At 36.8% G+C, this 72,089-nt stretch overlaps 1 protein-coding gene and 1 long non-coding RNA gene across 3 annotated transcripts; one reads left to right on the top strand and one right to left on the bottom strand.

The window, feature by feature from the left end:
• Window positions 1–1,832: 1,832 nt before the first annotated feature.
• LOC309818256 lies at window positions 1,833–37,283 on the top strand. Of its 2 annotated transcripts, XR_014296328.1 has the most exons (4): window positions 1,833–2,040; window positions 20,487–20,541; window positions 26,476–26,742; window positions 36,306–37,283. It is a non-coding gene; the product is annotated as an uncharacterized lncRNA (long non-coding RNA). The 2 variants fall into 2 exon arrangements; XR_014296329.1 differs by lacking the exon at window positions 20,487–20,541.
• HIF1A (hypoxia inducible factor 1 subunit alpha) lies at window positions 5,022–46,416 on the bottom strand. Its single transcript, XM_082647825.1, has 15 exons — window positions 46,102–46,416; window positions 26,505–26,695; window positions 25,864–26,009; window positions 25,692–25,776; window positions 21,869–21,981; window positions 20,743–20,945; window positions 16,261–16,367; window positions 14,970–15,117; window positions 12,970–13,190; window positions 12,069–12,355; window positions 10,483–10,605; window positions 9,946–10,370; window positions 7,525–7,633; window positions 6,831–6,957; window positions 5,022–6,345 (listed from the first exon to the last, which is right to left on the bottom strand). Exons 1-15 carry the CDS (start codon window positions 46,134–46,136, stop codon window positions 6,194–6,196), a joined length of 2,472 nt encoding a protein of 823 aa, XP_082503951.1. The 5' UTR covers window positions 46,137–46,416; the 3' UTR covers window positions 5,022–6,193.
• Between the last annotated feature and the right edge of the window lie 25,673 nt (window positions 46,417–72,089).

The following is a 72,089-nucleotide window of genomic DNA, read 5'->3' on the forward strand; positions in this document are numbered from 1 at the left end:
GAATCAGATAGGAACCTCACTCTGAAGGAACTAAGAGTTTGGTAGGGGAGATAAGACATGCATAAATGAGCACAGAACATTGAAAAAAAGAAAGAGAAGTAAGAAAGCAGAAGGACTAAAGGTGAAGTTCACAGGGATGGCAAATACCTGCAGTTGCATTTGCCTACAAAGAGGAAAAGCATCTACCCAGGCTGTGCTGGCTGCTCTCTAATTTGCGATGTTCGTAGCTTACTTCAGTTAGGTTTTTGCTTTAAATACTCTACCAGTAGGCTGGAGAATTAGGCAACAGTTTATAATGGCTTACCCCAAAGCTTGTCCAGTACTCCTATTAGAGTATGTCATAAGCAGTTGTGTGTGGAACCATTAAAAAAAAAAAAAAAGCCATTTTAAAGAGCCAGTAATATTATCCAGAAATATATGGAAAGGATCTCTACATAAAAATGTTTCATGTTTTAATATTTCAAAGATCTCTAAAAAATATGACTTAACAGCGTCCTAGACTACTTGTCAGGCTATATATGATGTTTCTCAATTTTAAAAAATGCTTTTGTGATTAACATTAAAGAACCCTACTCCTCCAATCCCCTGGCCTGCTCTCCTCCGTGAAGAATCACCAGTTTACAATGATTTATTAAGCATCCATAAGACCAAAAGAGTTGTAGTATTCTCCCTAAATAACACCTAATTAAGTACAAACATGGTGACTGAGGCTACAGTTCAGTTTTTATTAGGAAAAAAATATTTAGAACACCTCGGCCACTTGTTTTAAATGTTAAAATTAAAAGAGAATTTTTAATGTCCTACTTTTTAGGAAATTCTATTTGAGAAAACATGAACAATGGATTTTCCTGAAAAAAAACAATTTAAAATAAAATATAAGATGTAGTCAGCTGTGTATATACAAAAGCAAGGTTATTTATTCTAAACAATACCTGGCTCCGTACTTTACAACAAACTGCGCAATCATAACCTAATTACAGGAGACTAAATTTAATGCCCCAAGCTTTTCTGTTTTCCAAACTCACCTCCCTTCTTTCCAAAAAGATTATCTTCTCCCAAAGGATTCTCAGGGTGCAGACACACAATAAATTCAAAAAACACGACAAGCAGAAAAAAACAAAACAAAACAACAATAAAAACCCACCCGGGGCAGCTAGTTTCCATTTAATTACTTAATCAAGCATATCTCAAAGTGCTTTATTTAAAATAAACGAAGCCTTTGAGTGCCTTAGGGGTAATATGTTGAAATGTACACACAACGTCTCTGTTTTTGATAAGATTAGTAGATAGGACTAATCTTTTTAAACTGTTGCGTAGTTACGCAATCTGTTAGGCGACCCCTCGACATTTCTCTGTTCTACAGAGCACAGCTTAACACTCCAAAGCATCTGCTTGGGAGTTCGGAAGACAGCTCTACCTACAGCAACACTTCACTTCTCCTTCCCTCAAATCTCCCCCCGCCCCGCAAACTCCAACATCCAAAACGGCCAAGTTTCAGTAAGGGCTGGCAGGCGAATCGAGCAGATCACGGAAGACAAAGGGCAGCGCGGGGCCCATGAGCCCCCGCCGGCCCTTCCGTCCGCGCGCGCGCGCATTCTAAAGCCGGGCGGGGCGGTGCCTCCACATGCGCTCCCACACGTAGGCGGGAGCCCGGAGCAGCAGCCACACGCGCCACTCCTGCCGCCTCGTGCCGGCCCCCAGTCCCCGGCCGCGGGCGGGGCTGGGGCTGCGGTGCTGAGCCCCAGCACGTACTGGGGCGTGGCCTGAAGCGCGGCGGGCGGGGTTTGGAGAAGTTTCTCCGGGCGGCTCACATTTCACATCGTCATCATGTAGGCACCAGGGCGCCAGGGCCAGAAGTGGTGCCGGTCCCTTCCGCATCCTTGCTGTTCTCCCCGCTGAGGGTCTGATCACTGCCGCTCTCAGGCACCTGTCTTTCCTCTCCGTGCCGGAATGGAGCCAAGACAAAGGAATAAAAGAAATTAAATAGTACAAGGAGATCGGGTGTCTGAGCAGCGTCTTGGATAATGCCGTCCACTACAGGTAAGAATAAAAATTATGTCCAAACCTCTTAAAGATGTGAACACAACAAAGCTCCGAAGGTGTTCATAGGAGGGTAGAGGTAAGGTGTAGTTTTTGTTTTACAGGGAGACTTTCATTTCACATCCTACAGATTGAACTAATTCTCTGTAAAATGATCTGGGACAACAGGCTCAGCGCTATTTAAAGGGAGGAAATATGAGCAAAGTGGTTAGTGGCAGACTTAAAAAACACCCCAGTAAAATTTTTTTTACATTTTTGTTGGTTCCACATAGCAACATGTTTGCAAAGGTTTTATTTAACCAAACACCGTTAAAAAAAAAAAAAGATTTTGTATTATTTGCAACTTGTTTTTGACGTTGCTACATTGGAAATTTGAACTTTTGGAATGTTGACGTTTCTGCAAAGCCAGTAACTTTAAGTTCATCATTTTTCCATTTTAGAGGTTGTAGGGGGAAATCAAACTTTAGAATGGTAGTTGTGAGGTTAATACAAACTTACAAGAAAATAAACGTGTCTAGCATGCTATTAAGTCGAACAGCGCTGACAGAACCATACCATATATTCATCTGGCCTTTTATAGTTTATCAACATGCATTTCATATACCACCTCATTTACCTGAGTTAATGTCTCCGTAACCACACACCAAAATCTCTAGCTCAAACTCAAAACCCACTAAATAGCACCAGAACACCTCTTTTATTCATTTCCATTTGCCTTGCCATTCCTCTCATAGAACATCCCCTCAGTGTCCTCTATGATTTCATTACCATCAAGGGACAACCACTCTCAGTTCCCTACACCCTCATTGCTTTCTATTTGCCATTTAAACAGTTAATGGGAAAAGGGGTAAGGTTCTACTGGACTGGCTAGCACTTCACCAGCTCAGACACTCAGAATCATAGGCCATCTCTCCAAGACTGTTTTCTCATCTACAAAATGAGATACAGGTACTATTTCATAGTGTTTTTTTGAAGATTGTGAGATAACATGCAAAATGCTTAGCACAAAGTCTAGCATATAGCACTTAAAGACATTAGATTCATTTTAACTCCTAATCTAAAAGAAGTTGTACCTACCAATGGTAGGCTCCCTGGGGAAATCTTTTTCAGTTCCAGAGTTAATAGTGAGGCTTAGAACAAATGAACAAAATACACTAAGCTCCTTTGCCATACTTTTTTCAGATGTGAAAATAATACTGTGGTCATTCACTCACAGCACCGCCAGAGGAAGAAGTATAGGCATTCATCAGGAAGGGAGACAATACAGGACTGTAGCTGCTGGGGTAGAGCTATACTTGGCTCAAGGCATTATAAAGACATTTGTTACGGTCTCAAAGAGGCTGGCACAATGCTGGGAGGAAAGGCTGGTTCTGCTATTTAAAACAGCTTCAAGCACTCCAGGGGACTTATTTTCTGAATGACCAAGGGGTGGATACTTGTTTTCTCCCAGCTTTACCATCCTTTAAAGTGGCTTTCTCATCTAAATCATTGCTCCACAAGTCATTTTCCTACTCGTGGTCATTACAGATCTGACCATTAACTAATAATTGAAAACGATCAACTTCTAGATTTCAGCTTAAGTTAATTTGCTAACAAAATGAGCAGAATTTTAAATTTCAACCCGGGAATATTAAGCAACTACTTTATTCTAAAATACCACCTCTAGTACTATCTGTAATTAAATGCAGAAGCACTTTGGATCATAGTATTTGCAGTGAAATATGCCCCTAAAAACTTAGGTTGAGTCTTAATATTGTAAACTTTTGTTCCCATATTTTCATGTAACTGTAATCAGATTTTCTTCATTCTAAGATAAAAACAGCCTCCTAAGATCTGTGGCTTAATTTTGTCCAGGATATTTTGTTCCTCTAACCTCAGGATACAGGGCCTAAGGCTCTGGCACTGCCTATGTAATTTGTCCATAAAAATAATTTGCTGTTACTTCTAGGAGCAGGGATTCACTATCTCTTATTATATCTTTTTGTGCTGTCTGATTTTTTAAATTTTAAGTAGGAACGTATTACTTTTACAATCATAAAAGAAATAACGCTATTTCATTTTAAAAATATAGGGAAAAAAGCTATTTAAAAAATTTTAAATATACAGTATCATTAAGACAAAAACAAAGCAACGTTTTTCTAGTTTCATATTAGGGTCAGAAGACCTAAGTTTAAATCTTCGGTCTGCCACTATTACCTTTAAGGCTTGGACAAATCCTTTATCATTTGAGGTCTAAATTTCTTTATCTGTGAGTGACAATAGATCGGAGATCTTTAGAGCAGGGGTCCCCAACCCCTGGGCCACAAACTGGTACCAGTCTGTGGCCTGTTTGGAACCGGGCCCACAACAGGAGGTGAGCGGCAGGTGAGCGAGCGAAGCTTCATCTGTATTTATAGCCGCGCCCCATCGCTAGCATTACCACCCGAGCTCCTCCTCCTGTCAGCATTATGGTGAGTTGCATAATTATTTCATTATATATTACAATGTAATAATAATAGAAATAAAGGGCACAATAAATGTAATGCGCTTGAATCATCCGAAACCATCCCCCACCCCCCAACCGTGGAATAACTGTCTTCCACGAAACCGTTCCCTGGTGCCAAAAAGGCTGGGGACCGCTGCTTCAGAGGAACTTTCTAGCCCATACAACATTATGTAACTATAATGTTCAGGATTTGCTTCATTCATCCCATTCATATTAGAACATTAAAATTTTGTTTTACTTTAATAAATTAAAGGTTCATAAATGACAAGTTTCTTTTCTAAAAGCATACTTTTCACAGTGGAACATTACGGTTTGTTATTATTTAACATTACATTTAGGGACACAGTATAACTTAAGGTGATGGCAATACGATAAATGTAGAAATAAACAAGAGTAATGTAATATTCATAAAATACTTAAACTGTTGGTAAACAATATTATGAGTTGGAGGTGTTAAAGCAAATATTATTTTAACATAAAAGCTGATCAAAGGGGGCCTGGTCCACAGAAGATGTTTATTTGATGTAACAAAACAATACAGTTAGTGTTAGATCCAACCACAAAGAGCAAAAGGAATGAAAAATTTGTACAATGCACATAGAAAAACAAGATGTTTACTGTGACAACTATATATTTCTAAAATAATGCTTTTCTAAAATTACTCAATTATTGAAATCTATATGAAAACAGAATGATGTTAATAGCGACAAAGTGCATAAAACCAAACATCAAATTTCGAGCAAATTAACATACTAGGCAATATTGCTAACAAAGCATGATTTTTTTCTTGTTCACAATCTGCTCAAAATACCTTTATACCAACATGGTGGGCAGAACATTTAGGTTTAATATCAATTACACAATATTAGCATAAACTTCCACAACTACAGATAGGGTATTGTTTTCTTTTGAGCTGGCAAAGTGACTACAGAAACATCAGATCATTTCTCTGAATTGAGAATTTTATCCAAATAAATGCCACATACCTTCCAGATATATGCATATCTTTCTATATCATGTAAATGGCTTTACCCATTTAAATAATAAACCATACAAGCATTTAAGAATCATTATTATATGATTAACAATGTCATGTTCCAGGTTTAATAATTTCATAGGCCAAAAAAAATTTCTTCTTAAAAACTAGTTTTATAAATGCAGAATATATTGCATGAGTAACTGCTGGTATTTTTTTAAGAAAATATATTGTGCAATTGTGGCTACCATGTACTGCTGGCAAATCATTACTGTTTATGTAAAATGTGAAAAAACTGAGTAAAAATTTTTCAAACTCATCATGATGAAAGGTTACTTGCCTTCTTAAAAAAAATTACATTGGCATCTTATTAAAAATAATTCGATAAGGGACAAACTCCCTAGCCCAAAATAAATAAATAAAAAGGTGCATTTTAAAAATGATGCTACTGCAATGCAATGGTTTAAATACCAAAGAACTGTGAAAATGTGCTGTGTGTGATCTGGCATTAAGGAACATACTAAAAAAGAGCATTAATGTAAATTAAGTAGAAAGGGGATCAAAATTGAACTAACCAAGTTTGTGCAGTATTTGTAGCCAGGCTTCTAAAATTAGATATAGAAAATATAAATAGACTGCTTTAGGTAATGAGCCACCAGTGTCCAAAAAAAGGAATGAGATTATGAAAAAGCTCAGTTAACTTGATCCAAAGCTCTGAGTAATTCTTCACCCTGCAGTAGGTTTCTGCTGCCTTGTATAGGAGCATTAACTTCACAATCATAACTGGTCAGCTGTGGTAATCCACTCTCATCCATTGATTGCCCCAGCAGTCTACATGCTAAATCTGAAAAACAAAGATACTTAAGTATTTATTCATCTAATCCATGAATATTATTAAACAGCCACTATGCACTAGGTATTGGGGAAAATAAGGCAAATAAGCGCTAGAAGGGTTTTAGTCTATTAGGCAAAACCACAATCGTGTAAACAAGAAAGTGCAAAAAATTGTTACTGGTGCTATGTCACAAATGTTTAAAGGTACCTTGAAGGCACAAAGGCGTGATAAACCAATTTAGAAAAAGGCATTAAAATGTGCAAGCTTCAGCTTCTATTCAATATTGATAGCACACAGACTCAGATCAAAGATAATTACTAAAAATTCATAGTTCCATCTTGAAATAGCTATTACTGATCAAATAAAATGCAACCTTACTTTTTAATCCTGCTAAGGAGTGAAAATCACTCTCAATTGGAGTAAAGCTCCTAAATAAAAGTTTCATATATTTTAATTCTCTTTGTGATGTTCAAGGGCAGAAAGAATAAACTAACCAGAGGGTATTAAAATAATTGTCTTTTGCTCCATTCCATTCTGTTCACTAGATTTGCATCCTTTTACGCGTTTCCAAGAAAGTGATGTAGTAGTTGCACGATCATCTGGTTGCTGTAATAATGTTCCCTAAAAACAGTAAAGTTATTTCAATTTTACTATGTTGAATTTTTTTTAAGTCAAAACTTTGAAATCAGTGTAAGTTTGCTAACAATATGTGGGCAAGATTCTTAAATACTGCCCTAAGTTATTTTAAATTCTTTTTCTTCATACTACTTCATACTACCGGTGAATTCATTTGCCGGTCATTATGACAGCTACATGTGTAAATGCTTTCCTGTTAATTTGGTCTGAAAATATCAGTATGGATTACACCAGCACTGACTGTTCTGTGGGTAAGAAGGGAAAGTAACCTAAAGGGAAGAGAAAGAGACTTGGTGGTGACACTGGGTGTGGAATGAGGGGAGAACTGTACTTACTCAAAATACATCTCTAGTGTTTGGAATTTTTACACCAAGACTGGATTCATTAAATGTTTGTATTTTTAAGAAAGAGTGTGTACAAGTGAAAAAAAACAATGTATAACTTCTGAAAATGTAACATTAGTATTTGGAAGATACAAGGAGTTACCTATATATCTAACTTAGAAATAGCACATTAGCTAGAATAGAAAAGCAAACATACTGTCACACTTACAATTCCTACTGCTTGAAAAAGTGAGCCATCATGTTCTATTTTTCGCTTTCTCTGAGCATTCTGCAAAGCTAGTATCTTTGGACTTAGTTCTTCCTCAGGAACAGTAGTTCTGAAAAATATTTTTTAATAAAAATATGGTTGTTTTATTTATTTAAAAAATATCCAGTTACTTTTCTAAAATGAAATATATAATGCCTATTTTCCAGCATTAAGGAATATAATGTTATACATAAGAGAACCGTCCTGATTACTAAAGTTTATTACCTTGAAAGCCCAAGTTCATTTTTTAAAACAAAATTTCCTAAAATATGCATTTCCCTATTTAGAAAATAGAACTGAACAGAACTAAATTGATGTCAAAGAGTTAAATATTGGCCTTTCATCCCACCTAATACACAGATATTCTTGGGACTACTGTAATAAAAGATTAATTTCACATTTGTGTTATGCTTTCAGTTTATAAAACATTGCATGTTCATTAGTTCACTGTAGCTTCACTCCAATCCCCAAGATAATACAGGTAATATAATACACATTCTATAAATGAGAAACCTGAGGCTTGTTAGGTAACTTGCTCTGTTGCTAATTAGCTGCAGATATGGAAGTACACTGCAGGTCTCCTGATACCCAGTCTCCTTCCCAGTGATCCTCCCACTAAGCCATTTTGCCCTCAGTATTGATCTGGTTATCAAACTTGATCTGCATCTAAAATTAATACTAAATAGTGAAGAACTGTTTTATGTGTCAAGTACATCGATTTTGTTATATCTGTTTCGCCTTTTCAAGAACCGCCCGCCCACCCCCAACATAATCACAATAGCTCAAAGTTGAGAATGGCATATGGGTAAGGGATGTACTACTCTAACGGCTCTCCTACATGCAGTCTTGTTTTGTATTTTTAAAAAATTCTATGAAACCGTCAATATATAGACAGGCAGATTTTTAAATTTTTATATAAATGTTACCTCTATTAAGCGTAACTCAGTCTATCATGTAAATATCATCTTAGTAGTAGTACTTTTAATGGTTTATTTTTAATCTTTGCTCTAAAAGCTGCAAATTGTCTGGTTTACCGTAGCACTTTGATTTTGCAAATTACCTACAGAGGTAGTAAAGAAAAAGCCTCCATATAGTTCTGAATGGTTAAGTTCATAAAGTGTTTAGTACATACTATATTGGAACTAATGTAAAAAAAATTGCTAAAATGACTAGATGTTTGTTGGACTTTGGTTTTGACAAGTACGTAGTTATTCAGAAAACCAAACAGCCCATGGTTCTCTGTAGCTGTAACTGAAAATTACAGATCACTGCCAATTCTACTGCTATGTTCATTCTTCTCTCCATCTAATAACCATTTATTGAAGCAAGTGCTACATGTTAGGTACTGAGTTAAGTATTAGTAACACAGAAATGCCCGAGGCACTGTCATCTCCCAGAGGAGCTCTAAAGTCGGTTGGTGATAATAGTAAAACAATAATGTTAAATACTTCTTTGATAATTTAAAGCCCTAAGATCTTTTCCTAGCTCTGGGAAAAGGCCTCTCCTAGCATTCTAGGTCAAAGCAGTGATGCAGGGCAGGAGAATAAAGCCATAAGCTCTGGCTATGGCAGTGCTTTTTCCTATTGCTATTGATATCTGACTCAGTCTAGGCACTGTAGAGGAATCATTCCTCTCCTCCACACACTGCTCCACTAACTTGTTTCCTCTGACTACAGCCTAAATTTTAAATGTGTCAAATCCTATTACAAATTATACACAGAAATTATAACTTAAAATTTGGATAGTGTCCATATGTTTGCTCAAACTAGCTCCATAGAAGCAATGCCATGACACATGCTTAGATTCTTGTTATAGCTTTTAAAAAATATTTAACCTATGATATAGCTAGTGTTCTATAAATAAAAAGGAAAAATAAAAGCAATTTATAACTATACATCAATTTTTTTTAAATGCTTATAAATATCTATATTGAATACTGAGGACTGAAGACCATCAAGTTCAATTTGGATTGGAGAACTGGAAATACCCTTAAGTTGGAAAGGTTTTTTTTCAGGTAAGCTTAAAAAGAGCTCCAAGCTATGGAGGCAAGTAAGGATAGTTAATGAGTCTGATTTAAGCAATTACAAGAAACTGGGCCAATTTTTGTACATTTACAGAACTTACTGGCTGGATTTTATTTTTAGAGGTATTAGAAGACCCTTCTACTCCTACATTTAGATAAGTGATATGACTATAAAGTAATACACAAGCTAATTTAGAAATGGTTTTTTGAGTGCTTGTTTTAAGTTCAGAATTTGTACATCAATTTTATGTTCCTTAAAGCATATAAATCAGAAAGTCTGCTACATTTAGAAATAATTTACCATCATACATGTTTCCTCAAAAATAACAAACTATAACTTTAATGTTACATATAAATACCTTTGACTCAAAGCGACAGATAACACATTAGGGCTTCTTGGATGAGATTTTTCTGTCTGTTCTATGACTCCTTTTCCTGCTCTGTTTGGTGAGGCTGTCCGACTTCCAGTGTCACTATATGGTGATGTTGTGGCACAAGTAGTTTCTTTAGGTACGTGGGGAGGAGATGGAAATGCAATCAATATTTTAATGTCTTCCATACCATCTTTTGTCACTGTTTTTAATTCATCAGTGGTGGCTGTGGTAGTGTTGGTGGTTATAGGAGGTTCCTGCATTTGAGTCGGCTGGAATACTGTAATTGTGCTCGCACTTTGAGGAGTAGTAGAACTGCTTTCCAATGGTGACAACTGGTCGAAGGAACGTAACTGGAAGTCATCATCCATTGGGATATAAGGAGCTAACATCTCCAAGTCTAAATCAGTGTCCTTTAAAACAACAAATACATGAGTTTTTACAATGGCCACACCATATAAAAGAAAAACAAGTTAAACCCAAAGCCAGTTTTGAATAATATATATAATAAACAAGTTCATATACCTGAGTGGAAAATGGATTCTTTGCTTCCGTGTCTTCAGCAAAAAGTTTCTCTACCAATTCCAACTTGAATTCATTGACCATATCACTATCCACATCAAAACAATATTCACTGGGACTGTTAGGCTGTAAAAAGAATTAATATATTTACTTTTCCCTGAAGAAGCTTACATAAATGTTTTGCTGGTTGTTAGAATGTGAAAACCTAATCTCAGAGAATACACAACAAAGTCTGTCTCTTCTATCAAATTTTATCTAACTAGTGAGAAATGAGATTTTTTGAGCTTACACTTATAATTCTGTCAATACATCCATTTCTAACTGTATGTAATATAACAGCATTTATAAGATTAAAAGATGCATTTATCTGCTTATTCTAAAGAATAAAACTCACCTAATAATTCAACTCCCAAATGGTACCTAACTGGCCAATAACCAGATGATATACTCACTGGAATCTGTGTAATGAGAGGCCATACTGCTGTGGTGATCTACCTAAAAATCTCACAGCTACTCTGGGGGGCAGGCGAGGATAGGGCTGGAGACTTAAGCTCTTTACTTGTATTCACCTTAATGAATGCAGTACTAGTTTAGTTTTCAGCAAGAATTCTAACCAAAAAACTATAGCTATGTATTCTAAGCATAAACTTTTGCTTCCCTCATCTTAACATTTTTGTTAGATTTACTTTTTATGGATAAAAAACAAAATGACTCGAACATTTTTGTGCTAGGCAAACTGAGCAACCAGAGAGTAGGATATATTTTCTAGAAGGCTATGAGATGTCAAATCTCCTACTTTTAGCTTGCCAGTTTGAGTCAGTAAATATTTAATGTAAAATAATATACCACTTTTTTTAGGCTTATTTGAGCCTCATTTATCAAGTCATAATATTCAAATCTGAGCTGCCGTACTCATGAGCATGTTTTTAGACATAGGAAGCTCTGAAATCAAATCATTCTAGATTGAGAAATAGAGCCCTATATGATACCTTCAGTCTTGGCCTAGCCTAGCCCTTAAAGACTATTTTTATTGTTTATAGAAAAACTAGTATCAAGACAGAACTTGAATTAAAAAGTTACTAAGTAATTTTTCTGAGTAAGACTTGGTGAGACTTTCATGTTACTCTTATCCAGAATGTCAAAATAGTGATGGAAATTGTGCTAAATTGGGCAAAGAGCTTAGAGTCCTTTCCCTTTTAAGCCTTGCTAATAATAAGCCCTTTGCCACTGGATAATTCTCCAACTCAAAGGGTAATATGAATGGGCTTAGATCATTCATAGGCACACAGTATTGTTCTCTGTGGATATCTAAGTTCAAGACTTTTTTTGTCCTACTGATATAAATACACACAGGAGCAACATATGTTTTACCTTTTGCCTTATGTTAAGGCAGCTCATTCCCATGTTCCTGACTGTCTTTGAGCCTAAAACATGGACTGAGGTCTAAGTCAGGCATAGCTTTTGTAGTAATTTTAAAAGTGCTAAAATTCATAGAAACAAAACTATGACATGTGGTTCAAATTTATATATATGTCCCTAAACATTAAAATCTGTAAGTTATCCTTTTCTTGTTCTATCATGACACCTACCTCAGGTGAACTTTGTCTGGTGCTTCCATCAGAAGGACTAGCTGGCTGATCTTGAATCTGGGGCATGGTGAAAGAAAGTTCCAGTGACTCTGGATTTGGTTCTAACTTTAATGCAACTTCCTGATTGAGTGCAGGGTCAGCACTACTTCTAAGTGGCTTTGGAGTTTCAGAGGCAGGTAATGGAGACATTGCCAAATTTATATTCTGTAATTTCTCATTGGATGAGGGGAGCATTACATCATTATACAATGGAACTTCCTCAAGTTGTTGTTCATCAGTTTCTGTGTCTGTAGGGGAAAAAATTAGTCAATTTAAAGACTATCTAGATTTCAACATATACAGAAATGTATGCCCCCTTTTACAAAAGGTTTATCTAGTTCACTCAAGTAACAAAAATGTTACCAAATTTTACTTAATCCGAAAGTCTGCAGATATTATGGTATAACCATAAGTCTAAGTTCTTTCCAATCCACTACTGACAACTTCTATAATCTATATAGCATAAAAACTCCTTCAATTCCAACCTTTTCATACCTTTTATTCATTAAAATTTAACATAGTTTGAAATTACAGTTTTCTTTTTCAATGTTTGATTTCTGGTATGACTGCTTATTTATCCTTTAATGCAACTTATGCCTACTGCAGTATACCTGCTAACTTGTGAAAAAATATGACAGTAGGCTATAGAAATAGCAGAGCTTATTAAAAGTGAACAATTAAAAGTGGGAAAAAAATACCTTAAAAACACTTTGAAGCACAATTTCCAACAATGTGCAAAAGCAGGAATGCTGAGAAATTACAGGGGCAAAGACCACAATGTCCAAATGATTACCAACAAAAAATGTTAAAGTTTAGGCAATTAACATAGTTTAGGCAATTAACAAAATAACTGAAGACCCACCATTGCTGCCAAAATCTAAAGATATGATTGTGTCTCCAGCAGCTGGGGCCAGCAAAGTTAAAGCATCAGGTTCCTTCTTAAGTTTATCAAAGAGACTACTTGTATCTTCTGATTCAACTTTGGTGAATAGCTGAGTCATTTTCATGTCTGAAGATTCAACTGGTTTGAGGACACATTCTGTTTGTTGAAGGGAGAAAATCAAGTCGTGCTGAATAATACCACTGTCAAAAAAGAGAGATTAGTAATTCTTAAATGAGCACTTGACACAATGTGGGGGGGAGAAGGACTCTGAAATGGCCTTGTCTCTCAAAAAAATTCAAAATTCTGTTTTATGGAAAGGAACATTTTAAGATGCCTTAAAACATCTCTCATGCCTACCTGGTCACATTCAGGGTTTAAAATACCAATATGAAATAAAGACCTATTAAAATTCACAATACAAGATAATTCAGGTATTTGACTAATTTCAATTAAGAAACTTCAGCTATTCCTTTGAGAAGATTGGTGGTGACAAAGAAGTGTAACAGTCAAGTACATGTAGGACGATAAGCAGAACTTTTGTGCCCACATGTAAAGATATTGGCACAGAAGAACTCTTTGACATTCATATATGAAGCATGACCTAAGGATGGCCCTAGAATATAAAGATATATAAATGACAAAGGTCCTTCTAAGAGGGGCACTGTTTTTTCCTTGGTGGTAAGAAAATGATCTGGTGATACCACCTACAGGATAGAGTTGAAGAGAGATGATGAACAACAGCTCCATCTTCATGTTTGGCTTAATTTTATTGCTCCTTTAATCAACAAACATTAAGTGTTTACTATGTGAAATGAACTGAGGATACAAAGTTTAAAATATCTAACCCTTGCCCTCAGGAAGTTTAAAACCCATTGTGAAAGTATGTGTGCAAACAACTGAAATACAAAGTGATAGTTGCTAAAATGGAGAAGGTTTGTGTCACAGAGGCCAGTAAGCTGAAACTTGGACTCAAGTAGGATCTGTTAGACAGACTGGGATAGGGGAAAAGAAGGACATTCCAAGTGGGTGATTCTTATATAATGGGAAGGTCACAAAAGAACTCTTTTGCCTAATTTTAAAACATTAAAGGATGGTGTCAGAAGTGGCAAAAATAAAAACCAAATGATGAAAGTCTTCCTAAGAGAGGGGTGGCCACAGATTTTAGAAAGAAGGCTAAATCTACAAAAGCATGGGAGTACAGAAAATAATGACAAATGATGCTACGCAAGTAGGCAAGGGTTTATTTTGGGGGTGATAAAGGGATCTTTAAAACAACTCTAAGGAAAATGAGATGATCAGATATCCATGCAAGAAAACTCAGCCTGGTGGTAATGTAGAAGATGGACTAGAAGTGGGCAATTGCTTACTGAAATAGATCAAATGAAAGATTAGTTTATGATATCCATAATATTCACAAGCCAATCATCTAAGAGAAGAGTTCATGAATACACATGAGCCATGTGTCACACATACAGCCTTTTACAGTAATTTCACGTAGAATTTCAGTTAATCCTCATTTTAACCTTTTGAGGCAAGGATTCCTAAATGGATGAAATTCAGAGAAGTAAGGAGACTTCCCCAAGTCATGGAGCTAATGAGGGACAGAGGTATGATACAAACCTAACTATTCCAGGGCCAGAATTCTTCTTATAAAAATAACATAGCTGCCTTGAGATAGTTTATGCTGATAGCTGTATGACTAGAACAAATTAATCCATAGGAGATCTGGTATTTTTTTCAAAGTCTTTTAAAAAATGGGAATAAAAAAGGATGGGGATGAATAGCTACTGATGGTAATTAGTGGAATCACTAAAATAGCTGGCCTAGAAACTCAGGTCAGAATACTGAAAACCATAATTAGGTAGAAATGTGAAAATAAAATAAAATTCAGTGAACATTTATAATCTTTCTATAAAAGAAAAGAGAGTATTCAAAGACTTACTACTTGTTCCCCCCAAATATTTATTTTCCAAGCTTACCTCACAACATAATTTACACATACAATGCACTGTGGTTGAGAGTTCTTAGTGTTATATATGACAGTTGCTTGAGTTTCAACCCAGACATAGCCACCTCTTTTGGCAAGCATCCTGTACTGTCCTGTGGTGACTTGTCCTTTAGTAAACACTAGGAGTGAAAAGGAAAAGAGTCATGTAGAGAAAATAACTTTGAATTTTTAATCGAATGAATAGATGCTGAATGTTGATCATTGTTTTAGAAAAAAGGAGAAATGTTTAATAGAATCAGTTTTAACTGTTTAAATTGAGAGACAGAGAAAACACCCCAGGATAGCTGAAAATGTACCTATTTCATTCTTCTAATCCCCCCAATAAACTCCTTTCCTGCCAACCTTCACTTTAAATAAGATGAAAGCCAGGGATGAGGGACAGCAGCGACTAAAATTCCTTTAACTACTTACAGGTTGAAAGTATCAGAAATATTAGAGAATGAATAACCCTGATTCCACAGAGAACATTCAACAAAGTGGCACTGCTATCATTTCCTTAAATTCCTGCTGTAGTTTCCAGAGAACCAAAGATGCTTCAAATAGATGTGCTAGAATATTTGAATCTCAGTTGATATCATGCTGAAGTCTTCTGGCAATTTAGGCAATCTTAATTATTGATTTGGGAGAAAGTACTAGATAAATAGTAACAATGATATCATCATGAGTATTGGGACCCTGACTCTGGACTTAGGCCCGTTTTGCAGTTCAAGGCTAATCATGCTAACTCAGTGACATTCAGGCATTCCCAATCACACTGGGAAGTCATGTTTAGGTACAGATTAAACAGGCAATTGAGAAATTCCAAAGTTTTACTTATCATGGGATCCTCAAATAACATTCATATGAGTAAAACTGAGCATTATGTCTTACGTCAAGTGTACCTGTTTCCACTAACTAGTGCATGATGTTGATCATATTTGCATTCATTGATTCACTGAACAGTTATTTTCTCAGTGCGTTCTTTGTGCTAACCGTTCTGAATACTTAGGTAAGAATTCTGAAAATGATGCTATATTCTATGATACATATTTTTTAGATTTTGTAAAATGCCAGGGTAGTTTTATATATCATTAAATGATTCTGCTTTAACTGGTATTGGTTACAATAAATACAAAACAAAGATTTAATGACCCAGATCACTTATGAAGTGGTTTATTAAAATGTGTGGTCTAGGAAGACTGGTTAATTTTAACCAAAAAGTTAGATATATAACCAAACAGTAGAAATTGCAAGAGTTAAATAATTAGAATATCTATACTTACTATCATGATGAGTTTTGGTCAGATGATCAGAGTCCAAAGCATGATAATATTCATAAATTGAGCGGCCCAAAAGTTCTTCTGGCTCGTATCCCATCAATTCTGTAATTCTGTTAAATAAAAAATGTAAGTAAGAATAAAAATGACAGAAACTAACTAATGAAGGACATTTTGCTTCTCCAGAGTAACTGATATGCCTTAATCTTATGGACAATTGAATTTTCAAAAATAAAGAGCATTCTTCTTTGTTTAGATAAACTTATATCTCACCTATAGTAACTCTACAGTTACTAAATGCAGCACCATGCATTTCTTTAAGCCCTAAGGGTTCATCCTGCTATTTAACCCTTTTATCTGTTACCTATTTTTATGTTTTATTGTACACACTTTTGCTAATAAGACAGTTAATGTAATAGATAGATATGAAGGTCTGCTAAATTAAATGATAAAAGCTTTAAAAGTAGTTAATGACATTTAATTTAAATTATAGACTAAACCCATAACATTATTCTACCATACAACCAGATTCCTTTTGTGTGTGTGTATACTAAATCAGATTCTTTATATAACAGTTCCTCTAGGCAAGGCTTTACACTTTGGGGGATCAATATCTACTACAAAATTTTAATATAGGAACTAAATAAATTCATATTTTGTTGGTTTGGGTAGATACTCTTGTACTTAGTTTTTGAAATTACATAAAATTATAGGAATTCATTTCAGATGAAACTGTGATATCAAAGTGAAAACGAACTGGAAAATAATCCATTTACCCATTCTGGTTCCCTGGCAGTTCCTTTAGAACAGAGACTAGATCTTATGACTTCCTCTAACCACAGTCTGAAATGGAGCCCATTTCATGAGAAAAAGAAAGCTGTCTTCTTAGCACCATGCTAAACATAAATATTCTCTCCTTCTCAGGGAGCAAAACATGAGTTAAGTTCTTTGATTTCTCAGACTTTAGGATTCAAAGGACTTTCTAACTGAGGCACAAGCAAAAGTTATATAATGCACTGTATCCAAAAAACCAGCTAACTCCAGAAAACACACAGGGGAGATATCCTTCTCCTAAAAAATGTATAAAACTAATACTGTTTGTGTTGTCATACCTTAAGGCAAGATCTGCCATAGTGTATTCCAAAATAAATAAACAGATAAATAGCTGAAAAAAACAGAAACTAAACAAAACTAAGCCAAAATCCAGAATTCTTTACTAAGGGATATCTCTAAACACATCTACACTAGGTGGCAGCATTACAAAGGAAACTACTGTTACAAAAACCCAAAAATCCTATTTCTTTAAATTATGCTTTAAAAATGATTTTAATTGGTCTCATATAGGTTATATGTTTGAATAAAACTCTCATGGAATTAAATTTTTTTCATTATTTAAACCTTTATATTCCCATATGTGCCTGGCGTTGTTCTAGATGTGAAAATGCAAAGGCAAAGTATGGTGAATTTTCTGGTGCACTTACCACAGTACTTATGAAATTATGTGGCAAGTGCAGTGATGGGAATCGTGCAGGAATCAGAGGAACCAGCCCTATCCATGATAAGGAATGGTGGCGGTGAGGGACAGCTTCTTATAGGAGACTTATGAGTTGAGTATAAAAGAGAGTCAAAGAGAGAGCAAAACCATTTCGGAAAGAAGGTACACTACAAGCAAAGCCAGAGATGAGAAAATGGTCAACACTGTACAGGCAACAAATACTCTGACGTGGTTAGCAGGGGGAAGTGGGGAGGTGAGGCTGGAGAAGTAGGCAGGAGGATGAGATTAATGAGAGCTTTTGTGTATCACGTTAAGGAGCTCTGATTTAATCAGATGTCAATCAGTGCTTCTCAATCTGAGCTGAGGTATGTCTATCACTAAAATATAAACATCAAAATACAGCATTATTTTCCTAGGTCAATTGTATTCATATTTGAGGGAGAAAGGTCAAGATAATTTAACATTAGAGAATTACATAGCTTTTTATACCAAAAAGGGGAGGAGTGATCCAGAAAGTTTAATCAAAAAGTGTTTTTAATGGACTAGGAAACCTGTAATCTAAAGCAACTGTGCAATACAGGATTCATTCATTCTAAGTATCATGGGGTGGGAATTAAACTTCATTTCTACTTTAGTGCCAGTCGTCGTGCCACAAACATAGTAGATGCTCAAATGTTTGAATGATTATAAGTGGAAATTAGTATAATAAATAATAGCCATTTGTGGGACATTTTGGATATAAGAAGTTTGATATGTTAGATTTTCTCAAAATTGAGAAAAATTTTTTCTATATCTTGGTTCTTAGGGGTTATAGCTGTGAGAAGTTCCTAAAAAGAGCTCTAACCAGAAAACAACAATCTCCTGGTCAGACTCAAAACCTTACTTGGTTGGTCTCTAAGCAGGCTGCCTTTACCCCTCTGCCACGACCATTTTGCTTATTTTCTAAGATAACCAGAAGGGGAATGTCACTCCCTTTCTTGTTTTCTCATTGTAGCTCCATCACTTTTCTTTCTCCCCAGCCCACCCCTATACTTCATACTGAGTTCAAAAAATAAAAAATAATTCCTAAAAAAATGATGGGCCATCTCTGTTCTATCATACATTGACATAAATACAGGCAGTAAACACCATAAAATACTTCTTAGCTCTTCTGTCTTCATTCTTCTTAAAGCTAACCCCAGTGGTGAAGCAGTCACTATGCGTACTAGGCACTCAACAAACTCCTTACAACGGCCTTTTGAAGCGTGACCCTTATTTAACAGATAAGGAACATGAGATTTAGAACAGTTAAGTTGTAACACCCAGGCCACACTATAAGTACCAGGACTGCAAGCCAGGACTGAATCAAGAATTATGTGATTCCAAAGCCAGTGCTCTGTCACATTTTCTTGTCCAGTAGGGCTGGGGCTTCTTATCCACTTCATGTTAGAGCTAAGGGCTTCAAATCGGTTTTCTCACATAATGTTCAAGTTGAAGATAATACAGATACATGTATTATACTCTAAACAAACTGATGCTCAAAGAAAAGTAGTAATGTGTCTAAGATCATCTGGATATAGGCAGCAAAGTCAGAAGTTAGTAGTCTGGGTACAGAACCTATGCCTTCAGCCACTGTGTTACACAGTCTTACAGTAAAAAATGGGACAACCAAGCAACTAATTACAAAAGCTGAAAAAAGGTTATGACAGAATATGTATAAGGAATGGTAGTTTTTTAAAGAAACAAGGAAAGCTCTACAAGTAGATGCAGTAGGTGGCTCTTGGAAGCTAAGTACGTGTTTGGAGTTGAGAAAACCATCATTGCACTAAGACAATAGTGCATGTGGAGTTCTCTGGCTGTAGGGTGTTGGGGGGCCGCATCAGAAGGGGTCTTCCCCTTCTCCTGATTAATTTGGAGAAGTCAGCAGGGGCCAGATCATAAATATCTTTGCTTGCCATGCTAAGAAGTTTAGATATATTGCATAGGTCTGTTTTTCTTTCAGCTTTTCAAAATGTATGTCTTCCTTTGATAAAAATCTCCTGCTCTTATATTTTTTATAAACAAAAGTTTTTTTGTGTGTGAAGATGAAGGGAAGCAACTGAGGCATTTTCACATGACATGATATGATTTTCACATGAGGAATTCCACTTCTTGGAAACCTGGATGAGATTAAAAGGGCACAAATCTGTTGGCAGAGATGCAGTTAGGAGACTATGGCAACAGTTCAAGCCAAAGGTAATAATAAGCTGAAGAACTCAATGGCAGGAAAGCAAGAGTGGAAGGAAGGAATGGATCAGGAGGTATATGTACATAGTAAATCTATTAAGATTTAGGAACCAACTGAGTGTAGATAATGAAAGCAAAAGAAAAGTTAAGGACGACTTCCCAATGTTTGCTGGAGTCATGTGTCTACAGTGGTATATTAATCGTGATAGGCATTAAAAGAGGAAAAGCTGTTTCTGAAGTGTTGTTTAGGGGTAGGAGTGTTTCAGTCAAGTACAGAAATATTTAGTCTATAATACAGAAGAATATCCAGATAAAAATATCAAATTGGCAATTAAATGGAAATAGTTATGAGTAGAAATTTGAGAAACAGCAATAGAAACCATGGGCAAGGATGGAGCTGCTCAGGAAAAATATGTAGGATGAGGAGATGACCAAAGACTTTCCTTTCTAATCCACAAACAGAAGTAATCCTTCCTCAAATTATGCACTGTATATCTCTAAAATATATTTATCTTTTCTTTAAATAAATTAGAACCCCTAAAGGAAAAAGACCTCATCCTAATAATCTCTGGATAGCACCTGCTAGAGTAAGTATGTATGGTACATAGTAAATGTGCAATAAATGTGGCTGAATTAATCTATAAAGTTAATTTTACTAAATTCTAGGATGTATGGTTGTATTCAACTTAAGTGGAAGAAAGCATACATAGTCTTTATTACAGTTAATAGTTAAAAAAAGTTCTGTGGACTAATTAAAAATTTCAAGTTATATTTTATATTTCATTTACCTTTCATCACAATAAGAAAACTTCATATCCAGACTGTGACGACTGAGAAAAGTCTTGCTGTCTAAAGGAATTTCAATATTTGACGGATGAGGAATGGGTTCACAAATCAGCACCAAGCATGTCATAGGTGGTTTCTTATACCCACATTGAGATTGGTTACTATTGGTATCATATACATGAATATGGCCTGTGCAGTGAAGTACCTATGTATAAAGAAAAACAAAGCAGTTTTTAAAAAAATTTATGCTAGTAAAAAACAAAATGCAGAGACAGTTGAGTCTGACATGGCAAGTAAGCTTTGATAAAATTTACTGTCATTAGTAGATTACTACATTTTTGAAAATCAATAAATGTTTTCCCTACAACACCACCTATGACCCCTCAGGCACCATAAGATTACTCTTTAAAAAAATTTGCCTTCATACAAATCTGAGCTGATTTTTCACTCATCTGGTCACTGTTTGATGGTTATTTCTTGATCTGATGACTGTGTTTCAACACTGAGCAAAGAAATGATACAACAACGAATAGAAAATTAATCTCTATCAAGATTCAAACACTGGGTGGTTGGCAAAGCCAGTAGCATCACAATGCACATAAGTTCATGCCTCAACTTGGTGAATTACTACACTGTTTGGATGTTAAATCTATAAATGCCAAGGAACAGTAAGTTTTTCCCTCATAGTTCTAATGCTATCTTAATTTTATTTATTTATTTATTTTTGGCTGCACTGGGTCTTTGTTGCTGTGCACGGGCTTTCTCTAGTTGTGGCGAGTGGGGGCTACTCTTTGTTGCGGTGCGCGGGCTTCTCGTTGTGGTGGCTTCTCTTGTGGAGCACGGGCTCTAGGCATGCGGGCTTCAGCAGTTGTGGCACATGGGCTCAGCAGTTGCAGCTCGCAGGCTCTAGAGCACAGGCTCAGTAGTTGTGGCACACGGGCTTAGTTACTCCGCGGCACGTGGGATCTTCCCGGACCAGGGCTCGAACCCGTGCCCCCGGCATTGGCAGGCGGATTCTTAACCACAGCGCCATCAGGGAACTCCTCTAATGGTGTCTTAATATTAGAAATGTCAAGATGTATTAATTTATCTATAAATCAAGTGCATTCACAGATCATTTTTACTTACTTTCCATGTTGCAGACTTTATGTTCATAGTTCTTCCCCGGCTAGTTAGGGTACACTTCATTCTGAGAAAAAAGCTCCGCTGTGTATTTTGCTCTTTACCCTTTTTCACAAGGCCTAATGAAAACATGAAATAAACTTAAAAAACATAATTAAACACACAAATTTATTACAGTAAGAATAGCATAGTCCCCAGCACCCAGGTGCTATTCAATGAAAAGTGTCAACATGAGCACAACTGCTTTGCGCATTTTAACATACCCAAGGGATTTAACACACTTCTAGTAAGTAATGGGTTCACAGTAGTAGTGATTCCCTGAGTTGGTGGGATGAGAATCCATATTTGGGATAGCACCTAATCATTTCACATTCAAGCCAGTAAGGTTGGTCAAATTACAAAGAAATATAAACACTGTATGAATTTGCCCTATAACTGTGTTATCAGTGTACAAAGCACACCCAAAAAAAGAACTTCAGCAAACTCCTCCGAACTTTTACTAGATGTGCTAGCTCAATTTATAATAAATATTCTGTATATTTATAGAACTTTTAAAACAGAAAATTTCTCTTCAATAGCAAGTAACATTTTTATATATCTGATTTTTCTTAAATCTTCCTGTAAAGCAAGCAGGAAATTATCTCTACTTTGTTACTAGGAAAAAAAAAACATGTTGAATGACTTTTCAAAGCAAAGTTAGATTTAAATAAACTCAAGTCTATTTACTCCCATTCCAAGCCTCAGATAACTAAAAAAATGAGATTAGACTCAGGTGACTAAACAAACAGCAACTTGATTTCTCCTCTTCCTTGATCAGTCTGATTCACAACAAATACAAAAATATTCATTATTCAGGATCTGGACTAGATACTTCAGGCAATATAAAGATGAACAAGACACAATGCCTCTCCTGAAGAAGTTAAAAATTGAGTATACGTAGTGAGGCCAATGACAACAATATGATGTAGAGTAAGCGCCCAAGGCTTACAAAAACTCTTTAAAGGAGTACAGAGAGAGATTAGAAGATAACTTCTAGTCAAGGGGAAATCTAGTCAAGGGGAAACCAAAAAGTCCTTCTTAGAAAAATAGACATTAGAATTTCAGTAAGTAGAGATGAATAAGAAGAGTATTCCAGGCAGAAGAACAGAACGAAAAACAGAGAGGTGAGAAAAAACAGCACATATTTGGGGAACAGTGCATAGTCCAGTTTGACTATAATATAAAGTACATGCAGAGGAGTAATGAGACAAACTTAGAAGGGATGGTTAGGCCTATAACTATAGAGGGCTATGGATGCCACAATGAGGAGTTCAGCCTTACATATACAAAATACAGCTTCTAAAAAATTTGAGTTGGGAAGCACAATAGGAACTTAAGGAACATTAATCTAGCAGCAATATATATGATGTGTTAGAATACAATGATGGTAATGAGGGGCTGAGCAGCAGGCAGTAGAAGTGAAAAGAAGGGCAACAAAAGACAAGTGAAGAGGTAGAATCTATAAAAACTCAAAGATTAATGGAAATAAGGGAGAAGAGAACTTTTTAAAAAAGACCTGGAGATTTTGAGCCTAGTATATTGAAAGAAAAGTAACATGTGGAAAAGAAACAAGATAATACGTTTAAATTTAGGCTGCTTAGCTAGAAATACTGGACTCTTGAGAAAGAAGAGTTCTAGTTCATACTCACAATTACAGAATATAGGCAAGTTGGGGCAGTCTTGGTGCTGATACAAGTTATTTGGGTTTACTTAAATAGGACTGAATTTGCCCTCCCTAGAAGCATTTGAAAGTGGATTTTAAAAAGACACAAGAACCACAGTGGTCTTGGTGATGGTATTAGGGATGTGTGTGTGGGGGGGGGTGGGCGATGTGGTAGCAGCAGAGATCCACATGTAAATTCTTTGGGGTATTTTCAGTCCTTCAAAATCTAAACTTGAATTGGACTGACCTTTGGGAACCCAAAGCCTTTGAACTGGGACATGAAGATATTAATAAATTTAAAAACTATGGTAAGTGAAAAGTACTAGCATTTTCCTAATGAAAAAAAGTTTTTAAACAACTAAGTTTTTAGCCCTATAAAAATAAATATTTTATAATAATTTAATGAACTCTAAATCTTATTTTTAGAATTTAAATGAAATAGGACTATGCTGTATAAACAATACCACAGGCTCTTAGTGTATCATCAAAACGTGATGCATTGCAGCAGCCGCGCTTTGCTAAAAGTGAAAATCTGCATTTTTCTTTCCCAACAAGATATCAAAAATTCATTAACATTAGGAATGATTTTTTTAAATGTTCATAATTAAATCACAAATTTATTATAAGAGAGCAGATGTGCTTTGAACGTTCATGTGCTTTAAAAAAACATTTGGTTAAAAACATACATTTAAGCTATAATAAGTAGACTATATCTGATTTAGAATAATGCATTAGCATCATTACCAAATCAAAACAAGACTTCCATATATCCATGCATTTATAGTCTAGCCCAAGGGAAGCACTGAGCTGCCAATACAAACCTCAAAGTGTAAACACTATATTAAACTCATCAACGGCCCACTTAGGTCCTTGCTTAGAGTATATTTACTCCTCCTTTACACAGAATTCTAAAAAGTATTCATTTGCTTTCCAAGTTCACAGTAAGAACACGGCATGAAATTAAATAACAGAAGAGGGCTCCAAGGTGAGAAATGGCAGTAGAATGTAATGAGAGTTGGTGAACATGAAAAGAGCTCTAAAGTACTAAGGAGTGTGGACTTGAGCCAGTCTACCTTAGTTTAACCCTTATTCTGCTGTTTACTAACCAAGTAATCTTCAGCCAGTTATTCAATAACTCTGTAACTCAGTTTCCTCAGTAAAACAGAAATAGTTAACCTCACAGGGTTTTTAAAGGAGTTAAAGCACATAAAATTCAGAAAACAGTGTCCTGGCACAGAGTAATCTCTCAATAAAGGTTAACTATTAGTATAAATGAGGTGAGATTAAACAGAAAACCATAAAAAATTATTAACAAAGAAATATAAATGAGGTTGTTTAATGTAGAAGCAAACAAACTTACACTTAAGTGGGAGAGCTGCAAAGAACAACCACAGAGCAAAATGACAAATTTTCAGTGTGGTAACTTTTGAGTCATGAAAGAAAGATCAAATTATGATCTATATACTCTATTTAAGAAGGCACAGCTGTGAAAAGACTTTAATTCAGTTTTTGTAATTCACAAGGTACTTTTCTCCCAAATCTTGGAAGATTTGATTATTTTTAACAATTCATTCCTGAGTTAAAGGTCCGAGCAGGTCTTTTTTGTTACTGCTAATGTGGAGGCATCCATAATGTAATACTTTCTAACTGAACTGCATAGTCTCAAATTATTGTGAACAACCTGAGGGGTCAGACAGCAGTTATACTCTTTAAAATTGGGGAAACTTTTTTTCTTGGGCATTTAGAAGCTTGAGCCCAAACTGGCACCTCAACTTTAATAACTGTCTAAAATCCTATTATTTGTATTATGACTTCCCCTTGCCTTAAAGTTACATTCTAAATTAACTTCCTTGGTCCTGATTTTCATTTATTTTTCCATTTTATCAATTCTTATATTTGTATAATTATTTATGGATTAGGTGGGCTTTTTAAAAAATTTAGGTATTTTTATGAAATTCCTAAAAAATAGAATAACATGGACTTAACAAAGAATAGAGTAACATTTTATTAAGCATGAAATGAGGTTTGGCCTTAGGTTACAACAGCAAAATTTTTAAATTAGTGACAGTATCCAATTAGGTAAAACCACCTGTCACAATAAATCAAACAATAAACTTTTCTTCTCACCATTTCTGTGTGTAAGCATTTCTCTCATTTCCTCATGGTCACACGGATGGGTAAAATCAAACACACTGTGTCCGGTTAGTTCAAACTGTAAAAACATTAAAAAAAAAAATTAGACCTATAACATAAAATCATAAACACATACAGAAGGGCTCTTAATATGTGGGTATTTTACCTGAGTTAATCCCATGTATTTGTTCACATTATCCGAAATGTAAATCATGTCACCATCATCTGTGAGAACCATAACAAAACCGTCCAAGGCTTTCAAATAAAAGCAATTCATCTGTGCTTTCATTTCATCTTCAATATCCAAATCACCTAAAAAAAGCACAAGAAGAAAAAAATTAGTTAAAAAGTTATACTTAAATGATAGTAATATTCAGATGTTTTTATAAAGTTTTCCCCAGATACTTTATTTAATACATGCAGCATATATTTTTTCTATATATTTAAATTTTTTCTCCTGTCATTCTTTTAACACAAAACACAGTCAAGGCCAGAGGACAGGAAGACTAAAATTAGATTTTCCAAGGGCTTTTAATGATTATTTAAACTAATGAAGCAAGGCAAACCACTGAAAAGAGACGGGTCATGTCATTAGATACAGGTAGGTAGGTAGGTAAGTGCAGCAAGAGAAAAAGAGGGGGAGGGAGGCCAATACCTTAAAATTCCTGAATGAAGCTTTAAAGGCAGGTAATAAAAAAGATATTATGTTACAAAAGAAGTGAGAGTATGACCACCTTCTAAAAGTAATTTCCAATTACTTCTGATTTCTAATTTTTAGACCTATCATGTCCTTGTAAACCAACTCACCAGCATCCAGAAGTTTCCTCACACGCAAATAGCTGATGGTAAGCCTCATAACAGAAGCCTTATCAAGATGTGAGCTCACATTATGGGGAAGTGGCAACTGATGAGCAAGCTCATAAAAAACTTCAGACTCTTTACTTCGTCGAGATCTGGCTGCATCTCTAGACTTCTCTTTTCGACGTTCAGAACTTATCCTATTTAACAAAAGAGGAGGAGGAGGAGGAGAGAAAAAAGACAATACGTGAGTTTGCGTCTGCTTGAATAAAACTCATTTTACATTTTTCTGCTTACCATGAAAGGATAAGAAGATGCCATGTAGTTAAATTTATATATAGAGATTTATCCTACTACATAAATGTATTTTTTTAAAGACAGCTACACAAATTGTTGGATTACTGCAGACAAAAGGAACTCTCACAAGAAGTCCAAGGTGAAGCTTCACACCTGTCCAAAGCAAGTGTTTCCTCCCTGGCACATCAAATTGGAGAGGATGTTTTTGATTTGGCCAAAATCTTAAAAGTAGCCTGTATATCTAAGGCTGCACTTTCATAGCCATTCAAAAGTAGTCTCAACTTAGAGACTTTTTTCCCTCTATGCTACCACATGAGCAATACTGACTGTGAGCTACAGGAATTTATATCAGCATCTATAATCAGCCACTGTTTTCAGCTTGCTTACTCCTTTAGCAACCCCTTACCTATTCAGTATTACTGGCACAAAAGGTACCAAATAAATGCAGGCGTATGGAAGAAAAAAATGATGTGGCATAATACTAAAAATTTAAGAGAACAGTTTAAGAAAAACTAATAAGGGTGTCAATATAATCATACATCTTTAGGGAACTCTTCCAAGAATAAAATCAGTCAGAAAGATTTTCATAAGTCATCCAAGCAGAGCCATCTTCCTTTGCTTCACTGTGTAGCACTACCTATTCCTCCTGACCCAGCTGAAGGTAAACAAGGCTAACCTGGTTCTATCCTTAGCTTCTTCTTTAATAGCTATTGTTTATTAAAACCTACTATGTGTCAAACACTATCCTGTACTAGTTCTCTCATAACAACCTGTAAACAGGTTAAATATTATCCCTATTTTACGGATGAGGAAACTGGGATTCAGTAGGTTAAAAATAGCCATGCTGTAGGAGACAGGATTTCAACACAGGTGGTTTTTTTAAATTTTTACTTAAGTCTCTGCTCTTCCACAAGGCTTTATCTTCTTAATGGAGAATGCTGCTTCTACCTCAAATACTCAGCTGCTCTCCTATGACCCTCAACCTAATCCAATTAAATCAATTATTTATTAAATGTTGAAAATAGCCATTACCATTTATTGAGCACTTAGCACTGTGCTAAGAACCCTGCCAGCATTATTTCACTTAATCTTCCTCATATTCTGTGAATTAAGTACATGATTGTCTCCACCTTAAATCTCTCCTCCCTCCAATGATCTACAAAGTTATGAGGTTCAATCATAGAAGTAACATTCTCAAAAACAAGCAAGGCTCTTCATTCTCAAGAGTATGCTCCTGTTATGCTGTATAATTACAAAGTGAAATTCCAGCAGCGGTGTTGTGACAATAGTGATGATATAATTTTAGCACTTGCTCACGTTTGTGTGCTCATCTGACTTTTATACTTTAATAAGGAATGTGAACATTTGCTATTATTAGTGAACTTTGATACAAAAATTTCAATTCAAGCAAGTAGATCAATTTAACTTGAGTATCTTGAGATTGAAGGTGAGCTATTAAAAATTATTACTACTTGTAACTACTGACCTATACGAATCAGGATTTTCTCAATGCTGTAGAATTTTTTAAAAACACAAAAATATATTCGATGCTATAAGTCTAACATGAAAATCCAAGTGTCCTCAGTCTACAACTTCATTTTTTATTTGCATTAGAACTTCATTGTTCTCATTGATTTTAAGTAAATGTATTAAATTTGAACTTTAAAATGTACAATAATAAAAGTTTAAAAAACCTATCTTATACATGTACTGAAGTTCCTGGGGGTGGGAGAGACATCTAGTGTGTCCCCATTGGCCCTAGCATCTCAGATACTGTTTCTCTCACTTCTTTTCCCTTTTGAATTGGCAGGTAAGAGGCAGCAGTGGAGCGGGAAACAGATTTCTATCTGGTTCAAGTAAAATCACCAAAAAAACAGTGATGATCAATGATCTCATGATAAACCTGAATATTGGTTCAAATGCCACAATTAGTCCAGGTGATCAGAATTTAATCAGCAACTTTCATCAGATTTACTAAGCCCTTTCTTTTAAATTACTCAACCAAATCTAAGCTACCAACAAATTACTACCCAACTGAAACACCTGGTGAAAAACTTAAATCCTTATATTACATGCTATATGCTTTTAAAGGGCATCTGATCAAGCTAACCATGCTGATGGATTATCTCTATATCTTTAGAAATAGTTGTATTGTTCAGAACTTTGAAGATAATGAATGTCCAAGATATGGCAACCAAGTTTTATAAGACAAATCCATTAGAAATGTGAGCTTGGATAGAACATTTAAAGGATAATATATTTAAGCTAGTGAAGACTGTGAGAATAAGAATTTGAGCATGAGCCAGGATTTTGGAAAAAAAGTAAGCCTCAATAAAACAAGTAATATGATATCTCAAGAGTTGACAAACCTAAATTAGATGAAGAAGGTGATGAAAATCAGTATGTCTTCTATTCATAATCAATCTAGACATAAAGCAATCAGGAGACCTGTAATAAAGATTTAATGAAGAAATTTATCTGATGTTCTTCACATGTGACTACAGGAGCTCTTAAAACATTTCTCAGCTTAAAGCTAAAACTTCCAAAATTCTTAATAGTTTTAGCATCTGAACTGCCCAGCTTCTTGTCTACTCACAGGAAGGCTCTTTTTATCAGTTCATACCCCACAGAATTACAGTACTATTGACCACAAATTATTTCTGGTAGAGCATGGAATCTAGGTCCCACAAAGATGAATCCTGTACTATTTATTTACTTACTATTTAGATGGCACAATAAAAGTTTTGTAGACCAGAACAGGCAGATTTTTAGCATGCAAATAAGGGCACCGTTATTCTCTAAATTATCAATTCCATCTATGTTGTTTTTATTAAGTACAGATCAAGTAAAGATAGTCACACTAGAAATCAGTCAAGAGTACAGTAAAAATTCTGTCTTTTGAATAGTTTGCTTACCCATTTCCATGACCATTTTAGAATCAATGTTTGAGTAAACTAGCAGTACAGCTTAATCTTTGTGGTACTATAGTTTTCACATACTTACTATTTCATTATTATTTAGCATACAGTACCGGACAAGAAGCTAGTAGTTATATCCTCATATGATTTTGTATAGGAAATACATTTAGAGCTGCTGTCTTATTAAGCTTCTTGTGTACAGAGTTCATGAATAAGCAATAGCCATTTTACAGAGAAAGCCTATTATTCTTCAGATTAATAAGAACACAGAATAATTGCATATATGTTAATTCATCTGTGTTGTCTACTAATTGCACAAGAAAAGCCTGTTGGCATTCCTAATTGTAAATATTGGTGACTTTAAGAACTGAAGTTAGATCATAATCATTCGAAATGTTAACAGATGAACAGACATTTCTAATAAAGTTAAGGTATAAATTAAAAAAAAATCTCTCAGCTCTATTATTTGCGGCTTTAAAAATTCTTTTTGGCCTTGAAGGTACAAGTTGTTGTTGTTTTGCACTTCTTGTGTATTTCTATAAGATAGACATTCTGAAGTGAAATTCCATGATCTAAAGGATATGGCATTTAAGTTATCCTTTACCAAAAAGATCTGTTTCCATTTTTGTCTCTGCCAACCCATGAATGTGTATTTATTTGCCCATGTGTTCTGTGGTAATATATATTATGGGTCTTTTTTATTGTTTTAATTTTTCCCAAGCTGAGATATGAAATTTGTATATCTCATTGTTTTAGCTGCCCTGTACTTCTTAATGTCTCAGGTCAGAGGAAATTCCAAGGAAATTTTCATTCTTTATTTGGCATTTTGGCCTGCAGCTTTAAATCTAAACATCTATACATGGTGCGTACTATGTACACAGTGGTATTCTAAACTTTTTTCACCTATTAACTTATTTAAACCATTATATCATCACCATGTTACAGATAATGGAACCTGGATAAATAGTTTACCCAAGTTTACACAGTTAATAAATGGTAAGCCTATATTCAAACTTAAGCAGTCTGGCTCTAGAAACCATGCTATTAACACTAGACTATGCTGCCTCTCAGAAACTCATTTTAATAACCAAGATAAGTATTTATAAGTCCAGGGCATTATTATAAAATTCAAAATTGGTCTACTTTACATCTCCAAAGACATAAAAGAGAGGTATAGGGGTTGGCTTTGGAACTTAGGACCTGACCCTAAGCTATTCAGAGGAACTCATGGCCAGGCTCTTTCCTGGAGTCTGCTTATAAATCCAAAATTCTAACTGAAAGGCATCTAACAATGACAATCCTTTCTGCCCCACCGACTACCTGTTCAAGGCAAAGCACCCTTTAATGGGTACTGCCAGCCACTAAGGGGAGAGAATCAGTAATCCAATCAACTCATACATTCCCACTAGACTTTATTTTTAATTTGTGCAGAGGAGCATCTCTGTACTTAATTTGAACATCTTAAGCTCACTATTGTTGGTGTTTTTTAATTTGCTTAACATCCAGATCCCCAAAGTAAAACCAATCTGCATACTTACTTCAGGAGCTCTGGTCAGGCATAAACCAATTGCCAAGATACCTATTTACACAAAGTACCATGAGAGAAAAGATGAAGAGAATTTTCCCCCTTCTAACATTTATTGAGCACTTACTATGTGCTAGGCGCTGTGTATTGCTTTCACTTAAATATAATGCTTTCATATATTAGCTCATTTAATTATCATAACTCTTTAGAGAACCAAAACACTAGATGGGAAGTGGCCTTCCTGAACCTCAGAATAACCATCTTCATTCAAGAACTATTCATTCAATAAGTATTTATTGAGTATTTATCAAGTACCATGCACTGTGTAAGTACTAGGAATATAGTGATAAGCAGAACAGCCCTCATGGAGCATAGCCAGCCTCCCACTTAGTCTACTGAAATAGTTACCTAATGCGATATTCCCAAATGCTGATCTAGCTGCATTGTAATTACTTGGGGACAGTCAATATTTCAGACTTCTGGGCCTTACCTTTGTAAATCTGATTCAGTAGATCTGAAGTAGGGCCCCCAAATCTGGGTTTTTTAAAACTCCCAACATGTATATGATACACAGTGAGATTTAGGAACCACTGACTGAACTAATCTGCACTGTCATTTTCATTCAATTTCGCCCTCAAATCACTACCACAATGATACTTCCAAACGAAGAACTCTGATATTATGTCCTGCTTAAAATCCCATCAAAGGTACACAGGACAAAGTCTAATTATTTTCAGATGAAACCCTCCTTTAGCTAGTTTCCTGCCCATCTCTTCATCCTCATCATTTCCCACATTTCTTCGGCCACATTGTAGTTACTCAAAAGCATAGTATGTTATTCATTTATGGCTCACTCACTCCACTCTCTCTGCTGGGGTATCCTTCTCAATATGTAACTTGGTAAATTTATGTGAGAAACTTTCAAGATTCAATTCCATCATCACTTTGTCTCTGTTTTGTCTTCCAAAAACTGCTCCTCTCCCCTAGATCTGACCACTCTGGTTATTTTGCTATATTTATGTTCCTCTACAGCCCTTAAATCTTCCTGGAGGCAGGAGACTGCCTCGTTCAGTTTTGTGTTCTTAGTAGGCATGTGTGTAAGTGGCTTTAAGTATTTGGCCCAAATCTGCTATTTGACTTTAACTTCAGTCCATGGAAGGTTAACTGCCCCTTCAACATTCTTTTTTGGTATCACTGAATTTGTGATTCACCAGCATTCCTGTGATCCTATAGATTACAATCATAGTTAAACAGCATAATGATGTCAGTACTGGGAACAAGGCATACTATTTGGATTTACTGCAATTATCTGGATATGCACTTTCAAATATAAGTAACCATACTAGATGTTAGAATGGAAAAAAAAAAGCTAAAAATAAAAAAAATTCACCAAGCGGTGTAACAGTGAATAGCACGGATACCATCACCAAGGAGAGTAAGTGATCTTGACAGAGAAGAGATTTACAGCATAGGAAGAGAGCTGAGAAACTAGAATACCTATCTGCTAAAAAGAAGCTTGAAGTTTAAGATTACTTCCCTTATCACTGCAATCTATGTCAGGAAAATGCATGAGTTATAGTTAATGTTGTTAACCAATTAAATCAATACCTTTATCACATTTATGTCTTCCTAGTCCAGCTGGAAACATGAGAGTTGATTCCTTTTATTTTCTATAATCTTTTCCTAGAAACTGTTGTAATTATTATCATAAGACACAAAAGTTTTCAGTAAGTTGATTTCTAATCTTATTGGCTTTTTTTCCAACGGGGGGTTAGCCTTAGACAAGTATTTTAGATTTATTATTAGGAGTATTCTCATCATAAATAGGATTTGTTGTTATATTTTCCATCTAGTAATTGCTGTAAAACCAGAATACTTCAGATAATGTTTAATTTTTTAAAATCCCTCTTAATGGACAAATCAACAAAAATTTGACATTTCAAATTAAATTTTCAGGACGGTTAGCTAGCTATTATTTATAATTAATTTCTCCAGAAAAATGTCTCTGAATTCTAATCAATAAATTTAAAAATGAACCTTTAGGATACTCATGTTAGAGAATATATTCATTTATTCCACAAATGTTTCTTGGTCATCTCCTGTGAGACCGATGCTGTTCTCAGCATGGGACATAGTACAATAAACAAAACAGACCAAGTTCCTACTCCCATGGAGCTTATATTCTAGGACAAATATGTCTTCGTTTCTTGTCTTTATTCAATAGTCGTTACCAGGGTCAATCCCTAACTGACAGAACATTAGCCACAGAAATAATCTTCCCACAAAACCAAGTAATATAAAATTTTAGGAGACAAGGCAAAGTCTACAAAAATTAATCTGTAGTTATATAAGATGTTACAATACAGTAGTATGCAAAAACAGCAGGCTCTACAACAAAATTTGAGTATGAATCCATTTCTCTCTGTGTCTATATAATGCATATTTATGTATATAAATAAATGTATAACTTATAAATGCACAGATAAAACCAGAAAGATACAATATATAAAGTGTTAGCAAAGTTTACACATGTTAACAATAGCAGTTTCAAGATGGCAGGATCACAGATTATTTTGTTCTTTAAGAACATCCACCACTGAACTAACACTAACACTGACACCTGCACTTGTCAGAAAAATCTGAAAGTAGTCATCTTTTAAACTTGTCTTCTAAAAAGACTAACTGAAAACAAGTTAAATTTTTTCTTCATTTTGGAATAACGCAAGAACAATCATATTTTTTCCAGGGAATGGAAAGTAAAACTGAGTAAGCAATATAATTCAGTATTTTCAGTTTCTCATTCTAATCTAATTTTCAGATTTTGAAAATTCATCATTTTGTAATTAATTTGAAATTCCAAAAGGCAGGTGAAATGGTTTATAACAAAAAATATTAAGAATACATATACTTGTATTATTTTTGAAAGCAGCTTTAAAATTTCTTGGTTTAGATGATAATTATCTTACTAACTTACTAACTTAAGATCTCTTAAATGTCCACAATTAGAGAAAGATGGATTATTCACTTTCCAATAACCTCACAAAAATGCTTAGTTTTAACACTCGATTTTCTAATGTTGCAGTAAAATAAATAGGGGGAAAAAGAATCACTTTTAAATTAGAGGGTACATTCTGAAAATGAAATCTGTATCACATCTGAGATAGCATTAATATGTAAATGTTTTATCTATGCACTAATTAAATTAATTAGCTAATACATTTACATCTGTTTAATGACTGTGTATTGAAGTTCTGTTTGGAAAAAGAATATGCTTTTGTTTTTAGATTATTCTTAACTAGTGATTTAAAAATCAACTCTCTCAGTTCAGAATTGGTATTGAGCCTCTCAAAAAATCTTTGATCCCCTACAATATATAAAGTACTAGATAAATTTTAAAAATGTGAAGCTATTACTCTAAGATGGAGGTTCTCAAACTTTAGCTTCCCTCACAATCAGAGTTTCCAATTTGAAGGGCTGGATGGGGCCTGAGAATCTGCAATGCTAATAAATTAGCAGATAATACCAAAGATGCTGGTCTGGAGAATACCGTGAGCCCCTCTGCTCTAAGAAAATACTTCATTATGTGTCCTTCAAAAATGCCCAGAGAAGTAAAAGATTGTTCATCAACACTCAAAAATTGTCTACTAAATACCTTCTCTTTAAAAATCTGCCCAAATGCTTTACAAACAGGGAAAACATATCCAGACTCTAAGACATTAACATAGCCACATACTTAGAACTCAGTAACTATAAAATACAATATGGACTTACACAAAATTAATCAATGGTTGACCTGTGGTCTGCATCACAATCACCAATAGAACTTTTCCCCCCAGATGTTTGTACCTAGATCCCAATCCTGGAAATTCAACTTGTAGGCTTGGCATGCCAGTTTAAAATACAGTCTTCTGTGTACAACATGATTAATAAATTGGCACTGCTGTATGTTATATATGAAAGTTTGTAAGAGAGTAAATCCTAAGCATTCTCATCAGAAGAAAAAACTTTTTAAAAAATTTTGTATGTATGTGAAATGATGGATGTTCCATAAACTTATTGTGGTAATCATTACATGATGTATATAAGTCAAATCATTATGCTGTCCACCTTAAACTTATACAGTGCTTTACGTGAATTATATCTCAAGAAAACTGGAAGAAAAAAATAGACGAAGTCCAATTAAAAAGTAAAAATAAAAAAGAATCTTCCAGGTGATTCTGATGAGCAATCCTAGCTGTTCAAGGTTTGTGTTTCATTTATAGGTGCTTGTAAAGTTTACACATTCCTGAGTCCCATCCTAAATTTACTGAATCAGAACCTCTGCGGATGGGTACCTGGGAACCCTTATATTAATTAAACACCCAGGTGATTCTTAAGCCACAGAAATTTGAGAACCATCAGCAGATCTTATAGCAGAAGTTTAACAGGTTAGCCAGCAAATCTGAAAACAGAAAAATTTATTTGTAGCTGCAGCTACCTACACATACCATGATAACTGTGTTTGTCAGGCAGAACACTGAACTGAGTGGATTGGGCAATACTATGTAGAACGAAGTACAATTGCTGGGAATAAGAAGCTAGAGGTACCACTCAATGACAAGCCAGTAATAAAGTATGTGCTTAGTAAAAACCATAATTTTCCTCAAAAAGATCAGAGCATAATTAGGCTTTAAAGATGACCAAATGAAAAATGTGATAATGGTGCGACGTTTTTTCAATTCTCTGTAATAATTTTTTATAAATCACCTTTTAAACTCTTTATGAATGCCACAAACATCAAAGGATTGAGACTCACTGTCCGTGAGTAACAGCTGTGTGTTAATGGCTTTCCCGAAATCACGTCACCTACGCTACTACCCTTCTCCCTTAGCATTTACCTCCCTCTCAGCTTGTAAATGCCTTTCTGTTTCCCTTATCATATGCTTTCCGATAGTAGTAGAACTGAGACTGGAAATCAAGGTCAGTGACATTAAACTTTATGCATGTGTATATTCAGAAAAATGTATCCTTAATTATTTGCTTAAATATAACGATACGTAAGTTATAATAATCAAGTTCTTTCTTATATAGTAGGAAAAAAATCACATGGAATGAAGGTATACACACAGAAATCACACCCTGAAGATTTTTCCTGTTCAATTCTAAGCCGTGACCATGATGAAGTTTCTGGAAACGATGACAAAAGAGAAGCTCTTCTGAAGCAAATGTCTTGATTTTCCACCTACACCAATCCATCCTATCCAATGTTACCAACTAAAATTTCAACTAACCCTCTGATCCCGTTTCTTTGTCTATAAAAAGAGGATAAGTAATACTATTATTAAGTGGCAGCTCTCAGATTCCACCTAGGAAGGATGCCTCTGTATTTAATACGGCCGATGCCTTTCCACACGTCAGATGCTTAACATATAATTTTTAAATTTAAATTAAAAGATTAAAGAAATTTAGGATGTTTTTACTTAGGAATAGAAGGAAGAGACATGATAACTACCTTCAGATATTTGAAAAGGATGTCACACAGAAGGCAGATTTCATAATTTATGCAATTCCAGAGAGTAATAAGTGGGAGTTACAACATGGCAGGGTTTGCTCAATAGAGTTAAGCAGTGCTGAAGGTAAGCTATAAGAATTTTTAAATCTTATTCTCATTTTGGTGGCAATGTAAGAAAAAGAAAAGGAAAAAAGCATGTTATGGATCATCTAGAAGATCTCTATATAGATCTCTATCATTGTTAGAAACGTTCTGTGTTTGAAGTTGCATTTGTTTATGATCAAATTGGTACCAAATGATCACTAAAAGGAACAGGGTTACATTTTTAAACATGGTACACACAGATTGAGGTCACTGGGCACATCTCAAAGGTTCACAAGGATTACTTTGCTCCAGAAGAGATCTAAACAGTAGTCAGGGTTGAGAAATGCTGGGATAAAGAACTTTCTAACATTTAAAGCTGCAAAAATGTGAGAGTGCTTTTTGTGTGTGTCTAAGAAAATTCTCACAGCAGACTGGCAAATTTGTAAACACAATTATAGAAGATACTCCTGTGATGGCTGATATTAAAATAAATAATAAAACAAATTAAAAAAATTCAATCCTAAAGTCAATTATTTTGCAATAACCTCAAACTTAAATCACACTGTACTAAAAAATAAAACATGGAACACATAATGGATGAATCAATTAACACCAAAAACTGAATGTTCAACTATGGCCTGAGCCATCAACAATTCACTGCTCTGCCTGACAAATTAGATGCACAAATATCTGCTGAATAAATGAATGTGCAATAATATGTTACAGGCCATGGTGGTTAGGTGCTAGAGTAGTGGTCTAGGGTTGAAAAAAATTTTTGAATCATTGAGATAAATCAACTTCTTCATATTATCCAAGAAAATATCCCTTCCTCCACTCACAATGAAGGTTCTATTGATTTGACACATAACTCATTTAAACATTTTAGCTATGTTACCTGCAAAGGTAGGCAATTTCCAACTCTCCTCTGCAAACAGACTAAATAGACATTTAATGAAGTTCTGACATCAAAAGAGCATGGAAAAGTAGGCTTTCTTAATTTCCCATCCTGTAACAGCCACACAAATACCCTTGAGAATATTCTTCTTCCTTTACTATTATCACTGTAGAAAATGATTATTTTAGAATAACCTGTCTACACAAAAAAACAAGTATCTTCACTTAATTTTCAAAGGCCAGACATTCATGGAAAAATAGCAATGTAGAGGAAAAGCACCACCAACTATTCTACTACTATTATAAGTTCACTGATGGTTTGGCTCAAAAGGACATCAGCCTTTGTCAGACTGTCCTAAAGAAGGTTTGAAGGATTCTAAATAATACCATGAGACTTCAAGGGAGTGAAACTCTTCTGAAAACAACTTAATAAATATAATAATAATATGGATATAATTGGTTTCTAGTTTATTAAGCCCTTACTTTGTGCCAAGAATTGTTATGAGTGTTCCACATGGGTTAATATGTCTTTTGTCCTCACAACAATACTATAAGGCAATTGCCCTTACCCTAATTTACGGATGAACAAAGTGAGACCTAAAGAGGTAAAGCAACTTGTGCAAGATTACACAGCTAAAGTGGAAAAGTAAGCAGCCAGCCTCTAGAGCCAAACCTCTTAGCCATCAGTCATTCATTACTACATCTTTCTTAAAGAAATGAAAGCCTTAGTCCAGAGAAGAGATTTTAAGCTTTCCCAAAGCAAGAACAATTGTAGACCAACTAGATTTGATAGAGAACTCTGCAGAATATGAATTCTGGTGATTTGCAACAAAAACCTATAGCCCAGCATTGATCAAGAGTCCTGTATAAGGAGATAATAATCTACATCAAGACAATCAAATAATCTACAAAAAGACATTTGACTCATGTAATAAGGGAACCCCATTGACATTTAAAAATGAATAGTCCAAGCAGGGAAACGGGCATTCATCCAAGGGACTGATATGTGGATACTAGAAGACAGAGGGAGTTTCTTTTTTTTTTTTATCATCACAAACTGTATGCATGCAGACATGGGAATGCTTAGTGGCCATAATTCATACCATATTAATAGCTTGTCAATGGCAGAATGAGGCCAACATGCAAATCAAGCAAAATATAAACCAAGTAATATTCAAGAGAAAGCCTGAGATTACACTTTAAGGACATCACTTAAGACTCTGGATCTAACTGTCCCTTAAACCAAAGCTAGATTGTGTGAGCTAGTAACAGCCTCCCAGCCCACACCCCCCAAACTAGTTTGAGCTGTGTTTCATCACTTGCAATAAAAAGAATCCTAATACACTTACAAACTGCCAGTGTTTCATATTAAAAACAAACTTTAATGATGATAAAGTACAAGAAAAGGGCACTCTCAAATACTGCTAGAGAATGTAAACTGGTCTAAACTTTCTGGAAGTTTAGAGTAAATTTAAGAAATGTTTGCTAAAGATGAAACAAGGGTAAAGATATTTTCCACATTTGCCTAGCTGATTTTCCCCAGCCATACACGCCTCTTAGTAAACTTTTTACTCAGTGTTCTAAGTACATAGAATTGGCAGGCACTAACCTTTAACATACCTTAAAATAGGGTATTGAGATCTTTTCAAGGCCAGTACATGTTACCTAGCTATATTTATTAACAAAAGTGTTTTCTGACCTGGTTTTAATAGATACTATAAATGTTTTTAAGTGATGAAAAATTACAATTCGAGATTCAAGAAAGTTCTAAAGTAGCACAAGAGATGCCCCAGCATAAGAAAAATTCCTATCAAAAGTGCAACATAGAAGAGCAATAACGACTTCCAAAAAATCCTTTTAAAAATCTTAAAATCGTCCTCTGCTTTCTTTGTTCATTCAGTTATCCTTTCATTTTGTTCATTTATTCATTCAAATACTTAGGAGGTCACTGTATGCCAGTAATCTCTTCTCCATCACAAGTTTCAAATTCAGTCTATTTGTGATCTTGCTCATTGAAACATGTTTCAATTTTATAACTGAAAAAAGGGGAAGGGGTCACTTTAAATAAATTTGCTTAGCATCTGAAATCATGAGAAAAGATCTATATATAAGAATAGAAATATATTCCAACTCAAAGACTTAAATGTTCTGCCTTTAAACCTTGTTTATTTTTACCATACTATTATTCAGTTGGAAAAAAATTCTCACAAACTATTAGGAAAAGTGGAGAAGCACAGGGAACTGTCACTAATGAGTGAAAACTGCAATATAAGCTAGGAGACACTTTAAATATATTGTGACTTTCAAAACAACTGGTAGAACTACAAGAACTACGGTAAGTTATGTTCCATCACTAATTTTTGTCCCATTTACAAAACAATAAATTTTGAAAATCATACTTGGAAATAATCTTTATGTTTAATATTATAACCAAGTGAAATTTTTAAATGAGGACACGCATAAATAACAGGTGAGATCACCAGAACAACTAAAAGATAACATCTTGGGAACAGTTATTTTATAAAAATAAGTCATTTCAATTATAGTTTTAAGTTCTTTAAAACAAAGTTACTAATGAAATGGGACTTTATCAACAATAGAACAGGTAGAGACCATTTTAAACAGTAAGTATTTTTCTGAAGAAGTACTGGCACATCAAATCTTTCTAAGTCACTAGAAAAACTTAATTCTCATTTTAGAGTTGCTTAATCTCACTTCTGATAAAGCTTCCAGTGGCAACTGTTCTCTGCTGTTAGTTTTAAGTTTAATTATTCACAAACTAACCCTTAAAAACACAACCACTTCAACAAATCTATTATGATACCTACTACCATAAAAACAGAAAATAACAAGTGTTGGGAAGGATGTGGGGAAATAGGAACCCGTGTGCACCGTTGGTGGAAATGTAAAATGGTGCAGCCACTATGGAAAACAGTATGGGCAGTTCCTTAAAAAATTAAGTTACCATATGATTCAGCAATCCACTTCTGGGTATACATGCAAAATAAGTGAAAGCAAGATCTCAACGAGATATTTGCATACCCATGTTCATAGAATCACTATTCACAATAGTCAACAAATGGAAGCAACTGACAAAAGAAATGTTCACATGTTGAGGTGTGGGGAAATCATTCTGGCTTATACATAAGTTAACTTGAATTTTATGCTAACTAGAACAGACTGTGGCCTACCAAATATACACTGTACATCTGCTTTAATTATTACAGAAAAGGGCACACTGACCAGAAGTAAAGAATGTCCATGTTAAAAATAAAGATTAAATGCCTCCCTTTCTGGGACGCCAAAGCTGGTACTCCTTCGATGATAAGACTCCCATCCCAGGTGCCAAGGCCATACTCGCTGTGTACTTGCTGATCTGCTTTTTCTTGAAACCTTGAAGGAATGTATCTCTGACTTGTTTTTGATGTTTTTTGTTCTGACAAGTCATAAAACTATGCTAAAACCATGCTTCTCCAGAGCAGTTTCTCAGAGTAATCTGGGAGGCTGTCTTCTGGGTATAGTCCTCAGTTCGGTTCAAAGAAAACCCTTTCCTATTTCTATTATAGATTGTCTATTGATTATTTTTGTCAACACAACCTAAGTGTCCATCGAAAGATGAATGGATAAATAAAATCTAATACACATTATTCAGCCTTAAAAAGGAAGAAAATTTTCACATATGCTACAACATGGGTGAATCTTGAGGACATTATACTAAGTGAAATAAACCAGTCACAGAAAGACAAAAATTGTATGATTCTAATTATATGAGGTATTTAGTAGTCAAACTCATAGAAACAAAGTAGAATGACGGTTGCCGGCGGGGGGGGGGGGGGGGGGGGCGGCGTAGGGAGAGGGGTAAATTGGAGGTAGTTGTTTAATAGTTACAGAGTTTCAAATTTACAAGGTGAAAAAGCTCTGGAGATTGATTACACAACAATGTGAATTAACACTACTGAGCTGTACAGTTATTAACAGTTAAGATGAGAAATATTATGTTGTTTTTTAAAACCACAACTTAAAAAACCCTACAATCACTTCAAAAGCTATGGAGGAAAAAAAAGTCATGAGGTAATCATTAAAGTTTGTTTTTATAGATTTAGATTTTATACATTATATTTTCCTAAAAGGGTCATGTCTGGCAAACAGATATGGGTTTATTACTTTTTACTGCAGAAAATACAAGTTTTAATATAAAACTCAATGCACATACAAAATAGTTAATTTTTGATGCGCCAAGACACACGGATACAATTATCTTTAAAATTCCAAGGCCTATAGTAGATTTAAAAATTATCACTATACTTTCACCGAAAATACTGAGCAACAAGAAGATTGGCTCGTCTTAGTTTCAAATTCTTTTTCGAACCCTCTAGTTAAGCAGAAACATACACAACACATATATCATACATACATACATACATCACAAATAGCAGAAGGCTGGGTAAAATCCACCAACTGGATAATCAGTCCCAATGTTGAAAAAAAAAAAGAGAAAGAAACAAGAAAAAAGAGCATTCTTCTTATGAATTAAAATCAATATCTTAATAGAAAACTAATCCAACAACACATTTAAGTCAGATTATTTTCTCCTACTTGAAAAACAGACCTATGTTAACCATCTCAGACAAGAAAAGAATATAGTATTTTAAATATGTAAATTTTTAAAAATTATATTTTAAGAGAACATGTCTATAAATAAGCACAGTAATCTAACCCAAATCTTTAACATCCATGCATGGTAAGTTTTTTATTTCACCACCAAACACAGTAAACTATTATGAGTTCTTCTGAAAAAAAATCAGTCGAGACTAATCCTCCTCAGCCTCCTATACACCATTCCTAACATAAAACAATAGAATGTAACCACAAAATCTTTACCTTGAGCCCAAACACCATTAGAGCTGCAAAGACAATGGAAGTCAATAGGTAGAAAGACTGGATGTTATCTAAACTGCACAAAATGCTTTGCAGTGGACCGCAGGAATAAACTACCACACATAATCTAAAACAACATGATAATTCAGTAAACACATACACATGGAAGAGTGCACTAATATAAATTTTATACAAATCAAGCTACAAAAATCAGACAAACCGTACAGGCTTGAAGCCTTGCCTTGAGATAAAAGCCTAAGATCTTACCTCTGGAGAAATTCATAAGTAAAGTACAGTTTTTCTACTATGTAGGCTCATATGTTTTACCACAAGTATTTTATCAAGTCATCATATTTAGCAAAGATTAATATTTATAAAATTTTCTACTCCAAACTGTGGCATCAAGACAAAATAAAAATGTTTTAAGTTACTGCCATTCCTAAGACTGCAGTGCCTTGCACATACCCTGCTGAAATGAACTGTCTGACTAGTATATGTGTTTATGACTCTAGTCTCTAAAGTCCAGAGGAAATTTTTAGTAGCCTGTTTGGGGAGGAAACAAGGGAGTAAGGAAATGTAAAAAAGGGGGCCTAAGGTAGACAGTAGATCAGATGCTCAAGAATAATTGACGCTAGATGCCAACATAATCCAGGGATATACTGTTTTAACTGAAAAGAATCCCCTTTAAAGTTATGGATCCAATGACAGTCTTTTCATTTTTAGGAGATATAGAAAAGAAAGTGGGGAGAAGGAGAACTAACACAAAGCAACATTTGGAAGGACTTGCAAAAAAGAGTTTTAAAGTGTTGTGGAAGTTTAAACTAAAACTTTAACAGGTAACACCTATTTTCAAGTATATAATGTTACCAAGACTCCTAAACCAAGCACTAGGCATTATCACATTTAATCTTCATAATAACCACTAAGATGGTTGCTATTATTATCATCATTTCAAAAGGAGGAAAAAGGCTCACAAGCATTCAGTAACTTGCCCAAGCTCACAAAGCTAACAAGTGAAAAGGCTAGACTCAGAGGTGTCAGGTTCAAATCCTATGCTCTTAACCACCAGGCAACCTCTTCAAGAGTTTCAAGAGGAAATCAAAGTAAAATTGTAACAAGAAAAAAGTTTACTAGTAAATGAGAGCTTCTTGATTTTTAATGACCAAAGTTAAAGAAGGAAGTTAAGGAAAGTCCATTCTCTGAGATTTTAATGATCCAATAACTGTTTCGGAAAACACTGAAGGAGTCTGGCCTGAAACTTGAAAGCGAACAATGAACCTCTTGACATTCCACTGAAATCTAAAAATCAACATTAATGTGCTATTAATTAAGTCCAATCCCTACTATTAAGGAATCAACATGAAATTCCCTATGTTAAATCTATTATAACTATACCCAACCTCTGTTCTGATTTTTTCCAATCCTTCAGCTTTTGAATTTCCTAACCCTCCTTTAAAAATGACAAATTTGTCTCCCCACCTGCACTCTACAGGCTCACTTGAAATGGAAAAATTCTAAGGAGAAAAATCTCTGCCCCTCAATCTTTCAGTTATCTTTTCAAAAAGTTTTAAAATTATTAGTTAGAAAAGGATAAAAAAAACAGACATCTTTAACAAACAACATCTAAAAGTTGTTGAGTAGCTACCATTTATTGTTTAACTTAATTTTTCAGTTTTAAGAACCTCTGTATTAAGAAACATTAAATCTGATCCAAGTTTGCTAAATTTTCAAATGAGAATATTTTGAAAATAACAAATGTGACTGAGGAAAATCTAAGAACTAGTTTAGACTTGGGAGTGAAGCACAGTAGCTAATTAACTCATTTATATTAAAGCTGCTTATGCTCCTCTCAACTGATGAACTGCAAAGGAGAAATAAGTAGAACACTGCATACAAAAAGGGAGTGACTGGTGCATAACTTCATGCACAATATTAAATATGATTCAGCATATAAGGACAGAATATTGGCAATACATAGAGATGATATGCCTTAGGTTTACAATATAGCAGCCTCATCATTTCATCAAAAACCTTGTAATCACTTCTACAAAATTAATTGCAATTAATTCCTGGCAACCCTTGGAATGGAAATCTAGACCTGTTTTCTCACTTTTTGAATTTAATACGTGCTTCCTCTGGTGTATACAAACTGCAAACTTATCATTCCATTAGATAAAGACCAAAAAGGAATCCACAAAATAGCAAGAACATAAACAAGTTTATCTTCTGCTGATGCTGATTAGGGCAGTTAATCTCTCCCAGACGAGTGGGAGGACTTAACAGTAAAGCCAGCCTACTAACCAGAACTCTTACCATAAATCTTCAATTCCTTAAAATAATTTCCTCAAAGGTTAAAATACCAGAGTGGACCAAAAGGTGGGAGTGGAGGTGGGTCACTTAATTCCACTGGTTGGACTCACAATTCTTAATCCTATAATGTACCACTTAAGACTCAAAATTCAAGGTGTTTTTAAAACTTGCATTAAGTTCTAACAGGATGATTATTTACTTCGGGTATATCTTAATATACTTCAATTTCAGGAAAATGAGGCAGGTCTGTCCAAAAACTTTGCAACATTTTACTGCAGCATTTCAATTGCTCTGATCATATACTTTTCTTTCAATCTCATTAAAAGTGTCTGCCTGAATTTAGCCAGCCGCTACGTTTTCACTAAAATATTTCCAAGAATAAATGAAGCATATAATTCACTTATAAAGTCTGGGCTCTCTTGACAGGTGACAGAAAGTATCCAATTCTTATGTTCTCATTAAAATGTTGCCATTCCCCTAAATTCCCGTTACTCCGACTCTCGCTCTAGGCAAGTTTTTCAAGGCGATTAAAACCACACCAAACCAAACCAAACCAAACCTGCACGTGCAAACTAAAAAGTTAGCATCCCAGGCCATCACGGCAAATCCCTAATGCACAAAGGCAAAGACACACGCCTAGCCGGACAACCGCGGGGCAAGCTCATCCAACCACGCGAGTCCCTGGGTCGGAAACCCAGGGCCCCGAGCCCACAGGGAAGCCAGGACCTGCGTGCAGGGGCCGCCCCGGGGCCGAGTTTTCAATGGAACCTGAGAGGATGGGGGCGGGAAAGAGCGGAAGCTCGGGTGCAAGCGGCGGCGACTGAGCTGCGGCTCATTTCTCTTCCCGGGGTTTTCAGGCTCGGGGAAGTCCACCCGGAGTGGGGCACGGGGCAGGCTGGGGGTTTGAGGCGGATAAGGAGGGCGGTGCGAGGCCCGGGCGGCCGGGAGGGGTGGCGAGCAGGGCCCAGCCCCCGGCCCCCGGCCCCTGAAAGCACTTTCGACGCGTCTCCCACCCCCCACGACAAGATGGCGACGTGGACAGTGGGGGAGGCCGGCCGGCGAGGCTGGGGGAGAGAGAGGGGAGGGGAGAGAGGCAGGAACAAAAAGGCGGCCCCCCGGAACGCGGAGGCCGGCCAGCGAGCCCCCGGCGGCGGGCGGGCAGGCGGGAGGGCCGGCGGAGAACGCGGCCGGCTGGGGGAGTGGGCTTACTTTTTCTTGTCGTTCGCGCCGCCGGCGCCCTCCATGGCGAATCGGTCACCGCGATGCCTTCACTGCCCGCGGCCCCCAGGCTCGCTCCGGCCTAAGCGCTGGCTCCCTCCACACGCGAGGAGGGGAGGAAAGGCACGTCCAGAGGTGGGGGGTGCGAGGCGGGAAACCCTTCGTGAGACCAGAGGCGGGAGAGCAGACGGCTATCGCAGGGGTCCAGGTCCGGCTCCGAAGAGCCTCCCCTGGGGCAGTTTGTCAGGGCCCGGCCCAACGCACTGGCGAAAGCAGCAGCGAGGGCGATCCTCGCGTCCCCTCAGACGAGGCGGTTCTGTGCACTGAGGAGCTGAGGCAGCGGCAGGGGGCGGGCAAAGGCGGAGGCGCGCGGGGGGGCGCGCGATCGCGCGGGGGGTGGGAGGGAGTGTCGGGGGCGCGCCCGCCCGCGGAGCACAGGGCGCGCACACGCAAGCCCGCCTCACCTGAGGGGGAGGCGGGTTCCCTGAGAGCCAATGGCAAGCGACGCAGGCGGCCAGTCCCCACCCCAGCCCACGTCTGTCTCAGCCAATCAGGAGGCGGTCAGCTGAGGCACAGCTGGGACGAGCTGCCGAGCTCACGTGCTCGTCTGTGTGCCGCTGCGGAGGAAAGAGAAAGGAGATGGGGGTGCGGCCAGCCTGGGTCTGGGGACTCTGCGCCTTCTCCTAGGGAAAGCACTGGCTGGCTTTGGGAGGCGCTGCTGAGAAGGGATTTCGGTTTTTGGGTCCCAAGCCTGCATCACACTTCCTGATTTCGGAGCAGCAAGTCTCCCGCTGTCTTTTTCTCCGGCAGCTGTGCTGTGCAGGGTTGCCGCGCGCTCTGCCAAGTCTCAGTTTAAAGAAGCAGACTTTTCGCTTCGTGGCAGCAAACCCTTGGTCCCTTTGCTCAGCTGTGTTACGGTGGGGTCTTTCTTGCCAGGTTACCCAACCATGGGCCATGTCACCGACCGCAGCCTTTGCCATAGAACACTAGGGTACTCTCTTTGTCCCCTAAGTTTCTCAGTGATGAAGTTTGATTACTGCGTAAATACGAATAAAAATATAAAATAAACTCTTCTTGCTGTAAACCTCTCAAGGGAAGTAGTTAAGGTAGCAGGAACTCTTAAAATCTGAAATTATTTTAAGCATTACAAATAGATATGTGACTTTAATAAAAGAGTATAAACCCGAATTTCAGAAAAAAAGAAAAAAAGAGTAGGAAAAATGGTTTTAGGTTGACATTTATTTTCTTGGTACTTTTCAAAGAGTGGAAAATAATCTTAGGTGGATTTAGAAAAAGGGGAAGACGATTTACCACCTTGAATTGAGACTTACCACCTTGAAGTGAGTTCACTGTGCAGACAGGAAAGAGGAAGGAGACTCCAAAACCGGCACCGAGACCTGAGCAGGGGACCTCAACTCGATATGGTGGCAGCCACTATTGCCTGTTTGCTAGCATGACTTTGCAAGCTCCTGGATAAGACTTAATCACTTTTTGGCTTTTGAAGCGTACATTTCAAGCCTGTCAGTCTTTTAAATGAAAAAGAAACGTGTTTTGAGCCAAACAAAGAAGCACTGCACACATATCTCTAGCTGGCACTAGATTATTTTACTTCTCACCTTTACCTTATTAGTTATATTGTTACAATCTAGCTTTGGGTTATAAATTAATGTGGATATCTGTAGTAGATTTCAATTATATTGTCATGTAAAAACAATGGTCCACGTAGCATAAGCATTAAACTCTGGTAAGACAAAAATCAATTCACATAGCACCTCTTAACTGGTCAGCAGATCCAGAGATATGGTTAAAGATTGATCTTAATGCTACTTTTTTTTTTTTCCAGATCTACAACACTGAATGATAAGTCTTCTTGAAAAGTAACATGGGAAATGCCTGAAAAAAGGAAAGGACCAAAAATAATTATTCATGTTTTTCTTTTTTTAATTGTGGAAAGAATAATTCTGTAAGTTAAAAACATTTTAATTTAAAATTCTGAAAACTCAGTGTTAAGAACACTGATGCCAGAGTCAAGAGTGAGCTTGAGTACAGGCTCTGACACTTTCTAACAAGTCATTTAACCTCTCTGTGCTTCAGTTTACTAATTTATATCTATGCCATAGAATCTGGGCATGATTAAATGAGATAATACATGTAAAGTACTTAGAACAATACCTGGCACATAGTAAGCTATCAATAAATGTTAGCCATTAGTATTGTTGGCGGTCTTGTTTTCATTATTCTTATCATTATTATTACCCCCAAATTTGTGCCTCTGCTAGTGATAATTACTTGGGCTTCTACTGCAGTTCAGCCAGTTTTAACTTCCTAAGAATGCCAATTATGTTAATATAAACTCACATGTATTCTCTGTTTTCAACTGTGGAACTGCCCATAATGTTCCCACCCTAGTGTATGAGCATGATGGCAGAGATCTTCAATCATTTCCTCTCATTATGCTGGTGAGAAATTCTCTCTGGCCAGTGATTATAGCTAACGTGTATAGTGTTTATTACAACAACAACAAAAAGTGAGCCTTTTGTAATACCAAATCTAAGTCATTTAAAAAAGTTTAAAGCGGAATGATAATACGATCAGCAAAAGATATTTTTGAATAGTCATTACATTTGCCTCAAAGTTCAATTTTGCTTTCAGAAAAATGTATAAAATATGGTATTTTATGTGTGTATGTAGACATATATATGTGTATACTCACACATATGAACATGGAAAGCGGTAATATTCAACTTGTTTTCACATAATTACAAAGTAGCTAAATAGTGTTCCCTAATTCAATCAATCCTGTTAAATAACAGAATTCTAAAAAGCAAAACTTTCTATGGGGTAAAATTTTAAATTATCCTCTTTATAAACACCCATTAATAAATGCATTTAAGTTATTATAATGTGAATAAACCTTAACGAACAACCTTACTTAATTATTTTCTAATCTTTGTAAGTGTCCAAATTTCATTCCAAGCCACTTTGCAGAACTTTCTAAGTAGGCTGAAAGATTACTTGCGAATGACTCAGTTGACCCTTAACCCATATTTATAGTAGTAAGTTAGGCAGTGACTCAGGAAGAGGCAGGGTAAAACTTGAAATCTAGATTAGTACTAAATAACATAGAGCGTTGAGCCTTTTAAAGAGTGAAACACATCAGATTCAGATAATTTAGAATGTATCAAACTATATAAGAAGACCTAGTGGTCAATAAGTGATTCTTGTCTTTGCGGTGCGCGGGCCTCTCACTGCTGCAGCCTCTCCCATTGCAGAGCACAGGCTCCGGACGCACAGGCTCAGCGGCCATGGCCCACGGGCCCAGCTGCTTCACAGCATGTGGCATCTTCCCAGACCGGGGCACGAACCCGTGTCCCCTGCATCAGCAGGCAGACTCTCAACCACTGCACCACCAGGGAAGCCCGATAAGTAATTCCTGATTCATTACTATCCTTAGTGCTCCTCCTCTCCTCCATCTTGATCTATTCTATTATAAGAGCAACAAAAAAGCATATCATTTGGAAGGAAGTGCTTAGCAGATAATAGACATTAAAAGTCTTTTATTTTTTCTTTCAAGGATCAAAACAGAAAATAAATATGTATATTTGTCTGAAATTCTGGAGAATAAGAATAGACTGAAATTTTGACACTAGCACTTTTCAGTTATGATAGACATTTTAAGCATAAATTTACAAAGGATTTTCAGTTTCTGAAAAAGAGCTTGGAAGAATCCATCCTTGCAATAAGAAAAAACAGCTTAACAAACTGAAAACCAACAACTCTTCTTAGATCCACCAGGGAAATGAGGTCACAGGGCAAACTGCTGCCCTGAAACCTGGAGGGACAGATAGACAGATATAGAGAATCAAAACTTACCAGAGGATCACAGTTTACCAGGAGCGGAAGCCAGAAACTGAAGTCAACATCACAGTTGGAGCCAATATCAGTAGGAACACTTTAAACTGCAAGTGAGGAAATGCTGGAGGCTCTGTGTGGACCAGCTTGAGAGTTAAAAACTACAAAGGGGGTTCAGCCTTAGAGGGGCCCCACATCTTTCTTGAGTTTCAACTCCAGGAGCCTAACAGATAATCACTGTGAAGCTCTGAGGAAAATCTCTTGCTTTTTGCACAGCTAGAGAAGAAATTACCTTTTTGAAATACTTTCAGAGCATTCTGTTCTTAACAAGATCTGTCCTCAAGGGAAGCTATTTTACCAGAGCCTAACCTACCTTAGGGAAAGGGAACACTCAACTCCAGCCCCTTCTAGCCTTCAACATGAGAGAAGGGAAATACTCAACTCAGGCTCACAAAAAGGCTGAGCCCTAATCATAGGATTATAGAACGCTTTCCCTCCGTCCACACCTTACCATACCATACCACCACATCAGTAGGGCTCCTGGGTAATAACAGGGGATTAGAGCTAAAAGAACTGCAAGACTCAGACCCTATTTAAAGAATCACTAGGGATATCCGAAAACAATAAGAGAAACAAAAACAAGGACACTAGAGAAAATTTTAGCTTCAGACACCACAACTACAGCAAAAAGTAGCATAGCCTATCTCCTCGCCAGCCAAACATAAAGCTTTATTGTAAAAGCGTATCTACCTAAGTTCCTTTTACCTAATATACCATGTCTGGTTTTCAACAACAAAATTAGAAGACATGCTAAGAGACAAAAAACATAATCTGAAGAGATAAACCAAACATTAGAACCAGACTCAGATATAGCAGAGATTTTGTAATTATCAGACCAGGAGTTTAAAATAACTGTGATTAATATGCTATGGGTGCTAATGGAAAAAGAACAACATGAAAGAACAGATGAGTAAAGTAAACAGAGATATGGAAACTCTAAGGAAGAATCAAAAGTAAATACTAGAAACTGAAAACAATGTAACAGAAATAAAGAATGCTTTTGATGGGCTCATCAATAGACTGGACATAGCTGAGGAAAGAATGAATGAGCTTGAAGATATGTCAATACAAATTTCTAAAACTGAAATGCAAAGAAAACAAATTAATGAAAAAGATGGAACAGAATAAGATCTGTGGGACAATTACAAAAGATGTAATCTAACTGTAATGGGAATACTGGAGAGGGAAGAGAGAGAGAGGAACAAAGAAATATTTGAAGAAATAATGGCTGATAGTTACCCAATATTAATGACAGACACTCAACCACAGATCCAGGAAGCTTAGAGAATACCAAGTAGGAAAAATATCAAAAAGTGTTCAAACTACAGAAAATAAAAGAGAAAATCTTGAAAGAAGTCATGGGGCAGAGGGCTGTAATGGGAATACCTTACCTATAGAGAAAGAAGGGTAAGAATTACATTGGATTTCTCTTCAGAGACCATGCAAGCAAGAAAAGATGGGTGAAATATTTAAACTGTTGAAAGAAAAGAACCACCAACCTAGAATTCTGTACCCAGTGAAATTATCCTTCAAAAATGAAAGAGAAATAAAATTGAGTAAATTTGTTGCCAGTAGATCTGCCTTACGAGAAATGTTGAAAGAAGTTTTACAGAGAGAAGGAAAGTAATATAGGTTAGAAACTCAAATTTGCATAAAAACCAGAAAAGTGTTATGGAACAAATAAATGAAGGTAAAATAAATTTTTAAAAATTTTTCTTACTTTTGGTTTAACAGATAACAAATAACAGTTTGTTCAGAAAGATAATAGTAAAAGTATAGTTGATGATTATACTTTATAGATAAGTGAAATGAGTGACAGCACTATTAAAAGGGATGGGGGAAGAATTGGGAAAACCCTATTAAAAGACATTTGCACTACTGGTGAAGCAGTATAATGTTATTTGAAAGTGGACTTGGATTAGTCATAAAGGTATATTGCAAACTCTAGAGCAACGACTAAAATTTTTTGAAGTATAATTGATATGCCAAAAGAGGAGAGAAAATGTAATCATATAGAATGAATCATCTGGAAAGCCTCTTTTTAAAACCAAAGAAGGCAGAAAGAGAGTGGAAGACAAAAAAGAAACAAAGAACAAGGGCAATAAATAGAATTCCACAGAATCAACAACAACAACACAAACAGAAAAACTCCTAGAATGAATAAGTAATGATAGCAAGATTGTGGGATATAAGTTTAATATATAAAAGTCAATTGCTTTCCTAAATAAAGAAATGAGCAATTGGAATTTGAATTAAAAACACACAACACTATGAACTATAGTTAATAATACTGTATTGTATACTTGAATGTTGCTATGAGAGTAGAGCTTTAATGTTCTCACCATAAGAATAACAACAACAACAAAATGGTAATTATGGGAGGTAAAGGATGTGTTAACCAACCTTACTGTTGTAAGAATTTTGCAGTATATACATGTATCAAATCATTACATTGCACACCTTAAACTTACATAATATTGTAAGTCAATTATATCTCAGTAAAATGGGGCAGGGGGGCTGTGGGGACAAAAGACTGTTTACATTAGCTCCAAAAAAAAAAAAATACTTAGGTACAAATCTAACTTAATATGTACAAGACCTATGTGAGGAAAACTATAAAACTCTAAGGAAAGAGATCAAAGGTCTAAATAAATAGAGATTTCACGTTCATGGATAGGAAAACTCAATACTGTTAAGATGTCAGTTCTTCCCGTAATTGATCTATAGACCCAATGCAATCCAAATCCCCAGCAAGTTACTTTGCAACATCAACAGGCTGATTCTAAAGTTTATACGGGAAGGCAAAAGATCAGAACAGCAAATGCAATATTGAAGAAGAACACAGTAGGAGGACTGACACTACCAAAATTCAAGATTTACTATAGAGCTACAGTAATCAAGACAGATTGGTATTGTCAAAAGAGTAGAAAAATAGAACAATGAAATAGAATAGAGACCTCAGAAATAAACCCCCACAAAAATAACCAAATGATCTTTCACAAAGGAGCAAAGGCGATCCAATGGAGAAAGAATAGCCATTTCAACAAATGGTGCTGGAATAACTGGACATCCACTTACAAAAAAATGAATCTAGACTCCAACCTTATTACACCTTTCATAAAAATTAACTCAAGATGGATCCTAGAGAGACTTCCCTGGTGGTCCAGTGGTAAAGAAACCGCCTTACAATGCAGGGGACGCAGATTTGATCCCTGGTCGGTGAACTAAGATCCCACATGCTTCAGGGCAACTACGCCCACGTGCCACAACTACTGAGCTCACACGCCTCAATGAGAAAGCCCGACTGCCGCAAACTACAGAGCCCACATGCTCTGGAGCCCGTGTGCCACAACTAGAGAGAGAAAAACCCTCATGCCACAGCTAGAGAGAAACTGGCACGCCTCAACAAAAGAGCCCGCGTGCCTCCATGAAGATCCCACATGCTGCAACTAAGACCTGCCGCAGCCAAATAAATAAATAAATATTTTAAAAAAAGATGGATCCTAGACCTGGATGTAATATGAAAACTATAAAATTTCTTGATGATAACATAGGAGAAAATCTAGGTGACCTTTGCTTCAGTACCAAAAGTGTGATCCATGAAAGAAAAATAGCTAAATTGGACTCGATTAAGTTAAAATCTTCTACTCTTCAAAAGACACTGCTAGGAGTATGAAAAGTCAAGCCACATACCAGGAGAAAATATTTGCAAAACACCTATCTCATAGAGTACTTCTATCCAAAATATACAAAGAACTCTTAGAAATCAACAATAAGAAAATAGATAACTCAATTAAAAACTGCATAAAATTTCTGAACAGATACTTCACCGAAGAATATATACAAATGGCAAACAAGCCTATAAAAAGGTGCTCAACATCATATATCATTAGGGAATTTCACATTAAATAGCAATGACATACCACTACACACTTAAAATGGCCAAGATCGAGAATACTGACAACACCAAATGCTGTTGAGCGCATGGAGAACTAGGAACTCTCATTCACTGCAGCTAGGAATGCACAATGGTAGAGCCATGCTGGAATACAGTTTGTTTGTTTATTACAAAGCACACATAGTCTTACCATACAATCCAGCAATCATGCTCCTAGATATTTACCCAAATGAGTTGAAAACTTATGTTCACACTAAAACCTGCACATGAATATTTATAGCAACTTTATTCAAAATTGCCAAGAATTGGAAGCAACTAAAAGTTGCCAATGAGTGAATGGATAAACAAACTAGGCCACATCCAGACAATGGAATAGTATTCAGTGCTAAAAAGAAATGAGCTATCAAGCCACCGAAAGACATTAAATGCATGTTTAAGGAAGACCTTAAATGCATATTGCTAAGTGAAAGAAGCCAATCTGGGACAGCTTCATTCTGTATGATTCTAGCTATTGATATATGACATTCTGGAAAAGGCAAAACTATGGAGACAGAAAAAATATCAGTGGCTTCCAGGGATTAGGGGGAGGAGAGGAGGGATGCATAGGTGCAGCACAGAGGATTTTTAGGGCAGTGAAACTATTTTGTATGATACCCTAATGGTGGATACATGACATTATGCATTAGGCAAAACCCATAGAAATCTACAGTGCAAAGTGTGAACCCTAATGTAAACTGTGGACTTTAGTTAATAATGTATCAATATTGGTTCATCAATTATAACAAATGTACCACACCAATACAAGATGTCAATAATAGAGGAAACTGGGTTTGTAGGTGGAGGAAGAGGGAGTATATGGGAACTTTCTGTTTAATTTTTCTGTAAACCTAAAACTACTGTAAGAAATAGTCTATTAATTATAAGAGAAAAAGGGAATACTCTTCCAAAGTCAAGTTTTCATATATTCCTCAACAAAGCAAAAGGTTTTAATTTGTAGCAATGAACCTTGATGAAGCATCCCTTTGAATAGAAAGGAAAGTGATATTTGGATATTTTTCCAACATCAAAGTTAGTTGAAAGATTCTGAAAAGCCACAGCTTCATAAGGTTTTTCATTTCTAGAAAGGAAAGACATAAGAGAAAAAAGAATAGTCTTGTCTTTGAAAATTAATGGTACTACTACCTCCTGATCCAAATAACTACTTACAGGATTTCAACTTTTTTTCATCTGTATATAAGTTGGTACCTTAATAAACCGAAGAAAGATGTATATTAAGAATCTGTCTTGCCCACTTCCTAGCCCCCATCCCAGACCACATCAACATGTTAGCATAGTTAAAATATATCATTGTTTCATTCACTGATTCAATATATATTGTAGCCATTCTATTATGGGCCAGACATATACTTTTTGCTTAATATGCAGGTTTGTGTGCCATTATAGAGTGTAGAGAGGTTTTGATGGACAGGAACTTTCATCTTGGCAGCCCCAGAATGTAGGATGCTAACCAGTACACAAGAACAATCATCTCTTGAACAGCAGCCCTATTCTAAGCACTGTGCTTAGGATTTTTAGGTGTGCTCTTTCATTTAAGCACTAGGACAGCCCTATGAGATAGATATTCTGGTGGTCCTATTATGGCTCAGTAAGCTTATGGTCAAAGAGCTAAAAATACAAAGTCACAAAGCTAAGAATCAGTGGAACCATGCCACTCCTTTATGCTATTCAAACTGTGATACCTGTGTGGCAAAGAATGCTCAAAGCTGTGGAAGTCAGGGGTGGGGAGGACAAAAGCATAGTATCAATTTTAGAATGAGGAAAAGTTGAGTAATATAACTACGTGTGTGTTTGTGGATATGTTATGCATTTGGCAAGAAAAAAATCAAATACAGCAAATGAGCAAATATAAAAAAGTTCTTCTGACTTCTCTTCCCTCTTCTTTCTCTGTAGAGGGAACTGCTGTTACCAATTATTTGTTTCTACCCAGAGATATTCAATTAATATACCAAGTATTCTGTCTTGTGTCCTTTCCTTTTTGTACAAATGATGGAATAGTATAGACTTTGTCCACCAGTCGAATTTACTCCATGTGACAAAATTGTTTGTAGGTTATTTTTTATCCATTTGTATAGATCTAATAATTTCAATATTTATAATAAATAGATGTACAACGAAGCAGAATGCAAAATCACAAGAATTTTAAAGTAAAACTAATGTAACGTTAATATCTATGAAAAAGATCTTTTACATTTGATTACATATACAATTGGGTTTCTCTAGGTTAGCAGAGACATTCAACAGCTGGAAAGACAAACTTTTATATTATAGTTTTCTTTGGGAAAACGCTACCATGTCAATTTCTGTTTGTGAAAGCTATCAACCTTAAATGAATTACAAATAGAGAAAATCGCTTTCTACCTATACTCACTATTCTAACCAGTTAAAAAATTATTTTTTCCTTCCTTTGGCCTTACTATCCTACAGCAACTACTCTGATTTTGCATATCATACATTCTATTTTTCAGCTGCAAGGATATGAAACCTCTTCGTTGTAAATAACTAACAATTTCAAAATCTGGTTCAAACCAGCTTAGCTCATTCTGATTTTTATGAAAATGAAGGGTGAAAAGTACTCTATGAATCTAAGCTTTCTAAAGTAGGAGTTTTAAGAATTCGATTACTAGATTTTGAGCATTTATAGTTGTGATATGAATTAATATTATATAATTATTCCTTATTTGGGGCCAAAATTCAGATTTGCTCACACATCTCTAGAGGAGAAAATCTTCAAGTTCTATATACAGTCTGCTGAAGTTCTGCCCAAATCCTGCTAAACGATAGCTCCTGCTAGACTGTAACGTTCCAGAATTTCTGTGCAACTCCATCCAACTCTGTTTCAATGCTACAAGGAAAACTTTTTTTTTTAATATAGTAATTCAGGCAGTCAGATGACTGAAGGTAGGTGAGAGAATCCCAAAATAAGTCTTATGACAGAAGTGCTTACTTTTATAAACTGTGCAATATAGTCATCCTCTCCAAAACAACTGTGCTTTCTATCAGGAGGAAAACACTACCAGAACATTAAAGATGCCAGTGAACACGCCATTTAAAAGGTATTTTTCTTCTAGATAATAATTTCCACTACAAGTTGTATCTTTTTTTTTATACAGGGATTTTAAAAAATAGGCATTTTTATTTATTTATTTATTTTAGAATAGGCATTTTTTTTAAACGTCTTTATTGGAGTGTAATTGCTTTACAGTGGTGTGTTAGTTTCTCCTGTATAACAAAGTGAATCAGCTATACATATACAAATATCCCCATATCTCCTCCCTCTTGCACCTCCCTCCCACCCTCCCTATCCCACCCCTGTAGGTGGTCACAAAGCACCTAGCTGACCTCCCTGAGCTATGAGGCTGCTCCCCACTAGCTATCTATTTTACATTTGGTAGTGTATATATGTCCATGCCACTCTCTCACTTCGTCCCAGCTTACCCTTCCCCCTCCCCGTATCCTCAAGTCCATTCTCTACGTCTGCGTCTTTATTCCTGTCCTGCCCCTAGGTTCTTCAGAACCTTTTTTTTTTTTTTTTTTAGATAGAATAGGCATTTTTAATTGAAAAACTGTGACAGAAAAATTAAAGCAGAAAGAGAAGAAGGATCTTACATTGACTATTTATTCTAGCTTGGTTTTCTTTCCATGTGTGCTAAGACACTGGCAACTCATATTTTCCAAACTTTGGGTGGATGATGTTTTCCCTTTGATTTTTTGTGGGTAATGCAGAAACATTAGCTGTTTGGCTCTCATATTGGAAAACTTATAAAGGTTCTTTGGTTAAGTGTGTCAGAACTTGCCTATGAAAAAGCAGAGGCAGTCGCAAGAAATTGGTTTTTATATAATGCATGGACTTGCAAAGACAGGTTAGCTACTCTCCTGTGTGAGTGTGAATTACAGGGCAATACCAAGGAAGACAAAGCTTCACAGCATTGTCTTATTATCAGGGCTCAGGATACTGAACATGTACTATGTGCCAAGGTTTGGGGTGGATCTTGAGAATTACAGACATTGTCTCTCCTTATTTCAACCAACACCTTCTAGTCCCGACCCTCACTTCCATTCTCGTTTCCTGTCCACTCTTCCAGGATTGTGAGGGACAACAGGAAAACAATCCAATTAGTTGTTAAAAGTGTTTGTATTTGGACAGATAAGCATCTGGATCCATGACCTGACTGTTCCCTCCACATTCCCCATGTGACCAAGCAGCAGAACATCTATGATACTTGCTTCGTGGATGTTCTCCAAGCCCTTTCTCAATCCTGTTAGCAATATCTGTGGCAACTAGCTTCAGGGACAAGAGTTTATCTCAAGGTCTTGTTGACCTGGTACTTCCTTGATACTTTCTGTTGGAGCAAAGACAATCCCAGAGCTTGGCTATCCTAGGACCTGCAGGAGGACATAGCTGAGAAGATTATGTGGTGGGAAAACAGGAGTCCATACTGAAAACTATTATATTGGTGTCGTGGTGGATACACAAGTAGTTCCATATTTCAAAACACATCAAACTCACATAAAATGGATTTATATTACTGCTTGTAAATTATATCTCAGTAAAGTTGATTAAAATTTATACTGTCAGGGCTTCCCTGGTGGCGCAGTGGTTGGGAGTCCGCCTGCCGATGCAGGGGACACGGGTTTGCGCCCTGGTCCAGGAGGATCCCACATGCCGCGGAGCGGCTGGGCCCGTGAGCCATGGCCGCTGAGCCTGCGCATCCGGAGCCTGTGCTCTGCAACGGGAGAGGCCACAACAGTGAGAGGCCCGCGTACCGCAAAAAAAAAAAAAAAATTTATACTGTCATAATGAGGCTCACCACCTGTCCACTGATCCACTCTTCTAACTTCTGACCCTTTACTTGGTATCGTTCTCACCAGACTATATTTCACCCATCAATTAGTTGATCACCAGAATGTTGTCTACACCCTAGCCTTTAGTTGTTCATCTCAGCTCTGTCTATGGCCCATTGGCTCCTGGGTCCCAGCTCCATTTCTCAGAGCTTTACACACCCTGCTTTCACTATTCCAACCAAAAGAATATATATAGTAGCTAACGGTCAGCTGGCCCAGAGGAGAAGAATCCAGAGGATAAAATAGCTGAATGAATTCTGTCTGCTCCAGAATGTTGAGGGAAAATAAAATGGCCAGACACAGATGTTAAAAGCTGGCTCTTTTCTCCTTCTGCTCAACCAAGTGCTGCTGCATGTTTAGGAGATGAATGCCAGCAAGGGTATAAGCAAAATATGTGTTTCATTCAATACAAGGTAGATGTGAAACATAAAGGTGGTTCTCATATTGCATGTGGGCTTCCATAGACATATTCTTTTTTTTTTAACATCTTTATTGGAGTATAATTGCTTTACAGTGTTGTGTTAGTTTCTGCTGTATAACAAAGTAAATCAGCTATATGCATACGTATATCCCCATATCCCCTCCCTCTTGAGCCTCCCTCCCACCCTCACTATCCCAGCCCTCTAGGTCATCAAAAAGCACCAAGCTGATCTCCCTGTGCTATGCTGCTGCTTCCCACTAGCTATCTATTTTACATTTGGTAGTGTATATAAGTCCATGCTACTCTCACTTTGCCCCAGCTTCCCCCACACCCTCGTGTCCTCAAGTCCATTCTCTATGTCTACGTCTTTATTCCTGTCCTGCCACTAGGTTCATCAGTACCATTTTTTTTTTTTTTTTAGATTCCATATGTATGTGTTAGCATATGGTATTTGTTTTTCTCTTTCTGACTTACTTCACTCTGTATGACAGACTCTAGGTCCATCCACCTCACTACAACAAATAACTCAATTTTGCTTCTTTTCTATGGCTGAGTAGCATTCCATTGTATATATGTGCCAGATTTTCTAAATCCATTCACCTGCTGATGGACATTTCAGTTGGTTCCATGTCCTGGCTATTGTAAATAGTGCTGCAATGAGCATTGTGGTACATGTCTCTTTTTGAATTATGGTTTTCTCGGGGTATATGCCCAGTAGTGGGATTGCTGGGTAATATGGTAGTTCTATTTTTAGTTTTTTAAGGAACCTCCATACTGTTCTCCATAGCAGCTGTATCAATTTACATTCCCACCAACAGTGTAGGAGGGTTCCCTTTTCTCCACACCCTTTCCAGCATTTATTATTTCTAGCTTTTTTGATAATGGCCATTCTGACTGGTGTGAGGTGATACCTCATTGTAGTTTTGATTTGCATTTCTCTAGTAATTAGTGACGTTGAGCATCTTTTCATGTGCCTCTTGGCCATCTGTATGTCTTCCTTGGTGAAATGTCTATTTAGGTCTTCTGCCCATGTTTTAATTGGGTTGTTTGTGTTTTTGATATTGAGCTCCATGAGCTGTTTGTATATTTTGGAGATTAATCCTTTGTCAGTTGCTTCATTTGCAAATATTTTCTCCCATTCTGAGGGTTGACTTTTGGTCTTGTTTATGGTTTCCTTTGCTGTGCAAAAGCTTTGAAGTTTCATTAGGTCCCATTTGTTTATTTTTGTTTTTATTTCCATTTCTCTAGGATGTGGGTCAAAAAGGATCTTGCTGTGATTTATGTCATAGAGTGTTCTGCCTATGTTTTGCTCTAAGAGTTTTATACTGTCTGGCCTTACATTTAGGTCTTTAATCCATTTTGAGTTTATTTTTGTGTATGGTGTTAGGGAGTGTTCTAATTTCATTCTTTTACATGTAGCTGTCCAGTTTTCCCAGCACCACTTATTCAAGAGGTTGTCTTTTCTCCATTGTATATTCTTGCCTCCTTTATCAAAAATAAGGTGACCATATGTGCGTGGGTTTATCTCTGGGCCTTCTATCCTGTTCCATTGATCTATATTTCTGTTTTTGTGTCAGTATCATACTGTCTTGATTACTGTAGCTTTGTAGTATAGTTTGAAGTCCAGGAGCCTGATTCCTCCAGCTCTGTTTTTCGTTCTCAAGATTGCTTTGCCTAGGGCTTCCCTGATGGCGCAGTGGTTGAGAATCCGCCTGCTAATGCAGGGGACACGGATTCGAGCCCTGGTCTGGGAAGATCCCACATGCCACAGAGCAACTAGGTCCGTGAGCCACAACTACTGAGCCTGCACGTCTGGAGCCTGTGCCCCGCAACAAGAGAGGCCACGACAGTGAAAGGCCCGCGCACCGCGATGAAGAGGGGCCCCTGCTTGCCGCAACTAGAGAAAGCCCTCACACAGAAATGAAGACCCAACACAGCCAAAAATAAATAAATAAATTTATAGGAAAAAAAAAACAACAACCTTCCTTTAAAAAAAAAAAAAAAGATTGCTTTGCCTATTCGGGGTCTTTTGTGTTTCCATACAAATTGTGAAATTTTTTGTTCTAGTTCTGTGAAAAATGCCATTGGTAGTTTGATAGGGATGGTATTGAATCTGTAGATTGCTTTGGGTAGTAGAGTCATTTTCACAATGTTGATTCTTCCAATCCAATAACATGGTATATCTCTCCATCTATTTGTATCATCTTTAATGTCTTTCATCAGTGTCTTATAGTTTTCTGCATACAGGTCTTTTGTCTCCTTAGGTAGGTTTATTCCTAGGTATTTTATTCTTTTTGTTGCAATGGTAAATGGAAGTGTTTCCTTAATTTCTCTTTCAGATTTTTCATCATTAGTGTATAGGAATGCAAGCGATTTCTGTGCATTAATTTTGTATCCTGCTACTTTAACAAATTCATTGATTAGCTCTAGTAGTTTTCTGGTAGCATTTTTAGGATTCTCTATGCATAGTATCATGTCATCTGCAAACAGTGACAGTTTTACTTCTTCTTTTCCAATTTGGATTCCTTTTATTTCTTTTTCTTCTCTGATTGCTGTGACTAAAACTTCCAAAACTATGTTGAATAAGAGTGGTGAGAGTGGGCAATCTTGTCTTGTTCCTGATCTTAGTGGAAATGCTTTCAGTTTTTCACCATTGAGAACGATGTTGGCTGTGGGTTTGTTATATATGGCCTTTATTATGCTGAGGTAAGTTCCCTCTATGCCTACTTTCTGGAGGGTTTTTATCATAAATGGGCATAGACATATTCTTAACAGTCTTAAGGACTTGGAAACTACCTCTAGGAAGATTGAAACTTGAGTATTAATCCAATATGGAGAAGCAGTGATTCAACAGAGTCTTCCAACTAAAGGAATACACTGCCAAAAAGAGTATTAGCTGTGTCTCCTACAAGCTTGAGAGAACAGGTTACTTTTAACACATGTATCGTTTTTATGCTTAGTATTTCAGTGGAATATAATCTCTGGAAGTGGTTTACTGTCTTGTTAAATGGTAAATCTTCAGTGCCTTGACTAGTGCCCAGAACAGAAAAGGAAGTCAATAAATACAAATTTGTTGGGCTCCATGAGCACTAGTCTGTAAAAGCTCTGGGAATAAGGAGTGGTGTGAATAAATATCATATATCTTACTTGGAGGCCTGGGCAATAAGCATGGTGGACAACTGTTCATTGAATAATTTCTGAAAAAGAAGACATAATGTCTTGAGAGCACTCTTGTTTGATGTGATGAAATCAGTACTACATGCATCAGTATCTTGGGTGCCTGACATTTTACCCCATCTGTTATCTAGATAATCTGCCCTTCTTTGGACTCAATTTCCTCATCTGAAAAATGAGAATCTCCAAAGTCCCTCCTTCCAGCTCTAACATTTTATGACAAAGCTCATCTAAAATAATTTATCTCACATCTTCAAAGGAATAAAACTGAGAAACACAGAGTGAATGTCATAACTTAGTAGGTGGACAATTAAAGTCAGAGACCAAAATTTTAATTAATAAGAATAAGAATCCTTCATCTTTCACTAGTACATTTAATATTTTCAAAGCACTTTCACATCCATCATCCTATTTGATAGTCAAAGCCACCTTACGAAACTAATTTAATTCACTAAGAAATAGGTTCATGGCATGAGATCACAAAGAAAATTAGTTACAGAGATAAGATTATAATCCAGATATCCTGAATCCTAGTTTTAGTTTTTTCCACATATATATGTAAAACGTTGTCCAGAAAAACTTTTACATTTCCTTTGAGAAGGTACTAGGGCATCCTAGCTGGGCCAAAACTGAAATTCGGATATAGCTATGGGCAGAGATAGGCAACTTCCTTTCTACCTGCACCTATTTGTGCCTATTTTGTTTGATTTGATTTAAACAGATGCTGATAAACCTTTTGGAAAAATAATTTGAATGAGTGTTAATATTGGATTTCAGGCATATATATGCACCTATAGATTATGAAGCAACGGGAGCAAATTACAATCAAGGGACACCTGAATCTCAAATACAAATTACCCTATAGGGAGAAAGGTCTGGTGTGGGTTGGATTTAGCAATATAAGCTAAGAGATTGAAGAGAGATTTTCTAGATTTTTAGAAAACACATTAGAGTTTAAGAATGTTGCTTTGAGACCCTCAAACAGCATAATACAGAGAGAAAATTGTTCTCCTTCTCACTTTGCAGCTCACTGCTGCTGTACTATCACACTCAGCAAGGGTTGAGGGCACTGGTAGCTGGAGTGTTGGCAAGGATCTGGTACAGAACATCAACGTAGCAGATTTAAGCAACAGCATTTAAGCAGATCTCCAGCTGGCATTTAACCACAGCAGAGCTCCAGCATGGCAGAGGATAGCCATAGTATGGAAAGTGAAAGACCTGAACTAATTAGTTAATGCATGTGAGATATTCCTCTGGGATTCTCAGAAATACTTTGGAGAATTGGAGTTCCTGCCTAAACAAGTGGAGAATTTTACTAACAAAATGTCATGTGGGATTATAAAACAATGGATTTTTTTTTTCCTGGATTTTGGCCCTTGAGTCATGCTGCTCTAGCTTGCTTTCTGGTAAGAAGTTTGACTTCTTAAACTATCTGAAAAACACTAAGCTTATTCTCAGTGAGTAATCCATCTATTTCAATCAACTCCTGCATACCTTGGAACCATTTCCTCATTCAACCAACTAAAAGTACTTCCAGTTTTGGGAATTCCCTGGAGGTCCAGTGGTTAGGGCTCTGTGCTTCCACTGCAGGGGGCACAGGTTCCATCCCTGGTGGGAGAACTAAGATCACGCAAGCCACATGGTGCAGCCAAAAATTTTAAAAAATAAAAATGAAATAAAATAAACTATTTCCAGTTTTTCAGTAAAGGTCGCTAAATTTGCATATTTATCACAATTTCACTTGAAGTTGAAATGAGGCTTCATAAAGTTACTGGAAAATTCAAACCATAGTACATAAGCTGTTTTTTGTGTTTGCTGATCTTCTTTGCTAAATTTGTCTCCTTTGCTTTCTGAAAAATGAATTATATAAGAAAAGGTGTACAGGGGGCTTCCCTGGTGGCGCAGTGGTTGAGAGTCCGCCTGCCGATGCAGGGGACACGGGTTCGTGTCCGGTCGGGGAGGATCCCACATGCCGCGGAGCGGCTGGGCCCGTGAGCCATGGCCGCTGAGCCTGCGCGTTTGGAGCCTGTGCTCCGCAGCGGGAGAGGCCACAACAGTGAGGGGCCCGCGTACCGCAAAAAAAAAAAAAAAAGAAAAGGTGTACAAATCTTGTTAGTTTATTTCAGAAGGCCATCTAGAAGGCTCACATACTGTTCCTTATCAACATTACATTTTCTGAAAAGGTAATCATATTTGCTATGATATTACGGGTGGTTCGAATTATAATAGTGAGAAAAAGAGCTGCACTAACATTTGTTCCAACTAGTTGATGTCAATGCACAATGCAGTTTATTGCGAGAACTTCAGGATGTATTTCCTTTAGGTGGGCTCTAAACCTTTGTGTCTTCCAACCCTGCAATTTGCTCCATCAGAAGCACTGGGCACCTAATTCTTCTATGGTATTGGTGTTTCATCAAACCAAAATTTTAGAGCAGCAAAAATACATACCCTAGTATAGTCAGTTCCTAAAAAATTTACAAACATCACTTTTTACAATTTAACATAATCATAGATACAACAAATAGAAGGGTCTTATTTTCAGTAACTGTGTTTCATCAACCTAAATAAAAATTTTTATTGTTTTTAATGTACCAATTAATTATTTTTCAATGTTAACAGACAATTCATAGATACATCTTTGAATTGAATCATTACTCAATGGCAGTTCTTTTTAAATACTGTATTTTGCTGTATCACAATTGAAATTGCAGACTCTACATCCATATACTCTCAACAAGTGTATGAGAACTACCAGATTTTTCAGTGATTTCTGCAACTTTTATAAGACTCAATGATTCCATTGTTATTTGTGTGTTCTTTTTTTTCTTTACATTTTAAAATTGAGCTTTGAGAGGTAGCACAGAAAAACTTATATTTTCAATGTATCATGTTTAACCAGAAGTTCACATATTAATTTTTTTATTGAGGTGGAATTGGTATATAGCATTATATAAGTTTCAGTTATACAACATTATGATGCCACATCTGTGCTCATTACAAAATGATCGTTACCAAATGTGTGTTCTTCTTAACTAGAAATTATCTGTTACATAACTCAAAATTCTCTTTCAAAAATTTTGAAATATTCTAAACTCTTACCTGCTTTATTAAGATGTTTTCTTTTCAAGTGATCCAAAAGTCTTATTGGTTTCATAGCCTCAGTTGCAAAAGAACTATCACAATATATGACATAGAGACTGTCTTGAGTTGAATTGGCTTTCAATAGAACCATAGGCCGATATTCAGTAAGACATTGCTGACCATCTTTTCTTTTTAGCACTTGACATAATTAATGATGTGTTGAAGGACTTTTGTAGAATTAAATAATAAAATGTAAACTATTTTTACTTAATTCTCAAAGTCCAAGTCACACACATAAACACTGAGGATCAAACATAGACAACATCCACAAGGTAGTCAATGCAACCCATAGGAACATGCAGTCTAGTCTCGCTATATGACTTTAAGATAGAAAATCCATCAAGAGAAAGCCTGCCAATCACAGCCATTGTTCACCATAGTTTTGTAGCACTCACCTTATATACCTTTTGTGTATTTCCATGAAGTCAATGTCAATGCTGTTCATGTCATGCTCATGAAAATTCAATAAGAGAAATGAAACATTAAAGAATAATAAAAAAAAAAGAATAATGATTTTGGTCAGGTAGAGCTGAGCTTTGGAGAACTACCAACCATTGCAATTGTCTAAGAGTTTTTTTCCATCCAATAATCAATTTTTACCCTCAAACTGCATGTAATAGAGGTATTTGTGGTGGGAAATGAGATCATTTGTAGTTCATGGGAAGTCTCAAAAGGAAAATCATAATGTATACCTCTGGTGTTCTGGCACAAGGCCATGCCTTCTGCTACAAAGAACTATAAACCATTCAAAAACTACTTGGTGGGCTATTTGGTCACAAAAGAGACAGAGCTTATGACCATGAGACATCAAGTAGCCATTAAGCTAGTGCTGCCCAGTATGACTTACCTAGGGACCCACTTTACAGCAAAGGAGTGTAACAGTGGAACATGGCCATGGGGTCCATTTGTCCTTTCTTGCTGTATCCCGCAGAGGCCATCAGCCAGATAGAGCGGTAAAACAGCCTCTTAAAGATGCATCTGAGGCTCCATCTTGGAGATGTTACCCTGTGAGGTTGCCACCATCTCCCAGGATGTTGTGTACATCCTAAATAACAAAGATTATATGGTACTCCTGTATTCCTAATAGGTAAGCTGCAAGTTTGGAAACCAAGGAATGGAATGGAACTGTCCCTTTATATCATCATCTCAGAGACCCATTTGAGAAATCTGTACGTCTCATCCCTGCGTTGGGCACCGTGGGCCTGGAGGCCCTGTTATTAGAGGACATAATGAGTCCCATTGCATTTTAAGCTTCAGCACTCACTTGGTCACTTCGGGCTCCATGTGCCAAAAGACTAGCAGGCAAGAAAAGGAATCACCATCCAGGCAAGTAAAGGAATCACCAACCTGGCAAGAGTAATTGACCCTAATCATCAGGAGGAGGCAGGGTTACTGCTCCACAGTAGGGGCAGGAAAGACGATGTTTGGCACGCAGGTGATCCACTGGAGCCTCTCTTGGTTTTCTCATGCCCTCTTGCTAAGAGTAAATGGACACCATCAGCTGCCACCACCTGAGGAGAGCAATGGTAACTACAGGCTCAGATTTCTCAGGCTGCCTGGGTCACAGAGGTGCTAAATGAGGGTGGATAGTGGAGAAGGATCATGAGTATCAGTTATGGCCCTAAGATCAAATGCAGCTTCGGGAGCTGTATTTCATCCCACTAACCTCTCTAAGTTGCTCAGAAAACATGAGGTTTTCCAACCAAACTCCTGAAGAAGCTACTCCGAGATGGAACAAACTTGTAAGAAACAAATGGACTGCTCTGTGTGATGGTGGGCTCTAATGGCTTCCATGGCTCCACCCAGATCGCCTCTTCAGGGCTGGCTCATCCAACCCACACTGCTGCGAATATCAACTGACAGCTTGCAGCTGTGTCTCTCCCAGGGCGTTGCCCTCAGCCACAGAGAACAGCCTTGCCATGTGCTGTATCCTTTCCTATGGAGTGGTCTGTAGCCAAAGCTTGGTTGATGTATAGGCACAAAGGCACATCCCAACTGCCTTAGTTTAAGACAACTCTGAAAGGCTATCTCAGCTCCAGGGCTCACTATTGGATTATCTAAAGTCTCAGTTGCACATGCATTGTGGACTGGCTTCTCCCTCTCCCCAGTTCTATTTTCCTCTCTTCTTTGTAGGTATATTTCCTTAAGAGGTCTCCCCAGTAAACCTCCTGCATGCAACTTTTGGTTTCAAAGTTTGTTTCCAGGAAACCCAATCTCATACAACTATCTGGGCATGCAACCAAAAGTTTCCCAACATATTAACCTTAGCAGTTATACCCAACTGCAACCAGGTGGTCAAAATTGTTGGGTTCAGAGAAACTAGAGGTGGTTGAACAAGAACTCACTCAACTTCCTGCATTCCCTTGACAAAATGACCTGCATCTATTCCCATCCTTATCTCTTTGTCTTTGGGAAGGGGTACCTCTCCTGCTGTGAGCAGCTAATTTCTGCTCTTGTGTTTGGATTTCATCACTTGTCCTTTCTTCAGGGATCTGGAACACCCTTTATCTCCTCTCTCACTTGTATTGGGTTGGCCAAAAACTTCGTTCAGGTTTTTCCATAGGATGTTACAGAAAAACCCGAATGAACTTCTTGGCCGACCCAATATCTTCACCCTCCACCCTGATTCTTTCTCCTCAGAGTACTGACTCTTTCCCCTCATGGTACAAACAAGGTCAAATGCCTCCCATCTCAAAAAAAGACTCTTGCCATTGCCCCCTCTACCTGGCACCTGACAATGCTTTCCCTTCACAGCCAAATTTTCTAAAAAAAAGTAGTTTACAGTCATTGTCTCCCCTTTTTACTTCCTGATCACTGCTTATTCCCATTGTCTTCTACTCCCATCACTCTAAGAAACTGCCTTTCCCTAGGTTTCAAACTACTTAGTTCAATAAATGATTTAGAATTCTTATCTCACTTTACTGATCTGCAGAATTTGACTGTTAGTTACTTCCTCCTTGAAACACTTCCCTTGATTTCTAGAATACCACCCTTTGCTGGTTTGCCATCTGCCTCTTGAGTTACAGCTTCTTTATTTAATTAATTTATTTCATTTTTATTCTGTTCTATTCTATTTTTCTTTGTTTCCTTCAGCCTCTTCTCATTTTTTCTCAATGCTTTTTAATGAAAAATATCAAATTGGAAAAAGTTGGAAGAATTGTTCAGTGAACACCCATATACCTATCCCTTTCTCACTTACCTTCTCACACTCACAGCCATTCCTGTCTCATATGTCCACTTTAGACCATTTCTGAGTTCAGACCTGTCTGGTCCAAATAGACATTTTTACCTCAATGGCCCAGAGGCATCTCAACCCCAACATGGTGAAATTCAACTCGTCATTCTAGATTCACCCTTTATTTTTCCTTTTTCCTTATCAATCAAGCCAAGTCCTGTTAATTCTATTTCTTTAATATCTCTTCACTCTGTCCAAGTTCCAGCTCTAGCCATTTCTTGTCTCAACTGCTCTTCCTGCAGCCAGGCTTGCTGTCTCCAATTTACTCTCCACATAGCTGCCAGTGCATTCTAAATGCAAGCGTGATCATTTCATTTCTTGTTTAACATCTTGCAGAAATTTCAGTTTAAGCTCTTAACGCTTTAGCAAGTCTTTCATTATCCTCGTTAGCCTCATCTTTCACTATCTTTCCTCTCAAACTTTATGAACTGGGCTATATAAAGCTACCTGAAGTTCTGGAGTGTGCCTCTGTCTTCATATCATGTTAACTTTTCTCACACTTTCCCTTACCTTTTCACCTACTTGTTTTCCTTCCAACTTCCAACAGTTTTCCAAGTTGTCCTTCAAAATTCAGTTAAGATAATACCTTCTTTGGGAAAACTTCCCCAACCTTCCTTTCCTACCATTCTATCACCCCCTTATGGGGCACCCTCTTACAGGGCACCTTCCCAGAGCACCTTGTGTATTTATTAGTTAATTAGATGATTCTTTCAATAAAGATTCGAAGGCCTACAATGTAGTGTTCACTGTGTTAGGCAATAGGAGTAAAACAGTGAATAAAATAGAGCTCCTGTGCTCAAAGAATTTAGTACAATTTGAGAATTTAGATCAGTAAAGGGACAATCATGATAAAGTGTGATTAGCTAATGAAAGAAGTATGCACAAGGCACTCTGCGGATACTTAGAAGGGACACAGTTGGACTTGGAGAATGAGGGGTGGCTGCTTAGAGGAAGATTCATCTAAGGTATGAAGGAAGAATACGAATGAGGGAAAGGGAATGGGTGAAGGAGGGAGTGGCTGAGGAAGAGGAAGGAGAGAGGGAACGTGATTTCAGGGTGCTGGTTAGTGAGAGCCTGGATCATTCACTGTAGGGAGTGTCCCTAGGGCTTGGCCCAGTGCCTGACAGAGAGTAGGCAGCTCAATGAACATTTATTGCTTGAGTGAATGCATGCAGGCATGAATGAATGAATGAATGAACACATGGTGCTGAAAACAGAAGGGGCCAGATTAGAAGGACCTCATATGAAAAGGAATTTAGATTTTATTCTGAGGACACCCCATTGGGACTCCACAGAAGAAAGGGTTTAAGCAAGAGGTTGACATAATCAGATTTATACTGTAAAGATTAGTTTGGGTGAAATGAAATGGAAGGAGAGCAAAAGGCAAGTCTAGCAGCAGGAGGTCAGTTAGGAGGCTGTTGTGGTCATTGATGTTAGATGGTGGTGACCTGAAAGAAGGATGTGCAGTTGGGATGGACAAGAATGACTCTTTTGAGAGATGAAGCAGACAGAGATCAACAGACTTGGCGACTGATTGTCAGAATGAGGATGAGAAATCAATCAAGGATGATATCCAAATTGTTGGCTTGGGCAATAATTGGCAGCCATGAAGGCGGGAAAACAGAGGAGGATGAAGAGGTTCTGGGGATAGGGTTGGGCTGTGAGAGAAATGAAAACTTTCATTTTGAAGGTTTGAGGGAGTTGGAGGCATGCGTTGGTCCTGGGCCTGTTTACCCACAGATCATTTTCCTTGCTCTTTCCCTGCTCTGTGGTGTGTCACCAGGAGCTGACTTGCTGGCTATGATCGCTGGGCTCTCATGTTAGCTGGTTTCTGGTTTGGTTTGGGCATGGGAGGCACTGGCAAGGGATTAGAGAACAAGAGGAGGGGAAAAGCCAAGATAGATATTGTTTCTCTTCCCTTCCAACCTCTGGCGTGTCTCTAGCTGTGGCTGCGTCTGCTCTGGAGATACTCAGAATGGGTTCTGTTTGTTTGTTTTTTTACATCTTTATTGGAGTATAATTGCTTTACAATGGTGTGTTAGTTTCTGCTTTATAACAAAGTGAATCAGTTGTATATATACATATGTTCCCATATCTCTTCCCTCTTGCATCTCCCTCCCTCCCACCCTCCCTATCCCACCCCTCTAGGTGCTCACAAAGCACCTAGCTGATCTCCCTGTGCTATGCGGCTGCTTCCCACTAGCTATCTATTTTATGTCTGGTAGTGTATATATGTCCATGCCACTGTTCTGTTTTTTTGAGGAAGATCCAAGTGGAGATATGCAAAAAACAGCTGAGTATATAGAAGAAAGATATGGGCCCAGAGTCACCAACACACAGAAAACTGGAGTTTTTATCATAGCACTTACTTCCCTGGAGGGCAATTGTCTCCTTACCTGCCTGTGTCCTCCACCAGCCTGAGAGACCCTTAAGTGTAGAAAGCCCAGCTTTTTTTCTCCATATTCCCAGGGCCAGCTAAATGCCTGGTAAAGAATAGGCACTCAGTAATGTAGGTTTATTGAATGAAGAAATGAATGCGTAATGCCTACACACTATTGTTGAGTGATATTAACTGGTGGATCCATTTTTACAGTAAAACTGAACCAATCAACCTGAGGAGTGCCCCAATCTGAATTAATAAGAAATCTGAATCATTGAATATTGTTAGCATAGGCAGTTTTATTGCCCTCAGGATTGTCACGATACAAATGAATGAACGGCAATAAGTTGCCCCAGTTGTTAAAGTCATTTATTGAGTAGATAAGAATAGTTAGAAATCACTGCAGTTGTGCATACAACTGTGTGTATAAAGCGTATTGCTAAATAAACTGAAGATAGTAGGTTTGTTTAAATGCATTAAACATTTCTCTGAATCCTCAAACCTTGGATACACAATTGGTTTCCCAGAAAATGATCTGCAGAGGTAACCTCAGCCAGGGTTCATATTACCAACTCTGAGCTGTAGCTGAATATATCGGAAGTTACAAACAGGGCATTACAAAGTGTAAATGTTGATATGGCATTAGTGGTTTTGACAGTAAGAGCAAAGAAATGCTATTAAGATAGGACATTTCATAATTCAGTAAAATAAGAGCCAGCTACATTGATTTAAATCACATATTGTTCAATTTACCGGTTCTACGACTATATCTTCTTACACACACACACACACACACACACACAAAGGGGAAATCAGTTGTTTGAGGCCTTTGAGAGTTTTTATTTCATTATTTTAGAACATGCGAATAAGGGTATCAGAGCAGCCACTTGAATGGCAAGACTAGTCAAATCAAGGA

This window comes from Grampus griseus (genome assembly GCF_964374135.1).
Source record: "Grampus griseus genome assembly, chromosome: 2".
In the NCBI taxonomy this organism is placed as follows: domain Eukaryota; kingdom Metazoa; phylum Chordata; class Mammalia; order Artiodactyla; family Delphinidae; genus Grampus; species Grampus griseus.

Bases quoted from the DNA above. Each gene is read 5' to 3' on its own strand.
- HIF1A (XM_082647825.1), bottom strand. From the start codon at position 46,136: ATGGAGGGCGCCGGCGGCGCGAACGACAAGAAAAA. The intron at 26,010-26,504 runs GTGAGTTGGTTT...TGCTTTTTTTAG, and splicing joins GAGGAAACTTCTGGATGCTG to GTGATTTGGATATTGAAGAT. The intron at 7,634-9,945 runs GTATTTATATGT...AATATTTTTCAG, and splicing joins TCTGTCGCTTTGAGTCAAAG to AACTACTGTTCCTGAGGAAG.